This window comes from Euphorbia lathyris, chromosome 3 (genome assembly GCF_963576675.1).
Source record: "Euphorbia lathyris chromosome 3, ddEupLath1.1, whole genome shotgun sequence".
NCBI classification, from domain to species: Eukaryota; Viridiplantae; Streptophyta; class Magnoliopsida; order Malpighiales; family Euphorbiaceae; genus Euphorbia; species Euphorbia lathyris.
The window spans coordinates 2798762-2870850 of NC_088912.1; the positions used below are offsets into that span (position 1 = coordinate 2798762).

At 39.1% G+C, this 72089-nt stretch overlaps 1 protein-coding gene, 1 long non-coding RNA gene and 1 other non-coding gene across 29 annotated transcripts; all 3 read right to left on the bottom strand.

Moving 5' to 3' along the window:
* Positions 1-11008: 11008 nt before the first annotated feature.
* Positions 11009-14561, bottom strand: LOC136224073 (uncharacterized). Its single transcript, XR_010686268.1, has 3 exons — positions 14350-14561; positions 12131-13577; positions 11009-11565 (listed from the first exon to the last, which is right to left on the bottom strand). It is a non-coding gene; the product is annotated as an uncharacterized lncRNA (long non-coding RNA).
* Positions 14562-29908: 15347 nt separating this feature from the next.
* On the bottom strand, positions 29909-35640 carry LOC136222898 (adenylate kinase 5, chloroplastic-like). Of its 27 annotated transcripts, none has more exons than XR_010685728.1 (12): positions 35447-35615; positions 34898-34933; positions 34748-34812; positions 34596-34656; positions 34076-34126; positions 32577-32634; positions 32175-32268; positions 31911-32070; positions 31694-31836; positions 30555-30694; positions 30395-30454; positions 29909-30272 (listed from the first exon to the last, which is right to left on the bottom strand). XR_010685728.1 is itself a non-coding variant. In XM_066010590.1 (10 exons), exons 3-5 carry the CDS (start codon positions 34802-34804, stop codon positions 33205-33207), a joined length of 228 nt encoding a protein of 75 aa, XP_065866662.1. In that variant the 5' UTR covers positions 34805-34812; positions 34898-34933; positions 35447-35640; the 3' UTR covers positions 29909-30272; positions 30395-30454; positions 30555-30694; positions 31694-31836; positions 31911-32070; positions 32175-33204. The 27 variants fall into 27 exon arrangements, 1 of the variants encoding a protein (XP_065866662.1); XR_010685723.1 differs by having other exon boundaries at positions 34517-34656; XR_010685717.1 differs by adding exons at positions 30816-31039; positions 31148-31207 and having other exon boundaries at positions 32175-34656; positions 35447-35632.
* A 30764-nt stretch (positions 35641-66404) lies between these two features.
* Positions 66405-66511, bottom strand: LOC136225051 (small nucleolar RNA R71). Its single transcript, XR_010686789.1, has one exon. It is a non-coding gene; the product is annotated as a small nucleolar RNA R71 (small nucleolar RNA).
* Between the last annotated feature and the right edge of the window lie 5578 nt (positions 66512-72089).

Genomic DNA, 72089 nt, shown 5'->3' on the forward strand with positions numbered 1-72089 from the left:
TTCTGGAATGCTAGAAATTTTAATCTTTATATCTTTATATTTTATTATTATTTGAGATTTTTGGTTCGATAAACTAAAAAGTACAAAATAATATTTTAAACCACATAGTATCAATTTAATTTTTTTACTATTTATCATACACTATTTGAGATAAAAAAAATAGAAGAAAAATAGAAAAGAAAGAAAATAAGTTTGAACCCACTATAACCAACTCAACCCATATAACCCAACCCATCTAACCCGCCTAAAAAAGAATTATTACAACCCACACAACCCATTATAACCCATCCAACCCATAAAATAGTATCCTTACATGGGTTGGGTAAAAATCTAAATGTAACCCACCCAACCAAGGTTGAACACCCCTAACTTTAGTGGACCTTTTAACTCTTAATTCAATGTAAAAATAAGTTTGTCAAGACTAAGGATGTGAACAGGTACTAAACCTAGAATCAGAACATAATGTTGTTTATATAAATATAAAAGACTATAATACCCCTTTGAGCACTTAGAATAAAATGCCCTTCAGGATTTCTATTATTCTCCTACTGTTCATCCCCAATGGGATAACTAGACAAAGTAAGAGAGAAGAATTTTGAGAATTTATGGCTGGTTTTTCAGGTGAATGCTTGTGAAAGCTCTTTTGTTTAAAATGAAGATAGTGCAAAATATTGTAGTATAGCGTGTGTTTGTTTGGAAATGAGACTATTGATCATCAATTTTCCAATGTTCTTCTATAAGACCTGTGTGGTTGTGCATAACAGATATATGAATGCCTGCAGTTAGGGAGAAGCATTTGAGGTTGCTGTGTACAGGAAAGCAACTGGTAAAATTGTTCTTGCTAAAATTTGCAGAATTGCATTAAGGTCTCCATTACAAAGGTGATTCATAAAATCAATTGCTATTTTATGCAAATTTGGAGTGCTCAATAATACATTTGAGAAAGTCTGGATATTTAACATCACAACAAAAATATTGAAGCTTTTCAATACTAAAAATCGATGGCATAATTCCCACTTTGAAAACATTCAATTTTAGGAGAAGATAAAACATTAATACTCCTCAGTTTTGGGAACACCACTGGAAATGACCTTATGTAGTTAATAGATTAATTTAAATAAGTTTAAAAAACTAATAAGTCATCTTCAAAATTAAGTTGATCAATCATTTTTATAAATCAAGTTTAGAGGGCTTTAATATATTTATCCTTCAACTTCAACTTCTCCTATCATCTTCTACCATCCTATAAGCGCAATCCATCCAAATAGTAAATTAACAATATTCTTTAATTCTCTCGGTTATAAAGTGAATGAAAATTGATTTGGATTGAACCAACCACTTTGAAATAGAACAACCCTAGAGTTTCCATGCTAAATTCAATAAAGGAATCATGAAGACAATATATATATAAATTTTGTGGAAAATGAAATTATGAAGATGTAGCTCAAATGGCAGAGCGCTCGCTTTGCATGCTACTCTCTCTCCAAGGAGAACTCGTTTAGTTAAAGCTTACTTGCCCACCTCCCAAAGGTCCTGCTCAGTTTAAGAAACTACCACATACTTCACAAGGCTTTTGCTTAGTTTAGGCTCTCATACCAAATGTCACAGGGTAACTCTGTGTCGAGCCAAAGCCTCGTGTGGCGCCTCGACTTCCCCAAGTCTCGGCCAGCCAACTCCTACCGGATGGTCCCGTCAATGCCTCTGTCGGTATTCCATCCCGAAAGGGTCTCCCTGTGAGGTAGCCTCGCCCTATAATGGGCACGCACTATGGGCACTCGCCGGCCCCGGACCTGCAAAAAGAATATTTAAAATAAAAACTTGCATATTTAAAGAATATTTTTTATATTTCAAATCCACCACATCTGTTATATCAAATTGAGGTAGTCTCATTTGAATCGAGTTGGATTGTATACATGATACTATATGTCCGTCTTAAATACTCTATAAAACATAAATTTATTTGATATTATTTTATTAAAAATTATCAGAATTTTAGAAGTTGGTAAGAAGATTAGAAAATAACACTTTTTTAGTCTTAACTTTTTTGAAATTGTACTAATTTACCTAAATAACGGAGCTTGACATCTCAACGTTTGTAAAATGATAATAAATTAGCCCCAAGTTCCATTCCCTAGAACGATAATAACACGGTTTCACAAATGTTGGTCCTAAAATAATGATTTTCTGTAAGCTCGTGCTATATTAAAACTTTTCTAAAAACGTTGAGGAAATTTTGGTACATGATCCCTAGATTTTGCATTTGGCACATACAGTTAGAAGTAGTTGATGTAATTGATAAACAATCTGAAATTTTATGCATCTTTTAATCCTAATTATTCAAAATGAAATAGACATAGTTATTCTTTCTACATGTATTCCTCTTGGTTTGTGCTCTGCTAGAAGGAATTCGAGTAAAAGATGTAGCTGGATTTGGTTCATTTTCTGCTAACACGGATTGCAAGGAGTTGGTGTATTTAATGGAGGTTGGTGCTTCGAATACCAGAAACTTTCATGAATATTACCCAAACCGATCAACAAAAAAGTGATGGTTCAGTTAGCTTGACTCGTTAGACCATGTGAGCTTGAGTATCCACTAGCCGATATTCCTTCCACTGTTGGGAGCGTGAGGTTGTCGCTGCTCTGTGAAGCCAGCCTCACGCACTGTCCTCCACTCTAGGAACCAAGCTATCTCAACCTTCGTAGAAACAACATAGTTAAACTCTCGGCTTGGAATAAGCCAGCCAGATGTTAGCTGCATCAAACTCGGACTTTTGAGTCAGAATAATGTTCCATCACATTGTTGCCACCACTTGGGTCACAAGCTTGTGCTACCAAACTTAGCCATATAAGTTGTTATGGTTGAAACTAATAAGTTACCTAAAGCTATTGTTATGTAACAATGTGGGATTAGATTTACTAGAAAATTACAAACTATAATTAATTATGAAACTTTTATAAAAATTAAATTACATCATGTTAAAGGTGTCAAATATGACAAATATAGATTTAAGGGAAAAGAATAAAAATAAACCTTGTGTTCATGCCATTTTCAAACATTAGCTATGTGGTTTAAAAGTTGGCAAATAGGTACATTGAGGTTCATTCTGTTAGCAAACACAGACCAAAATAAAAAATAAAAATCGAATACATCATCTTCTCCATCTCTCTTTAATTTCTTATTTTTCTTTTTTCTCTCTCTTCTCTCTCTTATTTGTTAATTTTTCTCTCTTTAAAATCATTTTTTTAAATAAAGGCGGGAAACTGGCAAAGCAAGCGAAGCTGGGACATCCCAAAAAAAGATTACATCACAAAACGAAATTGTTCAACATGACTAAAGTCATCACAAATGAAGTTATTGTAAAAAATCGGGAGCAGAATTCCACCAGTTGATTTCTTCTGCGGTTAGAGCAAACCGAGCAAGAGCATCAACGACTTTATTACCCTCCCGGTAGATATGAAAAACTATAAAATTCATATTGGGGACCTATCCCAAACATTTCAACCAATCTTGACTAATCTCCCACGGAACTACTTGGAACGAACCCGAAAAAGATTGACAACATAAATGGAATTACATTCTAACCAAAGCATATGCCAACCTCTCCTCCAAGCAACTTTAGATAGACCTATCCGTATTTACTTTTAACCAACCTGACATAGGAGGATTCCAAGAAACCCCAATAATATGAGGTGCGCGAGCAGCAATTCTAAGTTACCGAAGGACATGAAACTCCACCAAATTATTTCTGACAGTTCTGATGTTGCAAGAATCCATTTCCTGAATCAATCTTCAAAACTGATGAAGTGTAAGAGATAAAATAGGGATACTGTTTTCGAAAAATGTGAGGTTTCACAGCCTCCAAATCAACCAAACAGCATTAACTATAGCAGCGGTCCAGAGAACACTAACCTGTTAACTGAAAGAATGACTCATAGGGCTCAAAATAAGATCCGAGAAGGAGCCTGTAGTGTGAATTCGTCCGAATAAATTTTCAATGGAAGCCTAGAGGTGTTTCACAAAAGCACATTGAAGAAAGACATGATCAATAGTTTCAAAATGATGGAGACAAAAACAACAACAAGAGACAATAACCAAATCCCGGTGTTGAACCTGATCATGAGTAGGGAGTGCACCTTTTAAAACTCGTTAACAAATAATGGAACATGAAGGAGGCAATATCTTGTCCCAAATAAACTTATGCCAAATAAATTGAATCACATTATGGCAAAGATACTCATAAAATCATTTAACCGAAAAACAACCAGTAGAAGAGATAGTCCAAACACATAAATCTGAGCCATCCATCCCACGCCTAACTGAAGAGATTTGATCTAGCACATCTAATGTAAGTCGTTGTTTTTCTATCACGAGCTGATGTGCTGATGTTGACTGTGAGACAACAAGTCAGCATGACTGCGAGACAACAAGTCAGCATGACTGCGAGACAACAAGTCAGCATGACTGTGAGACAATAAGTCAGCATGACTGTGAGACAACAAGTCAGCATGAATGTGAGACAACAAGTCAGCATGGCTGCGAGACAACAAGTCAGCATAGTCTTGGTGTGTTAATACATTTTAAGTAAGGGTATTTTGGGTATTTCACAATCTTGTAAAGCCTATAAAGGTTTAGGTTGGGAATTAGTTTTATACTGCTTAACGAAATCATTTGTATACACTGGGATATACTGATTTGGGAAAACAAAGCTTCTAGAGCGAGGGATTGGGAAACACGAGAGTTTCTTGAGAAGAAACGGTTTCTGAATCTTGTTGTAATCTCCATTGATTAGTGAAGTTGCTGGATGTAGGCATTTAAGCCGAACCAGGGTAAATTCTGTGTGTATTCTTTTGATTGTTGTTTCAAGATCCAATCTGCGATCTTTGGAGTTCGTTGTCTGTGTGGTTGATTGATCGTTCGAAGTAGAGTATTGTTCACAATTGGTATCAGAGCTAATCAAGAACAGATCAATGGGTTTCACAAAGATCGAGATCGAGCGTTTCAACGGCAAGGGTGATTTCGCTCTATGGAGACAGAGGATGAAAGCAATCTTGGTCCAGATGAAGGTTGCGAAGGCTCTGAAGGGCGAGAAGGAACTTTCGGCGACGATGATGAAGGAGGAGAAAGAAGATCTTCTCGAATTGGCTTACAGTACGATCGTCCTGTATCTCGGCGACAAGGTGCTTAGAGAAGTATCAAAGGAAACCACAGCTGTTGGGGTTTGGCTCAAGCTTGAACAGTTGTACATGACGAAGACACTCACCAATCGAGTTTATCTTAAGGGAAGACTTTTCGGCTTCAAGATGAATGAGGACAATCCAGTCGAAGATTATCTTGATGATTTCTCAAAGATCATAATTGACCTAGAGAACATAGAGGTAAAGATTGAAGACGAAGATCAGGCCATAATGATCTTGAATTCCTTACCCCATTCTTTTAGTCACTTTGTTGAAACAATGAAGTACGCATGAGAAACATTAAGCCTGGAAGAAGTTCTTATGGCTCTAAAGTCAAAACAGATTGAGGCTAGCACCAACACTGAATCTGCGGAAGGATTGCTTGTTCGTGGAAGGTCTGAGAAAAAGGACTCTCACAAGCCAAAGAACAAGAACGGAAAAAGGTCCAAGACTCCATCCTCAAGCAATAAAGAAGGCAAAGTCTACAAGTGTTTCCACTGCCATAAAGAAGGACATTTGAGAAAAAATTGTCCTGAGAGGAAGAAGAGCCAAGGCCAACCTAAAGATCAAAGCGAAGCCGCCGTGGTAGAAGAAGGTTATGAGAGCGCTGAAGTTCTCGCTGTCTCTGATAAAGATCCAAACACCGACTGGATCATAGACAGCGGGTGTACGTTCCATATGACTCCCAACAGGACGTGGTTTGAAGAATTTCAAGAAGAAGGTGGGAGGGTTCTTCTAGGAAACAATAAGTTGTGCAAGGTACTGGGTCAAGGCTCTATCAGGCTGAAGATGTTCGATGGCCAAGAAAGGATTATGTCCGGTGTTAGGTATGTGCCAGAACTGAAGAGAAATTTAATTTCTTTAGGCACGCTTGATAAACAAGGATACAATTATAGAGCCGAAGGGGGTATCATAAGAATAGCTAGAGGATCCTTAGTTGTTATGAAAGGTACCATGAGTAATGGCCTGTACACTCTCTTAGGTAGTACTGTGTTAGTCTCTGCAGCAAATCTCACTGAGTCTAAGATAGATAGAACCACTCTTTGGCACCTTAGACTAGGTCATATGAGTGAAGTAGGTTTACATGAACTTAGGAAACAGGGCTGTTTTGGTAAAGACCACATAGGAAAAATAGATTTCTGTGAAAACTGTGTCTTAGGGAAATCTAGTAAAGTCAAGTTTCCTAAATCAGCAACCCACAGAACACAGGACATTCTAGAATACATTCACTCTGACCTATGGGGACCAACAAGAACCAAGTCTCATGGTGGGAGAACCTATTTTATGACTCTCATCGATGATTACTCTAGAAGAGTATGGGTTTATATTCTGGCTCACAAGAATGAAGCTTTACAAACCTTTAAGGATTGGAAAGCTCTTGTGGAAAATCAAACAGGAAAGAAAGTCAAAAGGTTGAGAACCGACAATGGCTTGGAATTTCTTGACAAAGATTTCATCACTTTGTGCAAGAAGTCGGGTATATCCAAGCACCACACTGTTCCTGGAACCCCACAGCAGAATGGCTTAGCAGAGAGGTATAATAGGACTATCCTAGAGAGAGTTAGGTGTATGTTGATCCAATCTAGTCTCCCTAAGTCTTTCTGGGCTGAAGCAGTGCAAACTGCGTGTTACTTAATCAATAGGTGCCCATCATCTGCTATAGATTTTAAAACACCTATGCAGATATGGTCAGATCACCCAGAGGATTATGAAAAACTTAGAGTGTTTGGTTGTTCGGCTTTCGCACACGTTAGACAGGAAAAGCTAGAACCTCGAGCTCTAAGATGTGTTTTTATAGGCTATCCTATAGGAGTTAAGGGTTATAAGTTGTGGTGTCTAGAACCTGGTTATAAGAAATCCATAGTGAGCAGAAATGTAGTGTTCAATGAGATGGATTTCCCTTATCAGAAAAAACAAGAGAAGACTCAGTTAGAACCGAGAATTCCTGAACCCATTCAAGACTCTGAAAACATTAAGAGTGAGGTGGAGCTTGAGGGGAATAGTGAAAACACTCATCGAGCTGGACAAGAATTGAGTGATAGTAGCTCTACCGAATCCAGTCAAAGTTATAGACTTGTTAGAGACCGTGAAAGAAGAGTCCCTAGGGCCCCGGTTAGATATGGTTTTGAGGACCTTGTAGCCTATGCCTTTAGTGTTGCCAAGGAAGTACAAGAGTCTGAACCTGTAACCTATAGGGAAGCTGTGAACTCCTCTGACAAGGAACAATGGCTTGATGCAATAAGGGATGAGATAAAATCCCTTGATAAAAATGAAACTTGGCTTTTGGTGGATAAACCTCCTGATAAGAAGTTGGTTGGATCAAGGTGGGTGTTTAAAAGAAAAGAAGGGATACCCGGTGTAGAGAGACCTAGGTTTAAAGCTAGGTTAGTTGCCAAAGGGGTTACACAATAGGAAGGAATAGACTTTAATGAGATCTATTCACCGGTTGTTAAACATAGGTCTATTAGGATTATTCTCTCTCTTGTAGCTCGTTTTGACCTAGAGTTAGAACATCTAGATGTTAAAACAGCTTTTCTTCATGGAAACCTTGATGAGGTCATATATATGCAACAACCAGAGGGTTTTGAAATAGGAGATAAAGATCGGCGGGTATGTTTGCTTAAGAAGTCTCTATATGGTCTAAAACAGTCCCCTAGACAGTGGTACATGAAGTTCGATGAGTTTATGATAAGTCAGGATTTTCATAGGTTTAGTTATGACTGGTGTGTGTATAGTAGAAACCTTAGTGATGGCTCTAAGATTTATCTCTTGTTATATGTTGATGACATGCTTATAGCTTGTCACAACAAAGCAGCCATAAATCAGTTAAAGGCACAACTAAACACACGGTTTGAGATGAAGGATCTCGGGTCAGCACGGAAAATTTTAGGGATGCAGATTTCTCGAGACAGAGGAAGAAAGAAGCTGTTCCTAAGTCAGTCAGGTTACCTGAGCAAGGTGTTAGAACGTTTTGGAATGACAGATTCAAAGGCCATACTCACTCCACTTGCAAGTCACTTCAAGCTGAGCAGTAAGCAAAGTCCTCAAACAGATGAGGAAAAGGAAGACATGGAGAGGGTGCCATAATCCAGTGTTGTAGGCTGTCTAATGTACGTGATGGTCTGTACACGCCCAGATTTGGCTCATGTTGTGAGTCTCATAAGCAGGTTCATGGCAAATCCAGGGAGAGCACATTGGTCAGCGGTGAAGTGGGTTCTGAGGTATGTCAAAGGCTCATTGAGTAAAGGTTTGAGTTATGGTGGAGCTGAAGCCCTAGTGGATGATGTAGCAGGTTTTGTTGATTCTGATTATGCTGGTAGCATTGACACCAAAAAATCCCAAACCGGGTACGTGTTAACAGTGTTTGGAACGGCAATAAGTTGGAGGGCAAATCTGCAGTCAGTTGTGACTTTGTCAACAACCGAGGCAGAGTTTATTGCCGTCACAGAGGCAGTAAAGGAAGCAATGTGGCTGAGAGGAGTCTTAACGGAACTTGGAGTGACACAGATTGATGGTTTGAAGATTTACTATGATAGCCAAGGAGCTATACATCTGTCAAAACACCAAGTATTTCACGAGCAATCCAAACACATAGATGTGAGAATGCATTTCGTCAGGGATGTGATTAGCACTGGTACTGTTCAGGTGGTGAAAGTGGGAACTGAGGATAATCCAGCCGACATGCTGACCAAATCTGTTTCAAGTAATAAATTTGAACATTGCTTGAAACTAGTTAGGATGGTCAATGGTCCTTCGTATTTTCTTCACTAGTCGATGGGGTGATCAGAAAGACAAGGTGGAGATTGTAAGTCGTTGTTTTTCTATCACGAGCTGATGTGCTGATGTTGACTGTGAGACAACAAGTCAGCATGACTGCGAGACAACAAGTCAGCATGACTGTGAGACAACAAGTCAACATAACTGTGAGACAACAAGTCAGCATGACTGTGAGACAACAAGTCAGCATGGCTGCGAGACAACAAGTCAGCATGGTCTTGGTGTGTTAATATATTTTAAGTAAGGGTATTTTGGGTATTTCACATTCTTGTAAAGCCTATAAAGGTTTAGGTTGGGAATTAGTTTTATACTGCTTAACGAAATCATTTGTATACACTGGGATATACTGATTTGGGAAAACAAAGCTTCTAGAGCGAGGGATTGGGAAACACGAGAGTTTCTTGAGAAGAAACGGTTTCTGAATCTTGTTGTAATCTCCATTGATTAGTGAAGTTGCTGGATGTAGGCATTTAAGCCGAACCAGGGTAAATTCTGTGTGTATTCTTTTGATTGTTGTTTCAAGATCCAATCTGCGATCTTTGGAGTTCGTTGTCTGTGTGGTTAATTGATCGTTCGAAGTAGAGTATTGTTCACATCTAATGGAATACATTGTAAATTAGGCCAGCCTTTACCAAGAAGAAAATGACACACAATCAGTAAGTGTACACGGATCATTCAATCTGCAATTGTTGGTATACCAGAGGGCAGATCCAAGAGGCATTCCAGAAATTCAAATTAGTGAAATTATTTGCTTTACCGTTTGGCTCTCTAAAATCAATTGAACATAAGAGTCTAGCTTCCAAACAAGAGTGAAAGTACCGAATGTAGTTGGGAACTCTATTTGTGTTATGGAAAAAGAAACTATAATCTGCAATAACCTATTCAAGAAAACTAATCCAATTTCTAATATTCTGATGAAGTGGAGCGAGTCTTGAACTATTTGGAGAAAGCTGATCCGGTGGCAAAACTGATATTTTGAAGTTAAAACGGGGTTTGTCGGAATTTAGCGATTTCGGACCCTAATTTGATTGGATTCGGCCCATGGTGGATGTGTTTTTTAGCCATCTGAGGTCGTTTTGGTCCTCAAAACTGCAGTTTTGTGTTTTTGTCGCATTTTCAATTATTTCCGTGTTTTTGTTACTTTTCCTTTTAGGTTTCGAATTAGGTTTTATTTGTCAGCCTATATAAAGGCGCGACGTCCCCATTATGTAATCAGTTTTCGATTAATAAAATTTCAGAGTTTATTCTCTTTTTCCAATTTTCGTTAGTCGTGCGCGATTCAACGATAGTTGACGGTTTTAGGCATTGTTCGTGCGCGAACATTCGTTTAAGACGAAAGTCTGTTTTTTTTTTCACTTCATCATATTCCATATCCAACTTTAATAAAATCGAAAACCTACTTTTTAATTGTTAATTGTTGAATTTGGGAATCACAGAAATAAGAACACAGAAAAAAAAGTAAAGAAGAAAATTACTTTTGAAGGAGCTTTCATGGCCTGAAGAGCTGTACGTACTCTAGTTCATCTTTTTATTTTTCTCAATTGGGTTGCAGATAGAGAACGTTGAGTTTTACTATTTTATTAATTTATGTTACATTAAAAAATGAATATTTTTATAGGATTAAAATATTCTCGATTAATAAATTCAAAAAGATTTAGAATTTGTTTCTCATTTATATGAGAGTATGAGTTGAGTTCATGTTTGGTTGGAAAATGTATAGAGAGAAAACCTGGAAGTGGACGTGGTTGTGTTAGGTACTTTCACTCTTGTTTGGAACCTAAGTTCTTATGTTTAATTCATTTTAGAGAGACAAAAATTAATAAAGATGAGAGAGAAGGAAAAGGAAAAATAAAAAATTAAATAGAGACTGAGAAGATGGTATATTTGGTTTTTATTTTTCATTTTGGGTTTGTTTTTGCTCATTGGATAATAAGGGATATTAATTTATAAAATAAATAAATATAGGGACAAAAGTAACTCTTTTCCTTCTGACTTTTGACTTTATTTTTTTAACCCGGTTAGTCAATTTGGCCTATGTTTGCTAATGGAATGAACCTCAATGTACTGGTTTGCCAACTTTTAAACTAGAGTCTATGTTTAGAAATAACTCAAACCACAAAAAGATTTTACACCAAAAAACATCGATAAATAGTTACAGATTTCTTCTCTTCCTTATGATCCGTTCCCCGGACAGATGCCAAGGACGGTTAGCCTGCTAATCCTCATTAAGATCAATCCTATTAGTTAGAAGTTAAAGAATCATGGACCAGTGTCCATAGTTGGTGTATCCAGGATGACTTGATCCGTCAACATTGGACCTGAATCTAATTGATCAGCCGGTAACCGAGTATCGTTTGCCATCATAGGGGCAGAATCATCCTCCATTGCTTGCTGGTCTGAGTTCTTTCGGTTTATCACTCGTGTAGCGAGTTTCCTTCGTTCTGTTGCCGACTAGTTGGTTGGTTCTGTTGTGTTTATCTGGGCCACATTAGTTTCAGCACCTCCATATTCGGACAGGAGATCTGTGAACTCGTTGAGTAGTCGCTGAATTTTTCGATTTTATGCTATTGCAGGAAGAGTATCTTCTCCTAATAGTTTGTGCTTTTTCATTCCCTGAAAAGGATATTCATCCCGTTTATCAGAAGCGTAATGTGATATTCTCAGCTGCATACAGGCTTATGATTCTAGTGTATAATGTGATATTCTCATCTGCATATAGGCTTATGATTATAGTGTGTTGTGTACATGTAAGCAAAATCTGTTATTCCTTAATTACCAATTTCTCTGTTGTAATTACCAATTTCTACATTCAAATTAAATATATTTCTCTATTCACAACTCATATACATAATATAATCAAAATGGCAAAGAATTCAGCTTGGCAGCAACTCAACAATAGGGAATCCTTGTCCCTGAAATATATGAACAGACATTGCTTTCACTTCTCAGAAATATCTTTGAGTTTGGTTTGCGTGTTAACTTTTTCTCATTTGATATTATGTAGCTTGCAGAAAAATTAGGCTCAAGTGCCACTCGTTACTAGCACAACCAGTGGGATCATTACATCTCAGTTGATGTCACTAATGAACCTCAAGAAGGCTAGTAATTTTATTACATATTTAATTCTGATATATTGATGAAAATGAAACTAAATTAAGTATATCACGAAGACAAACACCTGGACTCAAGTGATGATGACGACGAGGACAATGATGATTCTGATTCCGCCCCAGATAGTCTACTTGATCGACGGATTGTTTTGGTGATTGGATTTGTACCTGGACTCAAGGTTGATGCTATCTCACTGCTTCGAACAAGGCAGTAATTATTTTGGTGATCTTATTTGTACCTGGACTTAAGGAATTCTTTGTGTCTTACGCATCCTCTAAATGGGAAATTTCATAATTATATACAATTAGGGGTGGGTACGGTTCGGTTACCCGGTCCATTAGGTAAATAAATTAACCGAACTGAAAGTATCGGTTTCTTAGCCAATGAAACCCAAATCAGTCCAAATATATCGGTTAACCATATATACGATACTATAATTTCAGTTAATGGTTTTTAACCTGTTCTCAACAGTTAACCAAATCTCAATGGTACATATGGGTTAACCATATATACGATTAAACTCTAACAAATGCACATCCATTTCATTGCTTTCTTATGACAACAATTGAACTCCTTCTTTGCTGAATTTAAACTATCCCATCCAATATATGGACTTAATATCCATGGAAGCAGGGGCAAACAAGATTCGCCCGTTATGTATTGGGGAATTGAATTTCCATCATTAAGATTATAAAGTTTGCCATTTAGTAATTCCTTTGATTTTTCAACTAGACTATAGAGCTTTGTTTTGGATCAAGGTAGATTTTAGGGGTTTAGCATTCTTTGACCTGTAAACATTTCAAAAACAAATTTCAACATTAAACAATTTACTGTATAAGACTAAATCATTGCCAATGCAAACAAAACTCGTCTATATTTTCTTGTATAACACTATATTTTGCTTAAACTAAATTGCGGTGAACATTTGTCCAAATTAAAGTAATAATGACCTGAAATTAGTAATTTAAATCTCAACTTACTTGCAGTCTCTTAGCAATTTTTTTCTTATTCACTAGAGCTCATTATTTACCGTTTCCTTTTTTAGTTGTAGGTTTATTAGTTTCTCAATAATGGTGTCCTAATCACCTATTGAGGTTATAAATTCTTGTACTTAAGAAATGAAGAAAAAAGGAAAAATAGTGTTATTTTTATATTCTTTTTCCATCTATCAAACTAGTGTCCTTGTGTTTCAATTTTTATTTTCCTTTTTAATCTATTTTAAACTCTATTATTTGATACAATTGTAATCAAACATTCCATTATTATGATCAGCCATAATTTCCATTATTAGGAATAGATAATAAAATGATAGAGCCAACATAAAAATGAAACTGTATACCAACTAAAATATATTTTTGTCATATATATATACAGCACACTCAACTAGATAAGTACAAAGTTTAGACTCAACTTACTTGGAGTCTCTTATCATCCTCGGGGATGGTTTTCGCCGACGACATTCTGCAATCACCTCTTGACATGAAATTTCTTGCTGTTTTTCAGTATTGTTTATCCTACAAAAAATTAACATAATTAAAATGGTCGTTTTTTCCTTTTCTTTTCCTTTGGCAAACAAAATTTGATATTATTTTATAGACAAAGATGAATTTAGCAACAGGAATCTCAAAGCTTTTTCATATTTTATTGACAGTGATTGGCACACAACTTATGCTCCTTTGCGGTTCTAAATGACATCAAAGATGAAGTCTCTCTATTAGATGGATATAACTACTCGCCTTCCATTTAACTAAACATGGAAAAGTTCAAATAAATGTATGTAAGGAGAAAATAATTGAGCTGGCAGATACATGTCGAAGGGTTTGGGAAATTGTGTTGCATCACAAAATCATGATTAAGAAAACCTTAAGCCAAAGAAAACTCAAACCATGGAATATTTACAAGATACACTCAGAATGGAAACTTAATGACTTTTAATTTCCCCCAAGCAATGAACTCAACTTGGCATAACAATACAAGAAAAGAGGTTTGGTGTTTGAACCAAAACTTCTATTAGAGAAAAAAGGCACAATATCAATAGTTGGCAAATTTATCAAATTTACATGTTTTCCTTTAGAATTTCGCTAATTAAATTTACATGGAGACTCACCCTCTGAGCTTATATTGAATGATTCACAGAAACTGTTGTATGTCATATGTGGAATTATCTATTCAGGTTTCACCAAAACATAGATAAAGTTTACCTATTCTTTAAGTCTAACACTAAATTTCAAGAAAAAGAAAGCAATTTCCAGTGAATTAAAGAAAAAGAAGAGAAAGCAAGCTTACATTGTCCAATTAAGCTTAACAGCTTCACCACGCTTGCATTTCTTCTCGTCCGCCTTATTCCCAATCTAATAGCTAGACAAGGTTACAGAATTTTAGGTATTGGTAGATGTTGGCTGCTATAAGAATGAGAATGATTTAGGGTTTGGGAGTGTTAATTTAGCCAGCACATAGGAGCTTTGAGAAGACAAAAGCAGACAGAAAGGAGTGGAAGATATTTGATGAGAATTGGTTTCATTTATACAAAGTTCTGAAAAGTGGTTTTATATAAAGGGGCACACAGTTCTTCTATACTGGATACCGAGTACACAGCAAATATTATAAGCCAATGGCAAGTTACAATACGGTATCTACTTTTTCTACACTTTTTAATACTGTAAGCAATGGCAAATTACAATAGGAAAAATTACAAAATTAGGTCAAATAGGAGACCATTTACATATTTAATCCATTTGACCCAAAATACCCTCAAGTACTAAATGAGCTAAATATGTAAATGGGTCTCCCATTTGGCCCAATTTTATAATTTTTCCATTACAATATGGTAGATGTTGGCTGCTATGAGAATAAGTTAATTTAGCACACGCATGATAACTTTGAGATGACAAAAACAGTTTTTTTCTTGTCTACCTACATAGCAAATATCATTAGCAAATGACAAATTATAATATCGTACCTATTTTTTCTACACTATTTAATATTTAAAACTACTCATTTTCAAGGCTCTTAACATGATTCCAATATCATAAAAGAAATATGAGATTTAAATGAATTATGATAAAACGAACCCACTTAGGCTAATTCTTTCTTAATTATTTTTCTTCGTTTTCATAAACCTCTAGGAAGCCCCCTCGAGCCTATTAACCAAATTCTTTGTTAACACCCTTTTAACAAGTAACTCTTTTTCCTCTTGTTCGAATACTAAAATCAAATGCATAAAAAAGACCCGAAACAAGCTAAGTCTCTAGCAGGAAAGCACAAGTAATCTTTGAAATCGTTTTTGTGCCACTCTCGGATAAAAAGAAAGGAAAAATAAATAAAGCAAAAATAGAGAGCAAAATAGGCATCCTCAAGCTCCACTCGAGCAATTTCAAAATACATCTTTCGTGCTTGCTAGGGCAAAATGATAAAAAGATGATGCAATCACCAAAATTGGTATTCGGACTCGAGTTCCTAAATATTAAACCACTCACCACTAAAAAGTCCACCTATATTACAACCCCACTAAAATTGGTATTCTGTTTCTTATGACAGGCATACAGAGCACTCAAAAGGAATAATGGTTCTCTTAAGGGAAATATCCATCCGACTCGCAGCCAACGAGGAGGTATGTAGAACCTTGAGCGAACAACTCGCTGCGATCAGACAGGAGGAAAGGGAATGCCAAGAGGCGTTCCTCTCACAAGAGGAAAAGGTTCAAGCCATCGCCTTGAGAGTGGCAAGGAAGTGGACACACTCGTGCCACCCTGATAGCGCGACGCCTAGTGGTAGAGTTTCTTACGACGATTAAATATGTATTGCGGTGAATGTGCTATGTCTATGGATATGGTCTTTACAAATTGCTCTTTGACTCTACTTAGACGCTACGACTACTTAGGGGCAAGTGTATCCCGTCGTATCAAGTAATAATCCGGTTAAGATCGGGTATCGAATCCACGGGATTTATAATTACAAGTATTAGACGACTCGGTTTCGTATGTTATTTAAGCGGTGATTACTTTGGGGTAAAGTAAGACACAACTACAAACTACTCCTAACCTATTGGTGACACAGATTTATGTAATGGAAAACTCCACGGAGTGATATGGGTGACGATAAGTTGTAAATATAATATGCAATAACTCCGAATATATTCGGTTGACGGTTTACTCTTGCAAAGACGACTACGTGTAGTTCGACCGACCCGTGAAGTGCTTAGACTACGTGGTTCCTAGTCAAGGCGTGTCTAATGCTGGGGACCAGAAACTAGGGCCCGTAAGTTCCGTGGTGTGTCAATTCCTACGGTTTCTGGTTTGTCACTTCCGGTAAGGCAACACCTATATGAATCCCTAAAGATAGCCCGAATGGCGTCGGAAATCATGTTCCCCTACACAATAGTCAATTATGAGTATCAAAACAAGCAATAAACATCAACACGTATATAGAAACGGAAATTGCAAATCATATATTATAAATATGGAAAGCATAAATGAGGAATACAACCAAGCCTAGTACATAGGAAGAGTGCAAGCTAGTTAGCAAGTGAAGAGGGAAGAATTGGCCCTCAGAACAAGCTAACCGGACTCAAGGCCGTCTCTTAAGACTCGGAGGTGGAACTCTCGAGCTTGGTGACGAATGATGGAGCGGAACGTTGATGGCCGGAATAACCGAACAAGCTCTCGAGGTGGGAGAGTTTTATTACATAAACCGAATCTAAAACCAAAACTATACAAAGAGGTAGAAGATAGAAGGTAGAATGTTGAAAGTGCCTAAATGAGTGCTAGTCACTCTTATTTATACATCAAGCTAGGGGTAGAATTGTAACTTCACAAGGTACAAGTATGGAGCAACATTATTTGGTGCAGAAATCCCATAATACGCCCCGCGTATGGTGATACACGCCCCGCGTATATGCCCATTCCGTCAGAAATCTCCTGAATGTGGACCAATTCTATGTCTAATTATCTCAAATACGCCCTGCGTAGTCTGACGTACGCCCCGCGTAAATGACGATACGCCCCGTATAAAGGATGATACGCCCCGCGTAAAGGATGATACGCCCCGCGTATGGAGAGTTGACTCCGGGAGACAATGCAGTCTGACTTTCAGGATTAGGCCAATCATTTCCGATAAGTGTCATACGCCCCGCGTAAGGTGTCATACGCCCCGCGTATGCTGAGTCATTTCCACCTGGTGCCTGCGGATAAGGCAATTATTTCTGCCACCATGTTTTACGCCCCGCGTAAATGACGATACGCCCCGCGTAAATGACGATACGCCCCGCGTAAATGATGATACGCCCCACGTATTTGAGTAGATTTTGACTCCTTCCTCGTACCTGAAATACAAATCTTGAGAGCCGAGTTAGCTTGACGTTTTATCCTCTAAATTCAACTAAAAATAAAGGAAATTAACCGAAAGTAAGGAATTTATTTTTATTTTGTTATTTTATTAAAACACTCTATTTTTGTAATTAAACTTATTTATTTCTTCTAAAATTAAACCGTAAATCACGCTAAAAGATAGGGACGAAACGCCCCTATCAAACCTCCTCGGACTTTAAAGTTTTACTTGTTCTCAAGTAAAAGAAATCGAAAGACAAGGGATTGAGATAATTGAGAAACAAACCGAAGGTTGGTTTTACCAAGTGCGTGATTTCAAAGTTACGGTTTTATGCAAAGATTTCGGTGAGTACCTACACAAGCAATTGAGTACAAAAACTTATTCGAGACCTCCATGATCAAATTTAATAGGCAATATTAACGGGGGTCGATTATCTTTTGAGAACCCGGTAGTACCTCACCAAGGGATTTCACTCTTACGCTCAATTTTTGGTGGGTCGGTGTTTTTGCACTCTTCTTTGCACTTACTCGAGATCATGTTGAATTTGCATTTTCATACGGGTTTTTCCTCCTACATAATGGTTAGGCAATATTAAAAATGAACCCGGAGGGGAGTTGTAATGTGGGTGGCTTCTTTAGTGGTTAGTTTAAAGAAACTCGAGCTCAAAAATACCGTTTTGTGATTGCACCGTATTTTTGTTTATTTCGGCCTTGGCGAATTTCACAAAATATACTTCAAAATTGCTCGGGTGGAGCTTGAGAATGCCTTTTTATTTTTATCGTATCTTTTGTTTTGATAGAGGCACAAAAACAATATTTTGAAAACTTATGGTGCTCATTTGCTAAGGCCATGACTTATTTCGGGTAATTCGGGTGCAACTTGATTATGTCGGTATTTGAACAAGAGGAAAAAGGGTTAAATGTTAAAAAGGGGTATTAACAAAAAAGTTGGTTAATAGGCTCGAAGGGGTTTCCTAGTGATAAATGAAAACGACAAAAATAAATTAAGAAAAATTAGTCTAAGTGGGTTCAGTTTATCATCTATTGCCTTTTTACCAAAAATAAGTGTACTTAACCCGGTATTAGATGCAAATTCTATGAGTCGAGTAACGTCAAAGCCCTCGAAAAGTTGTGAAAGAAAATAGAGTTCTCGTACGAACTCTTTTAGGATCAAAAATACCTCACAAAGATTCGGGTTTAAATTGTGTACTATCAAGTCTTCGCTAAATTCTCAACTATCCCGTTTCATACGGGTTTTTCCTCCTACATAATGGTTAGGCAATATTAAAAATGAACCCGGAGGGGAGTTGTAATGTGGGTGGCTTCTTTAGTGGTTAGTTTAAAGAAACTCGAGCTCAAAAATACCGTTTTGTGATTGCACCGTATTTTTGTTTATTTCGGCCTTGGCGAATTTCACAAAATATACTTCAAAATTGCTCGGGTGGAGCTTGAGAATGCCTTTTTATTTTTATCGTATCCTTTGTTTTGATAGAGGCACAAAAACAATATTTTGAAAACTTATGGTGCTCATTTGCTAAGGCCATGACTTATTTCGGGTAATTCGGGTGCAACTTGATTATGTCGGTATTTGAACAAGAGGAAAAAGGGTTAAATGTTAAAAAGGGGTATTAACAAAAAAGTTGGTTAATAGGCTCGAAGGGGTTTCCTAGTGATAAATGAAAACGACAAAAATAAATTAAGAAAAATTAGCCTAAGTGGGTTCAGTTTATCATCTATTGCCTTTTTACCAAAAATAAGTGTACTTAACCCGGTATTAGATGCAAATTCTATGAGTCGAGTAACGTCAAAGCCCTCGAAAAGTTGTGAAAGAAAATAGAGTTCTCGTACGAACTCTTTTAGGCTCAAAAATACCTCACAAAGATTCGGGTTTAAATTGTGTACTATCAAGTCTTCGCTAAATTCTCAACTATCCCGTTTTTATGCAGATAACATTTGGGTTAAGACTCAATGCCTTAGTTTAGTACTAACCTAAGCTTTGCATAAATTCCCTAATTTCAAAACCAAGACTAAAATTTCTTAATTAGATCATCCCCTTGTGTCGACGTCTTTTATTTTTGACGACAAATAACGGAACTTTAATTAACTTCCGAAGGAGGGGTAACGTGTCAGGAAAATTTTAAAAGAGTAAATAAATTAGTTTAATTATTTTGTTGTTTATTTTATTTTTATTTTTGTTTTTGTTAGTGCAAACCAAACTAAAAGTGCGGGGTTGCACGTCCCTCCGCGTTATTTAAAATGACGCCTATTCCAAGGGCGTCGCAAAAAGAAAACAAAACAAAAACAAAAATAAAGAAGGACAAAATAGGACTCTTAGAGTTAGGTCCTACACGAGGCGTGCCCAAAGGGGCGCCCCGCGTAGGAGGTGCACTTTTAGCCATTTTTGGCCAGAGACTCAAATACGCGGGACGCACGTAGAGGGATGCCCTGCGTGTTCTGAGCTCTGGGCCATTTTATCTGGGACAAGGTGGGACACGCGGGGCGTAAAAGGGATACGCCCTGCGTGAACGTTATTAACTCACGCAAAAACAAAAATGACAAGTACTGTGCGCGGGGTGTATAGGTGTGTACGCCCCGCATGGCTTATTCTCCTTTGGATAAAGTGGGATTTTTTTTTTTTTTAAAGAAATGTCATGCGGAAAATAAAAGTTGGGAAAGAAAACTCCCTTATTCGAGCTTGGGTTGCCTCCCAAGAAGCGCTACGTTATAGTCGGTGAGCTCGACTTAGCATTTCCTCCTAGGTGTATGCTTCCATTCGCGTTAGGAATGCAAATTCTTGAATAAACAATCCGTGCCTACAAAACGGATTGTTAGCTTCAAAAGAATTTAACAAAAACCAAAAACTATATTTACAAAAATTATTGAAGAGTTTAGTTTGCTCCCTCTTTGACTCCTTGGGTAGCTTAAAGAGAGTGAAATAACCCGAGGTAGAAGGAACCTCAAACTCTTCTAGTTGTGGAGTCATTCCCATGGGTCCGCACACAACCGGCTCATCGAGTAGAATTTCCTGCTCCTCGCAGTTGAGAAAACCTACATGATTTGGGGATTCCTCTTGAGAGGGCTCAATTAACTCGACCTCTACATGTTGATCACCCGGATTGGTGTCTCGAATTGCTTCGTCCGTGGTTGAATCGAGACGAGACGTCAATCTAGTGATTTGATTTCCCAAATCCCTGCAATATGCCTCATTGTTAGATAATCTCACTTGAATATCTTTAAGCATAGAGATTACCACATCGAGTTGCGAGGGTGATTGTTGGTGCGAACATCCGTCATCCTTGTGATCATCCCACAGATGACGACTATAAGGCATCATACCATGAAAAAGATCATTAATAACAACAAAATAAATTATTCACAAAAAGAGAAAAAGAAGTCGATATAAACAATTTGTACAAAAGGAATGCTTAAACTAACAATAAAACGTTTTTGTCTAATATTGCAAGAAATTATAAATCCCCAGCAACGGCGCCAAAAACTTGATAGCGCGACGCCTAGTGGTAGAGTTTCTTACGACGATTAAATGTGTATTGCGGTGAATGTGCTATGTCTATGGATATGGTCTTTACAAATTGCTCTTTGACTCTACTTAGACGCTACGACTACTTAGGGGCAAGTGTACCCCGTCGTATCAAGTAATAATCCGGCTAAGACCGGGTATCGAATCCACAGGATTTATAATTACAAGTATTAGACGACTCGGTTTCGTATGTTATTTAAGCGGTGATTACTTTGGGGTAAAGTAAGACACAACTACAAACTACTCCTAACCTATTGGTGACACAGATTTATGTAATGGAAAACTCCACGGAGTGATATGGGTGACGATAAGTTATAAATATCATATGCAATAACTCCAAATATATTCGGTTGACGGTTTACTCTTGCAAAGACGACTATGTGTAGTTCGACCGACCCGTGAAGTGCTTAGACTACGTGGTTCCTAGTCAAGGCGTGTCTAATGCTGGGGACCAGAAACTAGGGCCCGTAAGTTCCGTGGTGTGTCAATTCCTACGGTTTCCGGTTTGTCACTTCCGGTAAGGCAACACCTATATGAATCCCTAAAGATAGCCCGAATGGCGTCGGAAATCGCGTTCCCCTACACAATAGTCAATTATGAGTATCAAAACAAGCAATAAACATCAACACGTATATAGAAACGGAAATTGCAAATCATATATTATAAATATGGAAAGCATAAATGAGGAATACAACCAAGCCTAGTACATAGGAAGAGTGCAAGCTAGTTAGCAAGTGAAGAGGGAAGAATTGGCCCTCAGAACAAGCTAACCGGACTCAAGGCCGTCTCTTAGGACTCGGAGGTGGAACTCTCGAGCTTGGTGACGAATGATGGAGCGGAACGTTGATGGAACGCCGGAATAACCGAACAAGCTCTCGAGGTGGGAGAGTTTTATTACATAAACCGAATCTAAAACCAAAACTATACAAAGAGGTAGAAGATAGAAGGTTGAAGGTTGAAAGTGCCTAAATGAGTGCTAGTCACTCTTATTTATACATCAAGCTAGGGGTAGAATTGTAACTTCACAAGGTACAAGTATGGAGCAACATTATTTGGTGCAGAAATCCCATAATACGCCCCGCGTATGGTGATACACGCCCCGCGTATATGCCCATTCCGTCAGAAATCTCCTGCATGTGGACCAATTCTATGTCTAATTGTCTCAAATACGCCCTGCGTAGTCTGACGTACGCCCCGCGTAAATGAGTCTCTGAAGTTTTACTACTTGAATTGGTGCTTTTACGCCCCGCGTAAATGACGATACGCCCCGCGTAAAGGATGATACGCCCCGCATAAAGGATGAAATGCCCCGCGTATGGAGAGTTGACTCCGGGAGACAATGCAGTCTGACTTTCAGGATTAGGCCAATCATTTCCGACATGTGTCATACGCCCCGCGTAAGGTGTCATACGCCCCGCGTATGCTGAGTCATTTCCACATGGTGCCTGCGGATAAGGCAATTATTTCTGCCACCATGTTTTACGCCCCGCGTAAATGACGATATGCCCCGCGTATTTGAGTAGATGTTCACTCCTTCCTCGTACCTGAAATACAAATCTTGAGAGCCGAGTTAGCTTGACGTTTTATTCTCTAAATTCAACTAAAAATAAAGGAAATTAACCGAAAGTAAGGAATTTATTTTTATTTTGTTATTTTATTAAAACACTCTATTTTTGTAATTACACTTATTTATTTCTTCTAAAATTAAACCGTAAATCACGCTAAAAGATAGGGACGAAACGCCCCTATCACACCCCAATCACAAACACAACCGTCACCTCAGGTAAGTAAGGAACCAAAAGTGGTAAGCAACCCCGGTCCCGTGTCTGAAACTTCAGCTCCTAGAGTGGCTGTAGAGAAAGTAGTTATGCCTTATGCACCAAAATTACCATTTCTCCAGAAACAGAAAAAGGCCAACTTAGATAAGAAATTTGCTAGATTTTCGGAAATCCTTAGTATATTAGAAATTAATATTCCATTAATGGAAGCACTAGAGGAAATGCCAAACTATGCAAAGTTTCTTAAACACATGTTGTCGAAAAGGAAAAAGTTTGGGGAGAATGAGATAGTGGCCCTAACAGAACAATGGTCGGCCATAATCACTCATAAATTACCCCCTAAGCTTAAAGATCAAGGGAGCTTTACCATCCCGTGTAGGATAGGCAACATGCATATACATAAGGCACTATGCGATTTAGGAGCAAGTATTAATCTGATGCCTTTATCGATTTTCATGAAATTGGGACTCGGAGAACCCAAACCAACAAATATGACATTACAACTAGCGAACAGGTCAATTGCGCGGCCTAGAGGCATAGTTGAAGATGTGCTGGTAAAGGTGGATAAACTGATTTTCCCGGTCGACTTCGTGGTCCTCGACATGGAAGAAGATGACTCCGTCCCCATTCACCTCGGGAGACCGTTCCTTGCAACGGATAGGACACTGATAGACGTTCAGGGAGGTAAATTGGTCCTAAGGGTGCAAGACGAAGAGGTTACATTTAAAATTTATGAGTCAATGAAATTTCCTCAAGAGCATTTCAAAAGCTGTAATTTTGTAGATGCATTAGTAGACGAATGTGTTGAGGAAGTTAACCATAGCATGAGAGATACCTCTTTAGAACTGAATTTAGGTGGTGAGGAAGATGAGAACTTAAATGAACCATTCGAAGACCTTCCACCTGAAATATGTTGTTGGCTAAAGGGTAGAAAAGAGGACCTTAATCGTGAGATCAAGCCTAACCCTAAAACCTCGCTGGAGGAACCTCAAGAACTGGAACTTAAACCCTTACCTAGCAATTTAAAATATGTTTTTCAGCAGCCTCCCACAGATTTACCTGTTATTATTTCTTCTTTGTTGACAGTGGAACAGGAGGAAAGATTGGTGGAGGTGCTGAAAAAACATAAAGGAGCCTTTGGGTGGTCAATCCATGACATCAAAGGTATCGACCCCAAAATCTGCACACATAGGATTTTTCTTGAGGAAGAGATCAAGCCATCTGCTCAACCTCAACGCCGGCTCAACCCTAACATGAAAGAGGTGGTAAAAGCCGAGGTGATAAAACTCCTCGACGCAGGTATCATCTTTCCAATTTCTGACAGCCAATGGGTGAGTCTGGTGCAATGTGTGCCCAAAAAGGGGGGAACAACGGTAATGGAAAACGAAAAAGGGGAATTAATCTCAATTAGAAAGGTTACGGGTTGGCGTGTATATATTGACTATAGGAAATTGAACGAAGCCACTCGTAAAGACCATTTTCCTTTACCATTTATCGATCAAATGTTGGAACGTTTGGCAAGGCATGAATTTTTCTGCACTCTAGACGGTTTGTCCGGTTATATGCAAATTTCTATGGACCCTTTGGAACAAGAGAAACCCACATTCACTTGTCCCTATGGAACTTTTGCATATAGGCGGATGCCTTTCGGATTATGTAATGCTCCTGCCACATTCCAACGCTGCATGATGGCTATGTTTTCTAACATGGTTGAAGAGTTCCTAGAGATCTTTATGGATGATTTTAATGTTGTAGGACCTACTTTTGACCAATGTCTTGAAAATCTGGACCGAGTCTCAGAACGTTGGGAAGACAAAAACTTGGCACTCAATTGGGAAAAATGCCAGTTTATGGTCCAGAATTGTATAGTGTTAGGACACAAGGTGTCGAAAAAAAGGATTGAGGTTGATCCGGCAAAAATTGAGGTGATCGAAAAACTACCTCCCCCTACCAATGTCAAGTTGGTTAGGAGCTTTTTAGGACATGCGGGGTTTTATAGGCGATTTATAAAGGATTTTTCAAAAATCACTAAACCCCTCACTCAATTGTTACTTAAGGATGCTGATTTTAATTTTAACGAAGAATGTTTGTCTGCCTTTAAATTATAGAAAAAGAAATTAATTGAAGCACCCGTTATGGTAAGCCCGGATTGGTCCCTTCCCTTTGAATTAATGTGTGATGCTAGTGATTTAGCTGTAGGAGCATGTCTTGGGCAGAGGGTGGATAAAATTTTTCACCCAATCTTTTATGCTAGCAAAACCTTGAATGATGCACAACAAAATTATTCAATAACTGAAAAGGAATTACTAGCTATAGTGTTTGCCTTTGACAAGTTTAGATCATATTTGGTGCTATCTAAAGTAATTGTTTTTACTGACCATGCAGCTTTGAGATACCTAATGAGCAAGCAAGACGCGAAACCCAGACTAATCCGCTGGATTCTGCTACTCTAGGAATTCGACATTGAGATCAGAGACAAAAAAGGGGTGGAGAACGTGATAGCTGATCACCTGTCTCGGTTAGAGTCAGATCAACAAACTTTAGAACATGAAGAAATCAAGGAGGTATTCCCGGGACGAAATGTCATATTCGGTAAAAACTCTCCCCTGGTTTGCAGACATCGCGAACTACAAAGTCGGTAACATTCTTCCTCTTGATTTAGATACAAATAAAAGACGTAAGTTTCTGGTTGAAAGCAAACAATATTTTTGGCAGGAACCGTATTTATTTCGATTCTGCACAGATGGCATGATTAATTAGGAGATGTATACCTGAAGAAGAGGTAGAGTCAGTAATTAACATGTGCCACTCTAGAGAACCAGGTGGCCATTTTGGGCCAGATAGGACAGTGGCAAAAATCCTTCAAAGTGGATTTTGGTGGCCACAAATGCATAGTGATGTCAATAGCTATATCAAATATTGTGATGCATGTCAGAGAGTAGGAAATATCTCTAGGAGAAACGAAATGCTTCAGCAAGGCATACTCGTCTGTGAGTTGTTTGATGTTTAGGGCATAGACTTTATGGGACCATTCCCTATGTCACACAACAACCAATACATTCTTGTAGCGGTTGATTATGTCTCCAAATGGGTAGAGGCCAAAGCCCTACCCACAAATGATGCTCGAGTAGTGATGAAATTCCTGAGAAAGAATATCTTTACTAGATTTGGCACCCCCCGGACTATCATTAGTGATGGGGGATCCCATTTCTGCAATAAGCAATTTGACATGTTGCTCCAGAAGTATGGTGTAGATCATAGGGTTGCAACATCTTACCACCCTCATACAAGTGGTCAGGTAGAAGTGTCAAATAGAGAGTTCAAGCGTATTCTGGAGAAAACAATAGGGAATGCTAGAAAAGATTGGAGTCTTAAGCTAGACGATGCTCTTTGGGCATACCGGAAAGCTTTCAAAACCCCTATAGGGATGTCTCCCTACCGTTTAGTTTTCGAAAAACTTGTCATTTGCCTGTTGAATTAGAGCATAAAGCCTATTGGATACTGAAATTTCTAAACTTTGACCCTAAACTTTCAGGTGACCTGCGGCTAACACAACTGCATGAACTGGATGAGCTCAGATATAACTCTTATGAGAATGCTAAGCTATATAAAGAACGAACCAAAAGGGTGCATGATAAGAAAGTGCAACGAAAAACCTTCCATAAGGGCGACCAAGTACTACTCTATAACTCTCGATTGAGATTCTTTCCTAGCAAACTCAAAAGTAGTTGGTATGGGCCATTCTCAGTTATTGACGCACATCCCTCCGGTATGGTTGAGATCGAGGGAAAAGATGGAATCGCCCAGAAAGTGAACGGACATCGACTCAAGCTTTATATTGGCAAAGATAATTCAGATGTACAAATCCTGCGCCTACAGGACGATCAGTAAGTTGTCTTCTCCACCCTAACTTTTTGCACTTGTGCTTTATGGTTTTAGATGCAATGATGGAACTTATTGCATGATTTAAGTGTGAGGAGGAGGGGTAGACAAACTTACAAAAATTTGTATAATTTTTAAATTTTTGCTGCGTCGTATCTAGTTTAGTTTAGCATTTTCGGGTTTTATTTATGCCTTATTTATGTTTTTGCATGTTTAGGACCTAAAACCGTCAACCTCCTTCGAATCTAAACTTCGTTATTTGTGTTTGAGGGCTGAAAACCGAATCTAAGATTGCCTGACAACTAGTTTAGGTGTAGGACACAATCCCTGTATCTGTAAAAGCATGAGCTAAAGTTTGCATTTAGACCCTACTTTTGAAGAAATGCTAAAATCATTACTTAGGTAGATAACTTAAGAATTGAAGGCATGTGATATTAAACTTGAGTTTGAGGAGAACTAGTAAGCACAAATTTGAAAACCAAGAACTGTGATTTGAATTTGAGCCCAAGAGCGAACATCAAAAAGCTCTTTTTCTTGACATTTTTGTGTGAATGCTTTGACTTGTGGAAGATTATGGATTTTGCACCTAATACTGAGTTCAACCTGCATGCACTGATTTGAGATGATAAACGATGAATCATCCTCATTAGAATTAACCTTTTCTTTACCTTATTTTATCTTTTTCATCTACTTTAGGAAGCCCCTTTGAGCCTCTATTTTGTAGCTTGTAGTTTTTCTTTCGTTCTAACCCAATTTTTGTAAACCATCACTTGGTTTGTTACTTAACCTGAGTTTTTGCAAAGCTCACATTGAGCCTTTGTTTTCTTCTAGCGCTTTATCTTTGTTTATGGCATCATAGTAGCAAGCCAAAAGGCTAAGAAGTGAATGAGCATTACTATCCAAAAGACAAAGAAAAACAGAAAAGGAAAAGAAAAGAGACGAACAAAAGAAGGAGAACTCTATCTCCCAGTTCTTAAAATTAGAACGTCTCAGAAAAAAAAAATATATGAATAAAAAGCTCAATCACTTCACAATTTGTTAAAGCCATTTTAAGCTTTGTTTTTCTAGCGCTAGAACTCTTAACCCTTGTTGTACCTTTAACCCTCTAACCACATTACAACCCCAACTCGAGGCTGTTTTTGATATCATCGGAATCATATAGCATAGTAGAGGAACTCGGATCAACGTGCAAAATCAACGTAATCCTAAGCAAGAACATAAGCCGAGAGTAAACACTTTATCCACTAAAATTGTGTGAATTGAGTGAACTACCTATGGTATGTTTTACTTAGCTATCCCCTTAAGCTCGTTTAATTGAACATGTGTCCTTTTTCTTAAACATATGACCTGTGATAATCGAAATTCGGCTTTTGGATATCGTGTCTCTACTTTGTAATTCTGAATGCAGGTGACTACAGATGCTCGAAATTGTGTCAAGCACCTAGTAAAACCAGGAGGTCTCCTAGCTTGCTTGTGATTGCGGGTTTAGTTTTTTAGTTTACTTGGGGACAAGTAAAGTTTTAAGTGCGAGGAGGTTTGATATGGGTCAAAAACCCCTATCTTTGGGTACGGTTTTAGGACGGTTTTTAGCGTTATTTTATGAATAAGCGAGCAATTCTCGCATTTATATGCCTTTGTGTGAGTTAGTTAGAAAATGTATATGTTCTATTTACTTTTCGTTGTTTAGGCTCGTTTTTCTGGTTATTTTAGGAAAATATGGCCAAATTGGCATGTATGCTAAATTTCCATTATCTTTTATAGCTAATTGATCCGCCAAAAGTCGCACCAAACGGAGTGTTTACTTAAAATAAGCGATTGGCGGGTCAATTTAGCCTCGGAAGTAATGTTATTTGGAATTTTCGTGCATGTGCAGGCTAAAACAGGAACGAGTTCGGGTGAAAGTTGCGTTTCGGGACATCTAGCAGTCGCGCAAGGCGTTCTGGGCATTCCCGCTCGTCGAAATGGCCTTTTTAGGGCCAGCTCGGCGAGCTGGCACTGCCAGCCCGTCGAGCAGGCCCTGAAGGGGCCAGCTCGGCCAAGCTGGCCCCTGGAGGCCAGCTCACGTCGAGCTGGCCTGCAAAAGGATACGAATTAGGTCATCAAGAGGGCCCGAACCGCGTCTATAAATAGGATTTTCTAAATGTAAATTAAACATCTTTTATCTTTGTAAAAACCTAAGCTCCCACCTTGAGAAATCCTCTCCACCTCCTCCATCTCCTTCAACCTCCATTGACGACACCTTCGAAGCTCCGTTCATCGAGTATTGCTCAAGTTCCATCCTTAAGTCCTAGGAAGACGCCTGCATTGGTAGACAGGTTCCCTGAAAGAGATTTTGCTTCTTTTATATTCTGTCTAGCCTCTGATCCATGTTATGAATCTTAGGCTCATTGTATCTTCGTGACAATACTTTTCATATTTAATATATATTATAGTTCTGTTTGTTCAATTGTTTTATTGCTTAAATCTTTGTCTTACGCTTTGTCTGATTGGTTTAACTCATTCGATAATCCCAAAATTAAATTGGCACATATTGCGAGCTGAATCTGACCTAGTCAGTGCCTATAGGATTGACGACCCTATAGAAGATTAAGCCCAAATTGCTGAGTCTTAGAGCTAGTTTCGGCCTTACAAGGGAATCACGAACTAGGGACCTCAGGAGGATAGGTAGGGTTAATCGCCTCGGACACATGTGACTTAGATTAGGTTTTAATTCCGTTGTTTGAATAATCTATTTTCCTTATTATCATATCACCTCATGTTCCTTCGGGTAATTACATTCACTAGTACAGAAATGGCCTATGGCCACGGTCATTTACCATGATTAGCCACGATTATACAACCGTGACCAAAAGAGGCGTGGCAAATGCTTGATGTCTTTGGCCACGGTTGTTCGACCGTGGCCAAAGGGGCATTAAAGTCGGTTATTACGTATAACCGACTCTAATGCCCTATGTTTTGGCCACGATTGTTACGAAAAACCGTGGTTAAAAGGGTCTTTAGCCACGACCTTTCGTAACAACCGACTCTAATGCTCTAATAATTAAAGTCGATTGTTTTGCAACCATGTCTAATGTTAATTATATTAAAGTCGGTTGTTACGAACAACCGACCCTATTGTTATTGTTTTTAGCAATTTTACAACAGTAGATTCAAATTGGACCTGCTCTTTGTAATTAACAGTAAACGAGATTAATTACCCTCAGTTGTTTACCGCAATCGAGATTGATCCGGTTATATTACTGAAACATTAATTAAATCCGTGCAAACACTATTATCACCAATTTCCTAATTGTGAGAGTATGAAAAAAGGCTATGTTTCTCAATTCTCATATAATCTAATTATGCATACATAACTTGTAAATCTGAAACAGAGTTGTTTACAATTAGTAAATCTGAAACACCAATTATGCATAGATAACCAAGTGTGTTATGCATAGATAACCAAGTTTGTGTGATGCACGAATACACTGATACATTAACTCAATTCAACTAATATATCCTTTTATCCTTCCTGCCTCTTGCTTCAAAATCAAGTGTTGTAGTAGTTTAGCAAATGCGCTAAGGGTATTTCAGCAAGCATAGGCATTATTAACACATCAACTTAATAGCATTCCAGCTCCTGATGCGCCCAAAATGAAAGGATTAACACTCCAAAGGAGAAAACGTCTAGGGCAGCCATAATGAAATCTGCAAATACAAGAAAATAGTTCAGATAAAGGTTAAATGTGGCAAACAATAAGCATCTCAGAGACCAAAATAATGATAGAACCTCCAATTGTAAATTTCATAGTCAAGAGCAATCAACTTACAAGTCCTTTTTCCCTTACTGCAGCTAAGCAAGCAGCTGCAACAAAATCATCATACGCCACCTTAAAAGGCAAGAAGAAGAGAAAGAATAGTTAAGATAGAGTTACCAAATTGATGAACTAATCAAAATAGTGTTGGCATAAATTAATAGAACAGGCTAACCTGTTAGGATTGTACATGCTATAGTTCCTGTGGAGAATATCAAAATATTACTTTACATAATTGATAATATTGAAGTCAAATTACTTTCTGTCACATTCTGTTCTTTCTTCAAATGGCAGCTTTATAAGTTCTGAGTCAACCTGCAACATTGAGCATCTCAAGTTACACAACTCACATTGCAGTTAGGAATTAAGACACCAAGAAAATAGACAGTGAAATGCACTGAGATGAATAAAATCTCATTAAGGTATATATATAAACCTGTGCAAAAACTGCAACTAGTCCAGATTGCAACTAAGATGCAAGATTCATCATTTTGACTGACGTGTGTATTACTTTCAGGAATAGCAAGGTCCGATTCTACAGCATTTGCCACATATATGATTGGTTTCATGGTAAGCAAACAAAGATGCTTTGTTGCCTGGTGTTGGTTTTCCATCCATCAGTACCTCTTGAATTCTTTTCAAAGCAGACTTTTTGGCTTCCTTCTAAAATAAAGATAAATCTCATTCTCATAGTCAACCACTAAGCTTTATATGTCTATCTAGACCTGCGCATACTGAGAAAGGCTAACGGAAGTAAAGAAAATTTACTTTACTAGATTGTGAATCCTTGGCTTTCCCCTTTTTGAGCTTCTCTAATCTTTGCTTAATCTACATTTCTTATACAAGAATATAATTCAGTTCTCAATCTACATTTTGAATCGAGTCAAGGGAATTCAGGGTCAGTCAAAAACGACTTTGAATAATATGAAAAACATGTAGTGTATGTATTATGTTATATTATATGTAGAATGATGCTTAATTCAAAGGCAAAAACAGTATGCAGATGCTTCAAGTCAACTCTACTCTACATTGATGATAATTGGTCAGAGTGTCCCCATTAGACCACATTGTCATAGGAGGAAGTTAATCTAGTTTATTATGTCGGTTCAATTGCAAGAAATCTTCATGTTCTATTGGTTAGTAGTGTCATTTAATTATAGAGCTCGTACACTAGTTGCAAGAGACAACTAGTAGTAAACAAATACCATTATGTTTTAAATATAGCAACAGGCCAGGGTTGAGATGATACCTTATCCTATGTATAAATTAAGTCAAGTTGTTAATTTAAATTAAGAAAAAGGGTCAAAATGTTACCAAGCAGGAGTTCGTCATTTCTCTTTGGATTTTTATGTTTGGACAACGTAGTCATCAGAATTTCTAAGGTACTAGTATGTTGGAGCGAAATATATCCTTCCTTCTTCCCATCCTTTGAACACACGACCAGCTGTTTGCTCTATCTTTAGCAATGAGATGAGAAATCTTAGCATCAATTAACATTTAGTGTTTGAAAAGGTAGAGACTGAAGACTTACTCATGATCGAATATACTTTCAGGACCTCGACAGGAATGAGAAAACCTAGATTTCTTTAATATTTCAGTGACATCCAAATTTCTCTGACTTCATCTCCTTTCTCTCCCGAAGTTAAGTGAGTGCATACAAACCACAATGTCATGCTTATCGAAATTGAGCCCTGTTTACCAAAATTACACAAACAAAACAAGTTTAGTAATTACATTCAAAATCAGCTAACTTCTACCGACAAACAATGAACAATAATAAGTTTGTCTAACTAACCTTATTGCCAAGTTAAACCATAATGCCACAACCAACATAACTTCAAATTAGAGATCCCAACCATCTGTGTACTAGCTGCTAGGCAATACTTTTGCTGCATTGGATTCTCAGACATGTAAGCTGGACCTGAAACTTCTTATTCTTCTTCTTCATTCAAACTTACTTTCAAATTCAAGTTTGTTCCACAATAAATTTTAGAGGTCCAATTTTGACCCTTCAACTTATCATTTATGGTCATTAATCTTGTTCAAAATCGCAGGTGTTACCATTAGAAAGCCATACTACTTGATCTCAAAGATCAAGTTAGAGGGTCAAATTAATATGCAAATCTAATATTTTATGGAAATAAAATATATTGCAGTAAACAGAAACGGAAACACTATCAGTAACAGTTCTCTTTACCAGCATTTCTCCAATTCATATTGAAAATGACATGGTTGCAGTTCAGACTCCAAAGCATCTAAAAAACAATGAAAGAGATGTACACAAACAAAAATAAATAAGCTAAAATCTCAGTAAAGTGACAAAATAGGATAAAATACCCACAAACTGAAACAGATGACTTGTGGCTAAAACTTCTGCCGTACATACAAACGTGCATAGGTTCAGTTTTCATACAAAATCAACGAAACAAAAGATAAACCACAGAAATGAAGTGGGATTCAAAATAACAGGACGTAAATGGTTCTGAGGGTAACATAACATGACGTGTGCAGACTCAACCGAAAAATAAAACAGGCTTCTCTCACCATGTATCACAATGCAAATCACCTAGCAAAATACAAATGCTCCCATAAAAAACAGATGCCATTTATGTCCCACAAATTGATGCTCTGTAAAATTTCCAAGACGTCAGATAATAATAAAAAATATTCTTGTGCCTGACCTATCAACTGAAGCTTTTGGGTCAAATAGTTTCTTGATATGGTATTAGAGCCTTTTAGACCAAGCCGTCGAGGGTCCAAATCGTGGAAACTCCAGTTGTTAAGAGTTTCAACACATGATAAGATGAGTCTGTGTTGTATATGCTTCAAGCCATAGCCATTCTTGTGTGGGGTGCCAGATAATAATAGAAGCTAATTTTAGGATCACCTATCACCTTAAGATTTTGGGTTGGGTAAAATGGTTGTTTGATAGTTCCTAACATATTTAGCATTCAAATTAAATGATATAATAATGATTACATAACACTTTTTGCTTAAACCAGATGCAGATTAGTAAACTATTTGAAAATATAAATAAATAAGAAAAAAGAAAGTATATTATGTATGCAGATTGTTGACTTATAATGATTGCATGACACATAAAAAAGTGTGTTATGTATGAACATTGTTATCAAAAGTTGAATAATGCTATTTTCATTTAGTAACAGATGATGCAATAACAAGTGAGTACATGTTTTCTTTTCTTATTTCTATTGTGGAAATTAGTAAATCATTAATGTTTTGAATTTTTTAAATTAATAAATACCACAACAAATAAGAAAGTGTGCTAGAGAATGATTAACTATATGCCAAGCACATGTTTGTCTGAATCTTGATGTAAACCATGAATAATAATACTAAAACAAGAGAACAAAGAAAGGCCAAGAGATAAGGAAAAAATGGTAGTATTATCTTGTCACATGTGAAACTCAAACAACTATAAATGTTGAATAAAAGATCTTATTGCCTTGCTTAATGATAAATGTAACCTTTTCTGAAGACAGACACACACAAATCACAGTAAATTTCTTTGAACTAATTTGCTACAAACTTTATGCATATGAACATTGTTACAGACCATGGAACTAGAGTGGAATCTATGGAATACGATGTAGATTTAGAGCCTAGAATTGATATATTTTAACTTATATATATATATTGTAACATATATATACATAGAAGGAGAGGAGACCATACCGCAAGACCCATACCATGCTTACATTATTACAAACATATTAGCTCTGTTTCCTGCAAATGAGCAGCTTTTGAACATGAAAAATATGCAAATGAGTCATCAACTACCCCCTATTTTCCAATAGAAATTTCCATATATGCTTGAAAATGTGGATTGACCAAAATGATACATGATTTGATTAATTTAATTCAACAAGACATCTGCCAAAATAATTCTGCTTTGCACAAGTTTATGTAACTAAAGGTGCATTTACTTTTAAGAAGAGAAACTATTTTGAATGCATATGAGTGGGCATGCATCAACATGTTGGACATATGATGTAAAGGACAAGTCCTATATATATGAAACCACGAATCAACAGCAGAAAAATAAGATATAGATAGAGCAGATAGTTGCAAAACTAATTCCATATCACGCCACAAAAGGCTCAGTATATCCCGCACCTATAGAACCGATTTGGATAAAGGTTCCAACACCTCCATAATCTCCCCAATCCATATATTCCAAAAAGCTTTCTAGTACCTGAAAGCTGCAGAGGCATTCCAGCAAGGGCGCCTTGCCTTATAGAACCTTGAACACAGACCTAACATAGAAATCTCTGAGTAATCAGATAAAAAGAAAAGAAAAGAAAAGCAAGCAGCATATGCCGAATTGTGTCATTAACTTCTAAATACCTTGACACGTTTTCCATCATCAGAAAATGAAAGAGCAATACCTAGAACCAATTCCATAAAGGTACCTATGCCATAAACATCATGTGCATTATAACATATATGGTCAAGTCCAACTAAATTTATAGGGAACTCCGTAAAAAAAATAGTTACCATTTCTGGGTTCAGCTCCGGAATAGCAATCTCAACCTGTCAATTTGGAATAACAGAGCGAATTGGATATGCATTTATATTCGAACAATTATAGGAAACGAATTGTACAGAGAGTTGTGAAGCTTAAATAAAATAACGGAGGGGAAGGAAGAATCAGCTCTTCAATCCTTACTAACCCCTCCTATTAACCCCTTATCTTTAAGCATCATTGAGAAAGTATACAGTATGCCTAGGTAGGGTGTTCAAAATCTCAGCAATAGAAATCTAACCCGCCTCAGGAATCGAACACGAACTTCGAACTCCAGAGAACACCAAGAAGAACTCGAATCCACCAAAATCAGAACATATGAAACTCATATGATAAACAAAGCCAGAAGAACGAACAATAAGGATGAAACCAAGAAGACGGAACACGTATGATAAATGAAACCCATAAGAAAGAACACAGAATATGAAATTATAAAGGATGCCCAGAAGATAGAACCCATATAACAATGAAGCCTAGAAACCCAGAAACCCAGAAGATAGAACATGAACCCGTTCACTTACCTCTTTTCTGTTGCTTCTGCCACAACCGAAACATGAACGGAACCCAATCAGTGCGGATGAAACTTCAAACTCAAACTCAAAACATGGTGGTTTTTGCGCAAACGAGAGAAAGGAGGAGGCCGCTGTGTTTTTTGCGCAAAGGAGAGAGGAGGAGAAAGCTACGTAGTGTGTAAATGGGACTTTAATTGGCGTCGGTTTTCAATGAACCGACCCCATTGACCCTAGTAATTAACGTCAGTTCAAGCTTGAACCAACCCTAATAACTGGCTCATTGGTGTCGGTTTATTGAACAACCGACGCCAATGACTTCTCCAAATGCGGGCAATTTTAAAAATACACATTTCGAGTCAGTTTTTTAAAAAAATCGACCCTAATAACCTATTATTTGAATCGGTTGTTTATATAATCGATGCCAATTACCTGTAGCCACGACTTTTCAAAGAACCGTGGCTAATAAGGCGTGGCTATAGGCTATTTCTGTACTAGTGATTGGTAAAAGATTACCTAGGAGTAGAATAATTTAGTTAGGAGTAGAAGTAACTTAATTAGGAGTAGGTTAACTTAATCAAAACCAATTCAAACCCCCCATAGCCTAGATAACACCTGAGACCAAGTAGCTCGATACTTGCAGGAATAAATCCTGTGGATTCGATACCTGGACTTGTCTAGATTTTATTACTTGATAACGACGGGGTACACTTATCCCTTCGCGAGCCTTCTACGGAGGCGCATCAGCTGTCGCTATCTATTATTATATTGCATCGCCCGCCTCTCACAAGACAGCGAGTCCTGAATAGTTGGTGCCTCTGATCTCCTTCTATCCGGCTGGAGACTAACAAACATCGTACCACATGAATGGCGTGTCTCTCTTCACCCGCCTCGTCATCGTCTTCCCCTAAGGGTTCATAAAACACTTCATCCCCTTCATCATAGTCATCTTCATACCTTTCCACCATATTGGCGCTCTTCCACCTAGGACACTCATTGGACCTATGACCTGGCTCACTACACCTAAAACATTTAAAAGGCGCTAGCCTGGCATATGGGTTGTTGCTCTTAGGTGGTATAGGTACCTCTTTCTAAGGCCTGGTATCTCCTAGACCCTCTTCCCATGTTGTTGATCTTTGCCCCACTGGCACTTGCCACCTGCTTGCCTTTGTCATAGAGCTTCATACTATCTCTTCCTCCAGGCGTATGCTCGGTAGTGGCGGATCTCCTAGATCTCCCATTTAGTTAGGATTCGGCCTTAATAGCTTCATACTATATCTTGAAGTCTTTTGACTTTCGGTTTCCGACAAGTTAGCCCTTGCCGAAAGTCTCAAAAACTCTGAGGTATACTCATGGACACTTCGGGTCCCTCGAGAGCATCCCCTGTAAGAACTGTAGATGTACTGCTCATAATCTGGCGGTAAGAACCGCTCCCTCAACATCGCCTTCATCCGTAGCCAAGATCTAATCGGATCCCTGCCCCATCTTCTTCTTTCTTTCCTCAACTGATCCCACCAAACTGATGCGCCACCATTCAATCGATACGCCACCAGTCTCACTTTCCTCTCACCAGGAATCCCTGCATACTCAAAGAAACACTCCACTTTAGATAACCAGTCTAGGAATCCCTCTATATCCAGCTCACCTCCAAAAGATGGTAAGTCTATTGTTTAGCTTAAAAGCATCATCTCTATCAAAGTTTCCTAGACCTAGGTCTGCCCTAACAACACCCGCAAGTCGATTGTCAATCGGACCAACATGCCTCATAGTTCTAAAGGGACCATCATCCCCAATACCTTCAAATTCATCACTATCACTATCAGCATTATGTACAAGAACATAGTTGGGTCGTCTTACCTTAGGATCCCTAGGACCCATCTATGGAAGCGGTGCATTTGCTAATGGCAGCCTGGGTGGCGTGTGTTGCCTTTTGGGCCATTGTTCAAGGACTCCTTCCCTCCTTTGGTCTGACTCTACGGCGGCTGGTCTGATCAAGGCTAGGACCTCCAGTTTGAAGTTTTCCAGGGAAGTGGACAACTCCTAGAACCGTTGGTCAGTTTGCTTCTGCCGCTCAATGTTGGCTCGTATTTGTTCCGCGAGGTGCTCCCTCATCTCTTCATATCTCCGGTCGTTGGCCTCCATGGAATCTTGCGGTTGTCGGGGTTGAACCATTGCCAAAAGAAGTTTCGGGTCAGGAAACGATCGGCTCTGATACTAACTGATACTGATTGAAAGCGATAAATGAAGGTTTTAATCGTAAACCAACAAAGAAGTTCTTCTCTAGCTAAACTAGAAGGAGTGAATCCCAAGATAATAAGCTATAAACCTTTAATTCTCAAAGAGAAAGATTTGATTGATTAAAAGTTGCCATATCCTTACAAAAGTGGGGTTTAAATATATCCCCTAATGATAATAAAGACCAGGACTACCCCTACTAGGGTTACAATAAAGTTGTCAACAAAAGCGTAAAATAGGTAACACGCCCAGACAATTAGTACAAAGGTGTAGGTACGGAATGTCAGGGTTGTTGGTGATTTCCTTTGTGAGGAAGTAAGCCTGAGGATCCGCCTAGGAATAGATGTTGATACGCCCTCTCGTATAATCCTTGATGCGCCCCTCCCGTGTATGTCCTCTCGTGTACTCCTAGATTCGCCCCTCCCGTACACCCCTAGGATCTGCCCGGGTAGGTACAACCTCCGTGCTTGCGCCATTTATATGGTATGTGGCGTTTGAGGATCCGCCAGGGCGTGTTTGGGCGGCGGCTCTAGTTAGGATGTCCGCATCATGTATCTTTCAGTTACACGATCAATAAGAAAACCGCTCATCGCTCCCGGAGACGTAGGCAATTCAAAACTGCTGAACTTCGTTAACAAATCCTTGTGTTCGATCTTTGCTTGATTATTTTATGTTTTATTTAGCTTCATTTTCTACAACCTTAATATCTGATGTTTCTTTCACTTTGGTTAACTTGTGTCTAATTGCTAGTTTGGTAAAAGTCAGGGACTCATTTGCCGATTTAAACTCAATATGGACGGCTCTGCTTTTGGCACACCTGACGAGGCAGGAGTGTAAGGTATTTTTTGCAACTATCGACGCTTTTCCAAAGGTTGTTTTGCTTTTTCTACCCCTCTTTCTTTTGCTTATATGACTGAATTGAGAGCCGCTATTTTTGCAATTGAACTTGCTTGGGAGAAAAATTGGCATCAGCTTTGGGTTGAGTCAAACTCAATGTACATAGTTAATCTGCTTAGACATCGTTCTATGGATGTTCCTTAGAGTTTTGACAAGAGTGGTTGCATTGTCTCAACATTTGCTCTAGGATGAATATTCTCTTCTCACACATCTTTAGGGCAGGAAATAGAGTTGTTGATGCATTGGTAAAGTTTGGAGTCTCTTCTTGAGTGATCAATTGATGGCCTTTCGCTCCTACTTTTTGCCACAGGTTTATCAATAATGACATTTGTAGTATTTTACACTTGTGTTTTTCTTGACTTTTCCTATCTTTTCTCCTCCCCCATTCTTTTTGTTTGTTCTCCTTCCTCTTCTCTTGTTTAAACACTCACTTTTTTCTTTTATTAATATATTGCGGGTTTGACAGTTCTTGGGTCATGGGTGCTCACCCCGCCCAAGTTTTATCTCGTCCCAATTTCCAACAAAAAAAAGTGTTTATGCCTTATAAATATTATCATATTGTCCTATATTTTTAAATTTCGTCATTAGCATGTAAAATTAGTTGTAGTCCGAAAACTGACATGTTTAAACCAATATTAAATTATCATAACTTAAAATGTATAGAAGGATGAAACTTATTATATTAGGCCTTGTGTGCTGGGATTTTCACGGTGTAAGACCTTGTTCTTTATTACTTAATTTCAATAAGAATGAGTTCAGTTCAGTTTAGCAGTTAATTCAGTTCAGTTCAGCATTCAATTTCAGCATCCAATTTCAGCATTCAGTTCAGTAATTTATCATAATTTTTTTTAATTGGAACTAGGGGGGAAGGTCCTAGAATAGGGAATCCCAATGAGGTTCACACCCCCTGCAACTCCAAGACCTTCGAACCTGCTTTATTAAAAGAAAGGAAAGAAAAAATAGAGTTCGAACAAAAGAACGAGTGAAAAACAATTAAGCAAACCGATAAACAGTACGGTCATTTAGATTATCACTAATAACTCCAAACATGCTATAGGGGTAAGTCCCACCAGCGAACTTCATGACTTAAGTGACCCAACTTAGCCAGACAGTCATCCACCTTGTTCCCTTCCCGATAAATGTGCGAGATTACCACCTGCATCTTGTCAATTTTACTCAAACAGTCCTCCAATCCCATCTTAAAATCCAAGGAACCTTCAACCAACGGGAACGCATCATATGGACCATATAGACGGAGTCACTCTCCAACCACAGTCGGAACTTGTAATTTATCATTATTTATTATCATTATATTATATATAATTTATTATCATTATTGTTATAATTTATATATAATCTATCATTACCTATTAATTAGATAAAAGTCAATAAATGGTAGCTTATTAAAATATACATCGTTTAATAAAAAAAATTAAGAAATGGTAGTTTATTAAAATATACATCATTTAATAAAAAAAATTAAAGTATATATCCATATTTGAAAATTAGGAATTCCATCTTTTTTTCCCTTCAATTATTAATGGACATTGTAGAGTTAAGGTGCAAAAATACCTCTAACGTTTTGGGTCAGGAACAATTTTATCCATAACGTCTAAAATAGTACAATTTTATCTCTAATGTTGGTAGCCAAGAGCAATTTTACACAATTTATCAATGTTAGGGATAAAATTCCATCATTTTAGACGTTAGGTGGTAAAATTACTCCTAACCCAAAATATTCGGGGTTTCTTGCACCTTAACCTTTAATTGTAATAAAAAAGTTTTCAGTTTATATTTATATGAAAATTTATAGTTAATTCCATAGGCTTTAAATTGTATGTAACTTTGTGTTACTCACGTCTCTTCAGCATGAGTTGGAAGCTTTGTTGCTTCAGGAAGAGTTGTTTTGGTTTAAAAAATCAAGAAAAGCTTGGATTAAGGACGAAGATCGAAATACTAGGTATTTCCATCTCTCTACGATTATTAGAAGGCAAAAGAATCGGATTGATGCTATCAAAAATCCTAATGTAGAGTGGGTTTATGAGGACGAGGATATTCGTCATTTGGCCTTAAATTTCTATAAAGAGTTATTTCAGGAGAATCAAGTGGATTTAGAAAGAGCTCAGACCAGGGCTACTTTTCCTTCAATTAGTGCGGAGAAGATTCTTGAAGCCTTTCACCCAATTAATTACACAGAAATTCATTTTTAAAAAACTATTTACAACTATATCAAATCATAATTTTAGATTATATCAAACTAGTAAAATTAGTACTTTTAATATATTTTAAGGATTATAATTTATAAATTAGAAGTCAATAATAGATTTTCTAGGGTTTATGATTTATGAATTGGAGTCTAGATTTTTTAAATTAAGGTGTAAAATCATATTATATAAAGAATAATGACATATTAAGAATTAAGTTTTGTGATATGACTTAATTGTAATTTTGTACTTAATTATGATATTTATGTATTTGACCCTTAATTATAAAGAGATTGGCCAGGCTATCTTTAGTATCGGGGCTACCAAAGCTCCGGATATTGATGGGCTCCCGGCTGGTTTTTATCATAAACATTGGGAAACGGTTAAGGATGGGGTCTGCAGTTTTGTCGAGGGGGTTTTTAGAGGATCTGAGGATATTAGGCTGGTTAATAAAATTCTACTTGTTCTGATTCCTAAAGTGGATAATCCTTCTTCTTTCTTCCAAATGAGGCCGATTAGTTTGTGCAATGTTATGTATAAGGTTGTCACCAAAATTATGGCTAATAGACTCTGTTGTATTCTCCCAGATATTATCAGCCAGAACCAAGGTAGTTTTGTGCCTGGTAAATAGATGATGGATAATGTCGCTATTGCATATGAAATGGTTCATTCGATGAAAGTTAAGAAGAGAGAGCATGGTTTTGTGGCTTTAAAGCTTGATCTAGAGAAAGCCTATGATCGGCTTAACTAGAGTTTTCTTCTTGAGAGTCTGAGGAGAGCTGAGATCTCGGAGAATTGGAGGAGGTTAATTGAGGTTTGTATTACTTCTCTTGTTTTTCAAATTATGATAAATGGGGATATGTCCGATGATTTACTCCTTCCTGGGGAATTCGTTTGGGTGACCCTATGAGCCATTTCTTGTTCGTTATTGCTATGAAGAGGTTGACTCACCTTATACAGGAGGCTGTGGTCACTAGGAGATTTCATCCTATGACTATTAACAAGTTTTGCCCCCCCGGTGACACATTTTTTTTGGGGATGATGTGTTTATTTTTGTCGAAAGAAGTGAGGAGCAAATTGGTGTGCTTATGGATATCCTCAATTGCTTTTGCTCTGCTTCTGGACAAAAACTTAACATCCAAAAATCTCGGATGATGTGTTCTAATAATATGGAACAAGGTTTCTGTAAACAGCTAAGTGAGTTGCGAGGCATTCCTCTTACCAAATCTTTAGGCAACTATCTAGGGATTCCTCTCCATAGTGATAGAGTGTCTAAAGCGTCTTTCAAGGATGTGATAACAAGGGAGAAACTTCTGATCGGAGCTCGTCCCTGTGGGGGGCGTCGTTGGGTTCGACGGGGGAAACTCCGATGCCAAAGTCAGTAGAGAATATGAAGAATAAACTGTATTGACAAAGCTTAGAGAATATAGAAAAGTCTGAGTGTACCTTGATAACCTAGGGATGTAGGCTATATATAGCTAGGAAGTCGTAACCTCTAGGTAACTAGAAAGTCCCCATTAATGCTCATTCAATGGCGGTTACAAGTTACTCTTAACCTGGCGGGTAAGACAGTTAATGACCCATTTAATGATCCTTTATGGCCGAGCCGGCGGCCAGCCGTTACCAAGGTGAATGGAGAGATTCGCCTTATAGATCCGCCAGCGGATCTCTTAGAGCTAGTCCAGGGAGATACGCCAGCTGACTTCCTTTGCTACGTGGCATACTTAAAGGCAAATATCTCTTTTGGTCCTCATGATAATATCTCGATGTTATCAGAAGCCCCCCCTAAAATGCCTTTAAAGTCCTTTAGGGCTTTTAGACTTCCGCGCGCCGTCATATGCTCCATCATTAATGTGCGCTCTGTTCAACGCCATTTGATGGTTGACACGTGTGGTGGCACACTGTCCCAGGTAGGTTCAAAAGAAACCTTTTTCTCCTTCTAATTTCTCTTTCTTCTTCATTTCTTCATCTCTCTCCGTTTTCGAAGCTTTTCCTAGAAGTTTTCCAGAGCTCTTCTTCAAACTTCTACGTTTCCATGTAAGTGCCCTTTCTTTTTATTTTGAATGTTTAGAAGTTCATCCTCGTCTTCTGGGTCGACTTCTGAACTTTTTAACTCGTCATCTCCTCCTAAGATTGAAGTAGATTTTAGTTGGACCACTTCATCATCGGAGGACTCCCAATCTTCTGTAGGTGCGATTAATTCCGGTTTAGCTGAGTTCAATAACTCGGCGCGTAACCATTACCAGACTCGTTCAACCAGAAATCCCTCTTTCTTTTTTCCTGTTTCCGGTGCCGTTCCAGCCGGTGCTCGTAACCGGTTTTTGGGTTCCATGGCCACTTCTTCCCTCCCTGCTAAGAAAAAGAATCCTCGAGCGGAGTCCACTCCATCCCGTATGAATGCCGCGGATTTGGCGAATCTGGCGGATCGCTTTCCGTGGATCAAAAATTATGAAACCCAACTTGCTGCTTCTCATCAACGCCCCTCCAATCCGCCTAACGGCTTCTTTACTGTATTCTGTAGTCATGTAGATAGAGGGTTTCGCCTTCCTCTTCCCAAGATGATGGCGGGTATCCTCTCATATTTTGACATTGCCGTCAGTCAGCTACATCCTAATGGCTGGCTCGACATGGCCCTAGACTGCTATCTCGCTTCGAATCTAGGCGTTGTTTATACGGGCCGTATTTTTAGGGCCTTTCATAAACCTTCCAAGAGGAAGTCAGAATCCTATCTTACATTCGCCAAATTTGGTGTCTATTCGCCCTTTTACGACAAAATGTCCAACGTTCATAGTTGGGATGAGAGTTTTTTCTATGTGAAGATAAAGGAGGATGAACCATTAGGTTTCCCTTCAGTTTGGAATTCCCGTCCGCTACATATGGCGGGTGACATGCGGATCTTAACAAGTAGTGATGAAGAGGTGGCGGATCTCATGAAGCAGATCAAGGCGGATGCATGGACTTATGCAGATGCCTTAGCCTTCATGATGAGTGACATTCCATTGATTCGCCGAGAAGGGGATCAATTTATTTATTCGAAAATTACTCAGTTTGATCAAGGTACCTTTCCGTTACTTCAAAAGTCTTGATTATCTTGATGTCTTCTTTGGCAGGGGTGTATCTAAGGCCAATCACGCTCTTGCAGAGACGCGCAGGAAGCTTTTGGAAGATGAAGCGCGCAAGAAAAGTCAAGCGGCTAATCCTCAAGCCGATACGGGCAAACGTCATGCAGAGATAGCTGTTGATCCGCCACTAAAGAAGAGGCGGCCCAACACTATGGGTAGTACCAAGATTATGGCGAACGCGATACGATCCGCCAAACCTGCTGAGAAGATTGTTCAGGTAATCCATCTTTTGATTTCCTCTGTTGCTCTTCTCTGTTTGTGCAGATGGCGAAGCCCGATATTGGAGGATATTGGTCCGCCAAATTGGGGGCCCAAGGTTCTTTTGAGAACGAATCCCTTCTGAATGATCTGGATGAGGCCTTGGGTCAGGTGGGAGAGGTACAAAGGATCTATAACCAAATCCCTGGGCCAACTCATGTCCAGAAGGGGAAATCGGAGCTTCTTTCGGTGAGTTCAAAAAGAATGTAGATAATGATAATTCCTTCACCTCTTTTTCGCCCTTGGACTAAATCATTTTGTCTTTTATAGCCGTATGTCCGTCTGCGTACTTTGGAAAATGGACTCCTTCAGAACGTGGCGGACAGGGCAACGATTGAAAGGTTAGAAAAAGAGATAGCGAATGCCAATTCCACCATTGCCTCTGCAAACGCGGATCTTGCTTCCGCCACAGCGGCCTTAGTTCTTCGGGATGAAGAGATTAAAAGTTTAAAGGCAATGATGGCTTCTGATGCCAAAAGCCATGAGGATGCTCTCGGAGAAGCTGAATACACGGCGGGTGTACATGCGTTTTACTACGGCGAGATGCTTATGGCGTACTTCTCCCTGGCCCATCCCGAAGTTGACTTCACAGATCCTCTGCTCGCCGTCCCCAAACCGGAAGACGTGGCGAGGTTCAACAAAATGCCAGATGTCAGGGAGTATCTTCGCAATTATGTACGGAAATGGATGAAAGGACCCCCGCAGGAGACCAAACCTTCTACCACAGTTGTGGCGGACAATTCTGAAGAGATGCCGCCCAAGGTAGGCACAGAGCCCATTCCTGATTCTGTCCTTCCACCGGGTCCTACTTCTTCGAAGGATAAGGAGGTATCTTCTGGTGGCGGATCTGTGACCGCGGAGAAGAAGGATCCTCAAGCAAGCATCATAGGCGAAGGAAGCAAGAAAGAGGATCCCCCTATTATTATTTAGTTTTCTGTTTAAAGATCTTTTGTAAAAAATCTTCTAAGTACAATCTGGTTAATCTTGTTATCTATTTATTTTACTCTCACATTTACATAGAGAAGTACGTTAAACATAAGCATGTTTAGGATTTTATGTTTGGAGTAGGTGGCCAGCCATACTCCATGGTATGAACCTTTGTGAAGGTTTGAAGCTGTTTTATTCCTTCTTGGAGGAAGTAAAGCTGCCCAGGGGTTCAATTTGCTACCTATCTTTGAGGTGAAATGATCTGCCCGTAGGACTTGTGAATCCCTCTCTGGGAGCGATAAGAGAGTGTAAAGACCTTGCGTCCAAGGATCGTTTTAACTCAATCGGTGATCAGGATCCGCCAAGTGGCGGATCTACATTGAATGTGGAGAGCGTTGGATGCCTCCCTTCTTTTTAAGACTGGAATATTGATATTGCAGCAGTAAACTATAAAAAGAACATGAATAATAAAACCAACAATGTTTATTAATGAGAGAAACACCTTATTACAGCGAATAGGTCTTTATAAATGAGCCTCGTTAAAACCTTTAACAAGAAAAACCACATGGGAAAAAGCTTGTTTAAAGGAAAAAGAGTACTCAAGACCATGGACATACTTCATTTTCTAACAAAGTATTTGCGGAGGTTTTGGAGATTCCACGTGCGTGGCAGCGTATTTCCCTCCATATCTTGTATTTTGAATGTGGCTGGTCCAACCTTCTCCACTATCTGGTATGGACCTATCCAGTTGATCCCCAACTTGCCCTTGCCTTCTCGAGATTGGACTTTATCAGCCTTGCGAAGCACAAGATCTCCTATCTTTAGATCCACAAGCTTGGCATTTTTATCATGATAGGATGCGATCCGCTGTTTATATGCTGCCATGCGTACATAGGATTGGTTCCTGCGATCCTCAACCTGATCCAGACGCTCCCTTAATCGCTTATCGTTGTCCTTTTCACAATAAAAGGCCACTCGATCACTGGGGACTTGTATTTCAACGGGGATTACGGCCTCCACTCCATGAGAAAGGGCGAATGGCGTTTCTCCCGTAGCAGTTCTTGGGGTGGTACGATAGGCCCATAAAACACTTGTAAGCTGGTCCGCCCATTTTTTGTCGTGTTCTCCCAACCTCTTTTTTATCCCCTTTACAATCGTTCGATTGGTCACTTCGGTCATTCCATTGGACTGGGGATAATAAACGGAGGCGAATCTGTTCAGGATGCCCAATCCTTCACAAAAAGCCTTGAATTAGCCACAGTTAAACTGTGTCCCGTTGTCAGTGATGATGGTATATGGAATGCCATATCTTCCCACGATGTTGTCCTTGACAAACTCCACTATCTGTTCTGCTGTAATAGAGGAAACAGCCTCGGCTTCTACCCATTTGGTGAAATGGTCGACCGCTACTATTACATACCTCTTTTGCCGACGAGTTGGAGGAAACGGGCCAACAATGTCTATTCCCCAAAGGGCGAACGGACGGCCCTCAATGATTGGCCTTTGAATGTGTTTGATAGTGTGTGACTCATTTGCATGAATCTGACAACTGTGACAAGATTCTACCAAACTTTGGGCATCAAACTCAGCTGTAGGCCAGTAGAAACCTGCTATCCTGGATTTCCTCAAGATCGTGGCGGATGCTTCATGCGACCCACAAGATCCCTCATGTAGCTCCTTGAGGATCTGCTGCCCTTCTTCTGGTAGAATGCACTTCAGCCAAGGATGACTAAAGGATTTTCTATAAAGACCATCATTGATCAAGGAAAAGTAAGCTGATCTCCTGACAATCCTCCTCGCCTCTTCCTTGTCTTCAGGTAATGCTCCATTTAATAGATATTGGCGGATGACTGTCCTCCAATCATCCTCCACCGTTGTGAGTACGGACACTTCTTCGGCAGCAAATGCTGGAGCCATTTTTACTTCGAAGGGACAATCTGGATCCGCCCAGTTTACTTCACTAGAAGCCATTTTGGCCAATTGATCAGCCTCCGTATTGGATTCCCTTGGTATGTGAATCAATTCCCACTTCGTTTCTTTAACTTCAAGGTGATCCATCAACTTTTTGACTTCTGCTACATATTTGGCCAGAACCTCGTCTTTCACCTCATAATTCTTGATTACTTGGTTGACCATTAGTTTTGAATCGCTATATATCACGATCCGCTCTGGGGTGATTTCCTGAAGTAGACGCAATCCCAGTATCAGAGCTTTGTACTCAGCAGCATTATTAGTGGCATGGAAATTTAATTTTGCTGCGTATCGCAATCTTATGTAGTGGGGACCTTTGATCACAACTCCCACACCTGCTCCATCCGCCGAGGAAGCTCCATCAGTGTACATCGACCATTCTTCTAACGGAGGCTTGGGATGAGATATCCCTTCGTCAGTGAATTCATTCATGAAGTCCGCCAGGACCTGACTTTTCAAAGATGATCTGCTTTCATATCTTACATCAAATTCGCCCAGGCGAATCGCCCATTCCATCAACCTTCCTGAAGTGTCTGGCTTCTGTAATACTTTTCTCATTGGTATATTGGTTCGAACTATTACAGTATGCGCCTAAAAATATGGCCTAAGGCGAACTGCCGTGGTTACAACAGCCAGTGCCATTTTATCCAGCTTTGAATATCTGGTTTCAGCGTCTTTCAAAACTTTACTCACGTAATAAATTGGGAATTGTTGGCCATCTTCTTCTCGTATCATGACTGTGCATACGGATTTATCCGTGACCGATACGTACATGTAAAGATCCTCCCATTTCAAAGGTCGGCTCATCATGGGTGGTTCTGTGAGGAACCGCTTGATTCCTTCAAAGGCATTTTGACAATCTTCAGTCCACTCGAATGCTTTTTGTTTCTTGATGACTTCGAAAAAAGGCTGACATCTACGAGCTGAGCAAGAGATAAACCTGCCCAAGGCTATGATACGTCCGTTGAGGCGCTGTACTTCTCTGATATTCTGGGGCGCTTGCATTTTTAGGACTGCTTTGACCTTGTCAGGATTTGGGCTGACTCCTTTTTCACTGATCATGAACCCTAAAAACTTCCCATATGTTGCCCCGAAATTGCATTTCTCTAGATTCAACTTGATGTTGTGGTGCCGAAGTACGCCCAATACCTCCTTTATATCTTCTGCATGCCTTTCTACAGTTGTGCTTTTAATGATCATATCGTCTACATAGACAGAATAATTACCGCTTTTATTGTCCGTAAATATCTTGTTCATCATCCTCTGATAGGTAGCACCTGCGTTCTTAAGCCCAAAGGGCATGACTTTAAAACAATAAGTAGCTTGATGCGTTACGAACGAGGTCTTAATTCTATCTGAGGGCCCCATGGGGATTTGATGATAGCTTGACTTCACGTCAGTAAAGGAGTACATTGCGTGACCGGCAGTTCCATCTACAAGCATGTCTATGCATGGCAAAGGATAATTATCCTTGGGGCAAGCTTTATTGAGATTTGTAAAGTCAATGCACATGCGGTAAGATCCGCCAGCTTTCTTGACTAGCACGACGTTCGCCAACCACTGTGTGTAGAGTACCTCCTCAATGGCATCCGCCTTCTGGAGCTTGGCGATCTCTTCCTCTATCACCTTTTGCCTTTCCGGACCATGGTTTCTCTGCTTCTGAGCCACAGGAACTGCATCTTTATCGATGTTGAGCTTATGGGTGATCACATCTGGGCTAATTCCTGGGAGAACTTCGTCCTTCCATGCAAAGACATCTTCAGCTTCACAAAGTACTTTGGTGATTGCATCTCTGATCTTCCCTCGTAGCCCCTTAGCTATTCGTACCTGCTTCTCCTCTGCCATAAAGTACATTTCGTTTTCGCCTAAGGCCATTGTGACACGCTCCTCTTCATCTTCTTCCTTAGATTGAGGGCGAATCATTAAGGATGCTGAATATGTTTCTTGGGCCACCTTTTGACAACCTTTGACCATCACACCTCCCTTGACCGTGGGAATGTAAAGTGTCAAATGGCGAACAGAGATAAGAGCTGCAACTTCGGAGATAAAAGGTCGTCCGAGGATAATGTTATAAGCTAATTGTTCATCCAAGATCGAGAACTCCAAATCTCCTCTCCAAACTTGATCATTATCCACAAGCTCACAATCCAAAGTAACTTGGCCTTTCGTCTGAATGGTATGACCTGTCACTCCCAAAATGTCAACCACCGTCGGCTCTACCTGGACGGGATCTATCCAGAGTCTGGCGAATGCTCCTCGGGTAATGACATTACATGAACTTCCCGTATCAATCATTACCCTCTTCATTTCCCAACCTTCGACCATCATGGTGACGACCAGTGCATCCGCATGGGGTGGAATCTCAGGACCTGCGTCTGAGAAAGGGCGATTTAATGATGTCCTATCAAGGGCGGTCGTCTTCGCCTTTTTGGATGCTGGCTGATAACCATGTCCTCCTGCTATGACATTGATGGTACCCTTTCCTTTCTTCTTTGGGTCCTCCTTGGATCTATCCTCTTCTTTTCCTTCAGCTTGGATGAACCAATCTAATTTACCTCTTTCAATGAGTCGCTCAATTTCTCGAGCTAACTCCCAGCAAGCATCCGTATCATGGCCATTTTTCCTGTGATACTTACAATAATTTTTAGGATTTTTACCTTTATTGGTGTACTCCCCCCCTTTTGGCTCGGGGTATGAAATGCTCCGCTTGTGCTGACTGTTCTCAATCCACATAAGAACTTCACTCTTAGAGGCTTTGAGAGGTGTGAAGGAGGTGACAAACGTTGATTTATTCCGAGAATCCCTTCGTTTGTTCCGAGAAGAAGAATCCTGACGTTTATCCTTGTCCCAGTCCCGAGGACGAGATTCGCCTCTGTCCTTTTTTGGTGATGATGGCGAACCTCGGCGAATGTCATCCACTTCTATAAAGTCTTTACAAGGCTCCATTAACTCTGCCATGCTGGTGGGCTTTTTACGAATGAGATCCTCTTGCAAACTTTTACAACTAGTGTTTCTCACAAAACACTCCACAGCTACGGAGATATCTACATCAATGATTTGTATACACAATTGGTTGAAAGTGTCCACATAATCTCGGAGGGGTTCATTCGCCTTCTGCTTTAATTCAAAAAGCTTTCCAGATTTCACCACTGCAGGAATACAACCAGCAAATTTAGCACAAAATTCCCTGCTTAATTGATCAAAGCTGTTTATTGATCCTGGAGGTAGAGATTGAAACCACAAATAAGCTGGACCTCCCAGTGTGGTGACAAACATTTTGCAGAGCACGGGTTCGGTGGCTCGATTGAGCCTGGCCAAGATTCGATACTTTCGAACATGAGCTTCCGGATTATCTTTGCCTGTGTATATTGCAAGATTAGGAATCTTGAAAGCTCTGTCGGTTTCCTCTGCCTCAATCCAGGCTGCAAAAGGCGAATCCCTATTGGCGAATGGATTGTGCCTAGCATTTTCTTCGTTCATTTGGAGTACTAGGGCCCTCACTCTATCATCAAAATTCTCCGGATCCGCCCTGTGGGGACCCCTTCGTGGCGATCTACTTGGAGAAGAAGAAGAAGAAGAACTTGAATCAGACGATGGATCCGATGGCGAATGTCTTCCAGCATTACCACGGCCGCTCCCTCCTCTTCCTCCACCATCTCCTCCACCACCTCCTCTGCCTGGGGGAGTTGGACCATTTCCTCCTTGCTGGCCTCCAGACGAGGTGCGTCCACCAGTTCCTGAAGATGGATGTGGCGGTGGTCCACCTATATGAGATGTTTTTTCTGGCCTTTTACTTCTTCTACGACCAGTAGATGGAGGTGATCTGCCACGGCGTGGGGATCCTGCTTGCTTATTTTTATCCTTTTTATGCTTTTTACGAGTGGGCTCCTTAAATCCGCCAAGAGACGAATTTGTCCGCGGACGCCTAGGTACATTTGGTCCATCAAGATTAAACCTTGGAATCCCTGATCCGCCAGGAGGGACCGTATCATTCCTTCGACTTCCCTCGCCAGGAAATAACTCCTTGATAACCGGTCGTCCGCCACCCGATGCCGCAGTAGTTATCATGGAATCAATGTTGTGAGCTTGAAGGAATGAAGAGCTATGGGCACCTGGTCCCAGACCAAAGTTTAATAGAGGTAAAGATGAGACAGCTGACGTAGATACCGTACTCCAACGAGGAGGAAGAGTCATGAACGCCCGGAGGCGGTTCCCAATTTCAAGCCCATATCGTGCCTCGATATCCCGAGCACACATATCGATGAAAGAAGCAGTGGGCATGTTTCCATCGATATTTGTTACAGGAGCAGTTGTGTTAGTGCGATCAGCACTAGATGGTGTAATTATCGGTGATTCAATCCCAGAGGAGGGATTTTGTCCTCCATCGGTCATGATGTTTCAGTGTGAACGAAAAACCCTTTATTTGATCAAGGATTCCACGCTCATCGCACCAATTGATAACAAGGGAGAAACTTCTGATCGGAGCTCGTCCCTGTGGGGGGCGTCATTGGGTTCGACGGGGGAAACTCCGATGCCAAAGTCAGGAGAGAATATGAAGAATAAACTGTATTGACAAAGCTTAGAGAATATAGAAAAGTCTGAGTGTACCTTGATAACCTAGGGATGTAGGCTATATATAGCTAGGAAGTCGTAACCTCTAGGTAACTAGAAAGTCCCCATTAATGCTCATTTAATGGCGGTTACAAGTTACTCTTAACCTGGCGGGTAAGACAGTTAATGACCCATTTAATGATCCTTTATGGCCGAGCCGGCGGCCAGCCGTTACCAAGGTGAATGGAGATATTCGCCTTATAGATCCGCCAGCGGATCTCTTAAAGCTAGTCCAGGGAGATACGCCAGCTGACTTCCTTTGCTACGTGGCATACTTAAAGGCAAATATCTCTTTTGGTCCTCATGATAATATCTCGATGTTATCAGGATGTTTTTGACAAAATTAATAGCAAGTGTTCTAGTTGGAAAACAAAATCATTTTCTCTTACAGGTCATCTTACTTTGATTCAGTCAGTGAACTACCCAGCACCTAATCATATTATGCAAGCTTGTTTTCTTCCTGAACCAGTTCTTAACAATTTAGATAAAATCAATCGGTGTTTCCTGTGGGGGGATTAGGTAGAAGGTAGGAAAATTCATCTTGTTCCTTGGAAGGAGGTTTGCCAACCTAAAGGTTTGGGTGGCCTTGGGATTAGACATGCTAAGGATAATAAGAAAGTGTTGTTATTGAAACTCCTTTGGAGGATGTCGCAATCTCCATCTGCTCTATTTCCGGCTCCTTTACGGGAAGTATAGGAATGATAGGATTTTTTGGGGGCATAAAGAAAAAGTTCAGGTTTGTTCCTTTTTATGGAAAGGGGTTAATGCAGTTTTTTCTGAGTTTTGCACCGGTATTGGATGGTGGGTTGGCAATGGGAGATCGATTATTTTTTGGAATGATGCTTGGCTAGGGAAGCATCCTTTGTTGGAGATTTGTTCTATTCCTCCACCTCTGGAGTTTCAAAATTGGAGAATTGCGGATGTTGTGGATGAGGATGGAGAGTGGGATTGGTCTAAATTTGATCTTTTTTTCAGCCTTCAAACTCTCTTGAGAATCCGAGGAGTTAAAGTTAGATGGATGAAGGAGGATGGCGATACTCGCTATAGGTCGTTTACTAATAACGGTGCTTACTCTTGTAAATCTGCTTTTGAGTGTTGAAACACCTTTCCACATGATTTTGATTTGAGAAAATTATTTAAGTAAATTATAAAAAATATTCTAACACATTAAATTTAAATGCTTTGATTTATTCACATTAATGTGTTTGTTCAATGTTGAGTTTATTGACTTATAAGGCATTAAGATAAAAAGCCTAAAGGCCCATAAGTGGAAGTCAAGCCCAAGTCAACAAGATCAACACCTCACGGCCCAAGAAGATAAAACGCAGCCGCATCAAGCAAAACGACGACTCAGCATGAAGAAGGATCGAGAAGCCTTCTAACAAAAGCTTCAAGAGGAAGCTGCTGAGTTAAGCGAAAATGCAGTCAGGTCAGCGGCAGAACAGAATCAACTTATAGACAAAGTATTTCTACTTTGGGTAAAGTTCAGAAGGCGTAGGAAGCTGTCTGGAAGACTTTGCCGTAAATGTCGAAACATTCTGTTTATCTGACGAAAAGCTGCTGAGCACTGCCGTAAACAGAAGATGCAAGAATCTCATTGGCCAACGACACTGAGCACGTCTAGAGTGACAACGATAGGAAGCCGTTTGTCTCCAACGGTTATTTCGAAATTCGAAATTACCGGTGCTTGAAGTGTCACTATATAAAGGTCTCTCAATTGCTTCATTCAATGAAGATCTTCAATTAGTCGAAACGCTGACCAAATTCATAGTTGAAGTTCTGTGAGAAAAGCAAAGCAAAATCTTACACCAATTTCCAATCATTGTGTAAAAGTCTAGAGTGATTTCATTCATCTAAAGTGTCTTAGCAATTGTTGTTTAGGACAAACACTTTATCATTTCTAGAAGAATAGAAAGGAGAGGCTGAGTACTCGGTTATAGTACTCAGCGGTAGTTATAGGAGTGAGTAGAGTTATAGAGGACGGTACTCTTGTATACTCAGCTTCTATTGTAAAAGGTTTCGTGCTCTACCTTTAAAGAGCTCAGTAGAGAATTCAAAAAGCTCGGAACGCGTTCTGGGGACTGGACGTAGGCGGAGAGGCCGAACCAGGATATGTCTGCTGAGTAACATATTTCTAACCCTTAAACTCCTTTATATATTGCTTGCTATAAAACTGACTAAGTAACGAACTCACGCTGAGTTGACTGCACTAAGAAGCTGAGTTCAGGAATAGACTCTAAGTGCTATCTCCTAACTCAAAGAAAGAAACAGACTTAGTCACAAGTTGACTAAGCTTGTGTCTTAAAACTACTTAGCGCCGCTATGTAAACCTTTTCTTAAGAAAAGAAGTCAGCCTTAACGGACAAAATTTTAAATAGTTCCTATCCCTCCCATTGGAACTAATCTTGTCACGTTACACGGGACCAACAAGTGGTATCAGAGCTTAAAAGCTCACTGAGCAAGATATAACTATCTTGAGCTGATCCCCACAATGGCTGAGAACAGCACTCGTTTCCTTCTAGGAAATCAGACAACTCAGATTTTACCTGAGGGACTGTCCATTACTCGGCCTCCTCTGTTCTTCGAGTCTAACTATACCTTTTGGAAGAACGGAATGAAAAATTTCATTCAGGCAACAAATATGAGTGCATGGCTTTCTATAGTCCAAGACCCATTTGTTCCTGTTGAAACTATTGACGGCCAAACGGTTGTTAAAGCTGAGACTAGGTGGACAGAAGACGATCTCAAGAAGCTACAAAATCATGCTTCGGCTATAATCATGCTTCACTGTGCGTTAGATGCTGCAGAGTACAACAAAATTTCAGGTTGTGAGTCAGCGCAGGAGATCTGGAAGAAACTGGAGGTCACCTATGAAGGAACCAACAAAGTTAAAGAGTCCAAGGTGAACCAGCACATGAGGTTGTACGAGCTTTTTGAAATGAATGATGATGAAGGAATCTCTGACATGAACTCAAGATTCACTAACATAATCAACGAGCTCAAGAGACTTGGCAAGATCTTTACTGAGGAAGAGCAAGTCAAGAAGATACTGAGGAGTCTTCCTAAAAGCTGGCAAGCCAAGAAAACTGTTGTTGAGGAAGTTCAAGACTTAACCACCTACAAGTATGATGAACTCATTGGCTCGCTGCTGACCCATGAGATCTCAATGAAGAACTTTGAGGTGAAGGAGAAGTCTGAGGACAAGAAGCAAAAGTCTCTTGTCATGAAAGCTGACTCCACTGATGGGAGCTCAACAGACGATGAAGAAATGGCAATGTTCACTAGAAAGATGAAAAGGCTGTTCAGAAAGAATGATAAATATTCCAAGAAGCCTTACAAGAAGTTTGACAAGTACAAAGCTGAGTCCAGCGACAGCAAGTACAAGAAGGACAACTCAAAGCCCATCACATGCTTTGAATGTCATCAAACTGGCCATATCAAGTCAAGCTGTCCTAGCTTGAGGAAGGAAAAGAAGAACGGCAAGAAGGCAATGGTGGCAACCTGGAGTGATAGTGATGAGTCATCATCATCAGAAGTTGATGCCACCGAGTCAGCAAAGATCTGTTTCATGGCTGATGAGCTTGCTGAGCCTTGTATTTCTGAGCATGCTGACTCCTCCATTGCATCTGACGATGACGCACACTCAACTGAGGTAATATCACTACCCTTGCTCAGAAATGAAATGATTAATTCCATGTGTGACCTCTACACACTTGTCAAAAAGTGTAACAAGAAGGTTAGAGCACTCAGCAGGCGATGTGACGAGATTGAAGAGGTCAAACTGAGTGACCTTTGATATATTCTCCAAGACAACTCAACTTTGCATAGCAACGTAGAAATTATGCATAAGTTTGTCTCTGAGGTCCAATCAGATTCTAAGAAACTGAGAAAGGATGTCACATCTATTCAGAACCAACTCAATGTTCCGAATAAAAGAAATATTCCTCTGAACACTCAGTACCGAAGTACTAGTCAGCAGAGATGGAATCCTCAGCGGAATGTCCAGTGTGACTTCTGTGGGAAGAAAGGACACACCACAAAGGTGTGCTGGCATGCTCAGCACTGGGGTGCTGACCAGTCAGTGAAATATCCTAAACGGAAGGTCAGCTGTGACTTCTGTGGGAAAAATGGACACACTGTCCAAGTGTGTCGTCATAAGATTAAATATGATGCTTTACCTGCTGAGCCTAACAAACAAGGACCCAAAAAGACTTGGGTACCTAAAGATAACTAGTTATATTGCATGTAAGCCTGAGGTGTGCTGAGAAGTCAAAGATGTGGTACATTGACAGCGCATGCTCGAGGCATATGACTGGTGATGAAACTCAGTTCATCACATTTGTGCGTAAACGAGGTGGAAGCGTAAGTTTCGGAGACAACAAAAAGGGTAAGATAGTAGGGTCAGGAACCGTTGGTGGTAATCCCACTATTGAGTCAGTCTCCCTAGTCAGCGGACTCAAATATAACTTACTCAGCGTAGCTCAGCTATGTGATAATGGGAGAAAAGTTATATTTGATGACAATGGATGTAAAATATTCGAGGGTAAAACAAATGAGTTGATTTTAACTGCCCCTCGTATTGATAATGTCTTTATGCTGAACTTAGAAAAGAAATTTTCAAAAACTGTATGCTTAGTGTCAAAGGAAGAAAATTCCTGGCTATGGCATCGGAGACTTGGTCATGTAAGCATGGACCTCCTAGCCAAATTAGCAAGAAAGCAATTAGTTGAGGGACTGCCAAAACTTAAGTTCGAAAAAGATCAATTATGCAACGCTTGTCAAGCTGGAAAACAAACCAAACAATCTTTTCATAGTAAAAACATTGTCTCAACTAAGCGTCCATTAGAGTTGCTACACTTGGATCTCTTCGGACCAGTCCAGCCGCTGAGCTTGGGTGGTAGGAGATTTTCCTTGGTCATTGTAGATGACTTTTCTCGGTACACTTGGATCATCTTGCTGAGTAGCAAGGATCAAACCTTTGAGACATTTTCAACTTTAGTAAGAAAACTTGAAAATGATAAAGACCTAAAGTTAGCTCATATCCGAAGTGATAATGATGGATGTTAAGCCCAAAATATACCTAAAATATCATATATATACACATTAAATTTACATTGAAATCGTGCTAATTATATTCATTTAGAGAACTTTTACGTTTTTATTTACTTCTTTGATTCAAGGTACTTAATTATTTGGTTAAATCCAAATAGGAGCTAAAATGGAGCTAAAACAGAGCTAAAACGGAGGAAAACCTAAATTACGTGCCAAGAATACGTATCAATCAGGAGACCGACTCAATGAGACAAGAAGCAGCCGAAAGACGGGGAAGAAAGCCCCTATCGCGACTGAGATTTTTAGAATCTCAGTCGCGACATACGAACACCAGTCATCGGAAATTCGAAGTTTTCAGCTCGCCCCTTCACCCCCTGTCGCGACTGAGATTCTCGAAATCTCATATGAGACAGCAAAGAATTCTGCACAGATTTCACATGTTTAATTCCAAAAAACGCGTTTGTTCGTTTGGATAAAAGCGACCCTTCACCAGCAGACATGACCCTTCATTTATAACCCTTCACCAACTATAAATAAGTGATCCATTTCAAGAAATCAGAGTTGGCTAAGTTATAAAAGTTAGAGAAATCAGAGAGTTATTATATTGAGTTTCTGATTCAGAAAGAGTCAGAAAGTTAGATTTCATTTCTGTATAAACAAACTTGATGTACATAAGTTGTTATTAGATTAGTTATAAACACAGTAGTATTAGTTTAGTTTCAAAGGTTGATCAGAGACAAGTTTTCATTCTGGTAGTGGACTGACCGGTCTCTATTTCGAAGATTCAGCGAGAAGAACTAACGGCTGAAGCGCAAAGAGGTCTGACAAACCTACCGAGTTTGAGGGAAAGATTGACAACCCGGATCTCAAAGTTTTCGTCAAAATGCTATCCATGTTTCTTCGTCTCTGTTAACTTGTGAAGATTCACAATTCACTAATAATATATTTATTCTATACAATACATTCTTCCTGTTGTTATTTTGATATTGTTCTGACAAAATGATTTTCAAAATGATAAATTGGTGTTTTTATTAAAACGTTTTATACAATCATATTTATAAAGAAACTTTGTTGAACACTTGAAAGAATTAGTTTTTATGGATGATATGATCGTGATCGCGGCTTATCGGATGTAAAATACTAATTTGATTAAGGTAGAAATCTGCTCCGATCCAGAGAGATTTCTACGGTTCAAAGCCATTTAATTGCATAAATTCTTGTATTATTACATGTTCATAATCTTACCAAAGTTATAGTTGCTTTCTTTGCTTAATGAAAATAAGTTTTATACCTTCAATTTATTCCAAATACGAAAGCGTCTGTCTTATAATCAAAATCTCAAGACAGAATTGTTCTCTAAGTTCAATATAATATTCTTATCTAATCCTAATTTATCCAACCCAATACAATCAATTAAACGATTTTCTTTAGTTAAACCTAAAGACGTGAATAAAACTGAATTAAATAAGTTTTTAGTTAAAAAGCGTTCCCTGTGAGTTCGATATCTTTTATTACTACAAGCGTATACCGTGCACTTGCGGAAATCGCTCAACAGTGGAGAATTAAAAAACCAACAGTTTGTTGAATTCTGTGAAGCCAGCGACATTGACCATAACTTTTCTGCTCCTAGAACGCCTCAACAGAATGGGGTTGTTGAAAGGAAAAATAGAACCTTGGTTGAAATTGCCAGGACAATGCTGAGTGAGCATAGGCTTCCAAAGTACTTTTGGGGAGAAGTTGTCAACACAGCTTGCTACATACTTAATAGGGCTCTAGTTAGACCCATATTAAAGAAGACTCCCTACGAACTTTGGAAAGGACGAAAGCCCAACATTGGATACTTTCGTGCCTTTGGTTGTAAATGTTTTATTCTAAATATTAAAGACAGCCTTGCTAAGTTTGATTCAAAAGCTGATGAAGCTATCTTTTTAGGCTACTCAACAAACAGCAGAGCATATAGAGTTTTCAATAAACGAACTCAGGTCCTAGAAGAGTCAGTACACGTTGAGTTCGATGAAACTAACCCTGCAGGAAAAGACAAGCAGCTGACCGAGGATGATCCATACTCAGCACCCGCTGACCAAGAAACAGCCGCTAAGTCACTGCCTCAAGGGCTAACCAAAGGTAAAAGCGAAACTCAAATTGTTTTCACTGACCAATCTATACCTGCAGAGATTGTTGAAACACAACTAGCTCAAGACATCACTCTACCAAAAGAGATCAGAATTCCAAGAGGACACTCAGAGAGTGCCATTCTTGATGCTGCTGAAAACACCCTGATGACAAGGAATCAACTCAGGAGATACCTCAGCAACGTAGCATTCATCTCAGTTCAGGAACCAAAGAACTTCGTTAAAGCTGAGCACGATGAATTCTGGATGAGTGCAATGCAAGAAGAACTTGATCAATTCAGAAGAAATGAAGTATGAGACTTAGTGCCAAATCCAAGAAGCTAGAAGACCATAGGAACAAGATGGGTCTTCCGCAACAAGCTGGATGAACAAGGGAACGTTGTCAGAAACAAATCAAGACTTGTGGTTCAGGGCTATAGTCAGCAAGAAGGTATTGACTACGGTGAGACATTCGCCCCAGTGGCAAGGCTAGAGGCTATAAGAATTTTATGTGCATATGCAAGTTATATGAACTTTAAATTGTTTCAAATGGATGTTAAGAGTGCATTACTTAATGGAGTTATAAACGAGGAAGTTTATGTTAATCAACCTCCAGGGTTTGAGGATCCCAAGTTCCCAAACCACGTTTATAAACTCAAAAAGGCTCTGTATGGTCTCAAGCAAGCACCACGTGCTTGGTATGAGAGGCTGACCAGTTTCATGCTGACTAGAAACTATGTCAGAGGTAAAGCTGATACAACCTTATTCATTAAGAGGAAGGGTAAAGATACCCTACTGGCTCAGATATATGTTGATGACATTATTTTTGGTGCCACTAACGAGTCAATATGCAAGGAATTTAGTAAGCAGATGCAGACTGAGTTTGAAATGTCAATGATAGGAGAACTCAACTTCTTCCTTGGACTTCAAATCAAACAAGGGAAGAATGACATCTTCATCAGTCAAACTAAATATGCTAAGGAGATATTGAAAAAGTATGAACTTGATAATTGCAAGCCAATATTTACCCCTATGGGCACTGACACTGTCCTCTGCACTGACGAGAATGGTAAGTCAGTAGACAGCAAATTGTACCGAGCTGTAAAAAGAATCCTTAGATATTTGCAAGGCTCAGTGAATGCAGGTTTATGGTATCCCAATACTTATGATTTCACACTTATTGGATACACTGATGCTGACTACGGACGAGACAAACTTGAACGAAAAAACACCTCAGGAGGATGTCATTTTCTTGGGAGCTGTCTTGTGTCTTGGTTCAGTAAGAAGCAGTCGTCAATAGCCTTGTCAACCACTGAAGCTGAGTACATTGCTGCTTGAAGCTGTGTTGCTCAAGTCCTCTAGATTAAGCAACAGCTAGAAGATTATGGTGTTCAGACTAAAACAATTGAAGTCAAATGTGACAACAAAAGTGTCATTGACCTATCAAAGAACCCAATGCAGCACAGCAAGATGAAGCACGTCAGCATAAGACATCACTTCATCAGAGATCATGTACTCAAGGGTGAGATCAAGCTGACCTATGTCCCAACGGATGAGCAGCTTGCTGATATCTTCACAAAGCCACTGGCTCGTGAGCAATTCAACATACTTAGAGAAGCCATTGGTATGTTTAATCCTCTTCAGTAAATTCCAAGTATAATATGTGATATATGCATGCTGAGTTGATTACCATGCTGAGTGATTTATGCTAAGTCAATTACATGCTGAATAGATATACACACTGAGTGGTTATCTGAAACTGAGTGATTAAACACACGAATTATTCCTCGCGTAGAACTGACTACTCAGAACATTAAACGTTTGGAATCCTTAACACTGAGTAAAGATCCGTTGCAAAATCTAATTCAAAACACGCGAATTAAATAGCCACCTAGGATGACGCGTAAGCATAATAATTAGAAAATACATGCGTCGAATGTGTCATAAATGCCAGAATCTTTGTCGATTGAGTATCTCGAGGTCAAACGGCCACCTCAACGCTACAGATCAACTCGATACCTCTATAAATAGTGGACGAATTCCCACTTTTACCTCTTTACGCTTAGAAATCTCTGGTATTCAAATACTCTTCTCTAAAAATTCCCAAACTTCTCAAACTTCTCTAAGAATAATAACAAAAGATTCTCAGAATGTCTCCGGTGCCGGTTACGCCGATAATCGCTCCGATGAAAACCCTCCATCTCCTGCTCAGCAGGAACATAGAGAGACTCCCACCAAGTCTCAAGAACCTGGTCAGCGTGACCATTCTAAGGTCACTACCCCAAGGAAGAAAACCCAGGCTGACCAAGCTGCCTCTTCGAGAGGAAAACAACAGAAGGACAAGGGTAAGAAACCCATAGAGAGAACCTACTCACTGGTATACGAGAGTGTTAGGGGATATAAGGTTGACCACTCCCGATGGTTCTTACAGGGATTCGTGACAGCTGAAAAACCCTTCTGTGAGTGGATCTCAAAGAACGGCTGTACCGAGCTGTTCTCAACCCGAGAGGCCACCTATCCTGAGTTAGTGAAGGAGTTCTAAACTAACCTGAAAGTCGCTGACGATGACCGGGACTACATGGTCACCAAGGTTCAAGGGAAAGATATCTTCATCAACCCTTCTTATCTTGCCTCACTTTTGAAGCTAAAAAACGAAGGAGCTAAACTTAGAAAATCGAGTGACTAGGATAAAATTGATTATCCCATTGAGTTCTGCAAACCCGCTGATCATGTAGGAGAGATATCCAGCACTTCCATGGGTCAGAATCAGAAGATGGCCCACTACATACTGACCAACTTCCTCTTCCCCAAGATCAACTGCACCAGTTCAGCAACGAACTTCGAACAATGCTTCATCTGGCACATGCTCAACTACCAGCCGATCAACATGCCAGTCTTTATAATCGGTGGTTTTCAAAGAAGAACTGGAACCCTTAGGTTAGGCTCCATTATTACAAGAATCCTCAAAGATCACCATGTGAGTTTGGTAGAGGAAATCCACACCTAGGGAACAGAAATTACCGCAGCTGCACTGTTCGGCTTGGTCTACGACCAACCGATTATCCCTAAGAAAGGAAAAGGGGCCGCTGTTCAGGATACCAAGAGGATGGTGACCCGAAAAGGAAAGCAGGAAACGAGAGCTCAAGCTGACCCAAAGGACAGAAAGAGGAAAGTTGTTCAAAGCCCTTCTAGAGACGCTGTCTCTGCACCGAAGAAGGTTCGGTTTGTATCCAGGGGAACAAAGCCTCAAGTTCAACAAGGTCAGGATGGACCTAAGTCTACAGAGAACCTCAAAAGGCAAGCTGAGCCTGAGGAAGACGAAAGAGAGGACACTCCTGAATCACCCCTGAGGAAGAAGAAGAAAATCTCTTCTAGGTTAAGTCCTATTGACGTAGCCCCTCTTGGAGTTGTTATCTCTGAAGACTCTCATTTTGCGAGAAGTTAGGGCATTGTTCATGAGAACAACCCCACTGACCAAGATGAAGATGAACTGGGTGGTTAGTTTGATAATGAGGAAACAGTGGATGATGAGCAACATGAGCCATCAGATGTTGAACAACATGAAACAACCTACACTGAGCAGGTTGAAGAAGAAGAAGTTGAGCCAACAGCAAAGGATCACACTGATCAAGGGGCAACTTCACCCACTGACTCAATTGAGTCCATTCCTGCTGACCCCTCTCCTCAAAAGACTAGGAGATTAAGGAGACTTAAGAAGAAAGCACATAAATCCCCGGTCCTTGATCTTATGGATGACTCACCTCTGCGGGATCCGATCACTGACCTCTTAGCCATGTAGTTTATGTTCTTCTCTAATCCCACTGAGTCTCCACCAGAGCAAAAGGAAAAGAAAACCTTTGTTTCTAATACTCAGGAACATGCCGACTCAACTGCTCCTCAAAATCAAGTTAATTCCGAGGAAGTCCTCGAAGTTCTTGCTCCTCAACATGTTGAGCTAGCTAAGGAAATACCTGCTCAAGCCAGTGCTGAAACACCTCAACCTCCTAAATCCAGTCAGCTTCAGCCTGACTCTGAGCAAGTAACAAATTCTGCCGAATATTATCCAGTCAGCTTCTACTGGAAATCTAAACTCAAGACCAGCCGCTGATCATGCTGGCACTTCTAACATTGATCAGAACCAAACACCTCCTCCATCCGGTTCTACTCGTACTCCGGCAACTGGGCCAAATAATGCTGGATCCTTCTCGTATCTGAATGCCTCTGAGTCTGGTCGAAGAATTATTGATTCAGCTCAAGCTTTGCTCCAGGACCTCCATCAAACAAATGCCGATGCCGCTGGGTCAGTTCCTGTTGAGCCAACTCAGCTTTCGTCTGTCACTCAGCTTCTCCCAGAAATCAAAAGTCTTAAGGATCTTCTGAGTGTCATGACTTCACTTCAGTCTCAACAGCCCAGGCAGGAATCAATAACCAAGCTGGCCGAACTCCAGTTGACTATGGTCAATCACTTGAACTCTCTTCAGGGTCAATTTCATTCTCTGTCAGCTACGAACACTATGTATGCAACTTCTGCTGAAGTTCATCAACTCTTCCACTAGCTTCACACTGAGCAAGCCAAAACCAACCATCAACTCTCTTCCTCCTCCCAATGCTCCACTGAGCAAATCAGTGAGGCTGTTTGTTTACTCAACTTGAGTAAGGAAGAGATGGAAACTGACCAACTCAAAACAAATGAGTTGCTGCAATACTCCAACTCCATCTTCAAACACGTGCGCCATTCAAATGCTCAACGTCAGTATTATGACTCGGCACTGCTTAAGATGTTTCATCAAGCCTTTGCCATGCTGACTGACAGTATCACTTGGGTTGGGAAGTCTCAAGAATACATCTTGAGTATGCTCAGTGCCTCGGCTATCAGGGTTCCCCGTGAAGTCTTGGATGATGGTATTCCTGTCTTTGATGGTATCAATGAAAGCACGCGCAAGCTTAAGGCATTTTCTGTACGATTAACTCGTGCTGCCCTCGATAGTACCTTCATTCCTCCTCCTCTCGATGCTGGCAAAATGGGGGAGAAAGACCAAGCTGGACGAACTAAGCATACAGAGGAAGCATCAAGTCAGCACAAATCCAAGGGAAAGGGAAAAGCTAAAGAGCATGATGTCCAAATCAACTACAAGAAAAAATAGCTTGGCTAGAATTGCTAGATTTGTGACTTTAAAAACTTGTAGTCTTTTCCTTATGTATTTTTGCTGTGCTGACCATTTATACAAAACTATGCATGCATCTAACTTTTCATAATTGACCAATCTTATGTGATGCCTACTTATGTTTTGTGATAAACTTTAACGCATCTTCATTAAATCAACTGTGTTAATTGTCTACATTGCTTTATGATTGTCTGCTATGTTGATCAATATGTTGATGTTAAGCCCAAAATATACCTAAAATATCATCAATGATTACATCAATATTGCTACGAATTTATGCTATTTATAACTGTTTAGAAAGCTTTTACTCTCGAATATGTTTCTTTCTTGTAAGGTACATAAATATTTGGTAAAATCCAAATAGGAACGAAAAGAGCTCAAAAACAGAAGAAAACCCTACAAAAGGAGTCGAAGACGACGAAAATTAATAACGCCAAATCGAGGACGAGAACAAAAGCCGAAGAAGTGAAAAACGTTCCGTGCCGCGACCGCGGCCCCCAAATTCTCGGTAGCGACACGCGTTCTTCAGCTTCTCCTTTCCTTCGTTCGAAGACCAATTGATGCTCCCCCATTCTCAGTAGAGAATTAAATATTCTGGGTATGAGCAGGAGTCTGTAGAAGCCAAGTTGCACACTTTCGTTTTTGACGAAACACGATCGTTCGGGTGGATAAAGACGTCCTTTCACAACGGATACGATCCTTCACAATGGACACGACACTTCAATCAAGACTCTTCAACATCTATAAATAAAGAGTTGATGGAGAGTTGAAGAAATGTAGAAGAAAGAGATTAGTATAGAATTTATGCAGAAATTCCGAGTCAAATGATTCAGAAGTTAGATTACGATTCTGTAAAAAGCAATATGATGTACACACATTGTTTATTCAATAATAACAAGTTCAGTAGAGTTTAGACATTGTTCCAATTTAGTTTTCATTTTGGTAGTAGACCGACCAAGTCTCTATTACGAAGATTCAACGAGAAGATTGAGTAGAGGATCCGCCCCTGAGCCTGACAAACTCTAACGAAACCCAAGGAAATGATTGACAACCCGTTCACTTGCAAGTCGTCGAATGTTTCCATGCTCCATGTTCTCTGTAAACTTGTATCAATTTATATTTCATCTAATAAAGTCCGTTCTATTTGATAGATTTTTATGCAGCACTTTGGTAAAGGATCCGAAGTGGATTGATGCTGGTGTTTTCATTAAAACGTATTTAATTCAAAATCTTTACAAGGAAACTTTGTTGAACACTTAGGCAAATTATTATCTCGAAAGAGTTTTAATTTGATTAAGGGCAATTATCCCGGATAGGGTTTTGTCATGTTCAAAGCCTAATAATTAGAGGTTCCGTCATTTATTTCATCTTTATAATTCATACAAAGTTTAAAGTTGTTTTCTTTGCTTAATGCAAACAAATACATTTGTTTACTTTTCTAAAAAGTACTAAACGTTCCTGTCTTGCAAATTCATTCTTAAATCAGAATATTTTCTAACATCTTCATACTCTAATCTAATTCTTATTCTAGCAATTTCAAAACCAAAACCGATTAAACGATTTTCCATATTATAAACTTTAAAAGTAAATTTAACCGATCTAAATAAGTTTTGTTTAAAAAACGTTCCCTGTGGGATCGATATCTTTTATTACTACAAGCGTATACCGTGCACTTGCGAAAATCGCATCAACAAGTTTTTAGCGCCGTTGCCGGGAAACGCCAAAATTTTCGACAAAATTTTAAATTTTTCGTGTTTTATTTCGAATCTAGGTTTATTCATACTTATTTTAATTTTTTTTTTATTTTATAATTTTCAATTACTAATATATTTATTCTTCAAATTCTGTTTTGTAGGTAGTTTCGGTTCATGCAAGATTTCAAGTTCATGCATAGTTCTCGAAGTTCAGGCATACCACCAAAACCACTAGACCCAGAAATTGAAAGGACTCTTAAGAACAACAAAAACAACAACAAAAACAAAAATAAAAATAAGAACAAAAACAAAACCCCAGTAAAGACAAATACCGAATCTGGTAAAATGGCAGACCCACCAACACTTATGGATTACGCTAGGCCAGGTGTGGCCGGTGTGACCAATAGTATCGTTAGACCCAGAATCACCGCAAACCAATTTGAAATTAAGCCTGCGTTGCTTAATATGTTGCAAAATAATGTAACATTTTATGGGTTAACTAACGAAAATCCTAACACCCATTTAACAAATTTCCTTGAAATTTGTGACACTTTTAAAATCCCAGATATGACTGCAGAAGCAATCAAACTTCGCCTTTTTCCTTTCACTTTGAAGGATAGGGCTAAAGAATGGTTAACTTCTATGCCAGCCGCAACTTTTGCCACTTGGGAACAATTAGCCCAAGCGTTTTTATCAAAATTTTTTCCTTTAGCAAAAACCGCAAGAGTCATTAAAGAGTTAACATCTTTTTCTCAAAATGATAATGAAACTCTTTATGAGGCTTGGGAACGTTTTAAAGAACTTCAACGTTTATGCCCACACCACCAATTGCCCGCTGAACTTTTAATGCAAACATTTTATAATGGACTAAATCCTACAACTAGAGGTTCATTGGACGCCATGTCTGGAGGGTTATTCATGAAGAAAACATCTGCCCAAGCAAGAGAACTTTTGGAGGAAATGGCAATCAACAGCTGTATGTGGCCCGCGGAACGTGGACACGTACCAATAGTGAAACCATCATCCTCAGCAACGTCATCAGTTAAAGGTATAGTGAATCTTGATCCAGTAGCGATGTTGCAAGCCCAATTTTCTCCTTTATCGCACAAAATTGATAGGTTTATGGCACCGTGTGATCCTAATGGTAACCCAATCCAAACGGATGTGGACTACGAAGGTATGAGTGAAATTGAACCGGTAAATTTTGTCCAAGGGCAAAACCAAAACAATAACCCTTATTCCAATACATATAAACCTGGATGGAGAAATCATCCTAACTTTAACTAGAGAGATAATAATAATAATACTAATGCTAATCAAAATCGTACTGCTAATTATCAAAATCAATCAAGAGATACGATTAGCACTTTATCTTCTAAAATCGACAAATTTATTGATGCTATGAGCGGAAAAATAAGTAATCACGACGACGGTTTTAAACGGATCGAGAATAAATTCGATCAGCTTATTAAAAACCAATCATCTAGCATCCATAATTTGGAGGTTCAAATTGGACAACTCGCTAAATCAATTCCATCCCGCAAAGAGGGAAGTCTTCCAAGCCATACGGAAGAAAATCCGAAAGAGCATGTTAAGGCTATCACTCTTCGTTCAGGGAAAAATTACTTAGGCCCGGAAATGCCCGGAAATTCGACTTTACCTGGAACTGATTTACCGAAACCCAAAGAAGATACATTAAATAAAAAAGATGCACCAATTGACTCTAGTACAAAAACTTTTGTACCCAAACCACCTTTTCCACACAAAGTCCGCAATAAGGACTATGATAAACAACTTTTAACATTTTTAGACAAACTTAAAAATTTGCATATTAATTTGACGTTTATGGATGCGATTACGCAAATTCCCAATTATGGTAAATTCCTCAAAGATTTAATTTCAAAGAAAATCAGTTGGGAAGGAATTTCATCCATTTCACTAACTGAAGATTGCAGTTCGATTGTGTCAAGCAATTTGCCCACTAAACTCAAAGATCCCGGATGTTTTACCAGTCCGTGTAAATTGGGAGATATTGAATTTCCCAGTTGTCTCTGTGATTTAGGAGCAAACATTAACTTGATGTCATTATCTATTTTTAATAAGTTAGGCTTAGAAGAAGATATCAAACGTACCAATATGGTTTTGCAATTAGCGGATCAAACCACTAAAAGACCATACGGTATAATCGAGGATGTTTTAGTTAAAGTTGCCAAATTTATTTTTCCTACCGATTTCGTTATTTTAGATTTTGCTTATGACATTAATTGTCCGCTAATCTTTGGTAGACCGTTCATGAACACGGGACGTGCTCTAGTTGATGTGTCGGAAGGGAAAGTAGTTTTAAGAATAGGAGATGATAAGATTGAGTTTGATATGAATCAAGCGATGAAATATCCTATGGAGGATTTCGCTTATATGAAACTTGATTTAATTGAAGAATGTGTAAATGACATTGTTCAAAAAGAAGAAATAATAGAACCTATAATGAGTGAGGAACTAGAAGATAAGGACCCAGAACCTTTGATTCGAGAAGATGGACCAGTTCCACCTTCAATTATAGTTCCACCTAAATTAGAACTTAAAGAATTACCAAGTCATTTGAGGTACGCTTTCTTAGGCGAAGGCGATTCTCTACCTATAATTATCTCTAACAAATTAACACAAGTTCAAGAAGAGAAATTGAAAGAAGTTGTTAGAAATAGGATAGGAAGTATGGGTTGGCAAATTTCAGACTTAAAAGGTATTAATCCGAGCATCGTAATGCACAGAATTCACTTAGAAGAAGATAAGCCACCTAAAGCAGATAGGCAAAGACGCCTAAATCCTAATATGAAGGAAGTAGTCAAAAATGAGATTACTAAACTTCTAGACAATGGAATCATTTATCCTATTTCGGATAGTGAATGGGTTAGTCCAATCCATTGCGTACCTAAAAAGGGAGGCATAACAGTTGTAAGGAATGAAGAAGGTGAATTAATACCTACACGAACCACCACTGGTTGGAGAGTTTGTATAGATTATAGAAATCTAAATAAAGCAACTAGGAAAGATCATTTTCCTCTTCCTTTCATTGATCAAATGATCGAAAGGATAGCTGGTCACGCTTTCTACTGTTTTCTAGATGGTTACTCCGGATTCTTTCAAATATACATTTACCCGGATGACCAAGATAAAACAACCTTCACATGTCCTTACGGAACATTTGCATATAGGAGAATGCCCTTTGGTCTATGTAACGCACCTGCAACATTTCAACGTTGTATGACTGCAATTTTTAATGATTTCATTGAAGATATCATGGAAGTTTTTATGGACGATTTTTCAGTTTATGGAGATTCTTTTGATTCGAGCCTAAAAAACTTGGATAGAGTTTTGTCTAGGTGTGAAGAAACAAATTTGGTATTAAACTGGGAAAAATGTCATTTCATGGTTGACGAAGGAATTGTTTTAGGTCACAAAATATCTGAAAAAGGATTAGAAGTGGATAGAGCAAAAACTTCAGTAATAGAAAAATTACCCCCTCCATCTACTGTTAAGGGAGTAAGATCATTTTTAGGACATGCCGGTTTTTACAGAAGATTTATTAAGAATTTTTTTGTAATTTCCAAACCACTCACTAATCTACTCATGAAAGATTCCACCTTTGATTTTAATGAAGATTGTGTTAAAGCTTTCGATACATTAAAAACAACTTTAGTCAGTGCACCTATTATTGCTAAACCCGATTGGGATTTACCATTTGAAATTATGTGTGATGCAAGTGATTTAGCTGTCGGATGTGTTTTAGGTCAAAGGAAGGATAAGAAACTTCATGTCATTTATTATGCAAGTCATACACTGTCCGGTGCATAATTAAACTACACCACAACTGAGAAAGAAATGTTAGTTGTAGTTTTTGCATGTGATAAGTTTAGGTCATACTTGTTAGGTTCGAAAGTTATTATTTATACTGATCATGCAACATTAAGATATTTATTTGCTAAAAAGGATGCAAAACCGCGTCTAATTAGATGGGTTTTATTGTTACAAGAATTTGATATAGAAATAAAAGACAAAAAGGGAGTAGAAAACCTTATCGCCGATCATCTATCGAGACTTGAAGATGAGAACGGTCCTATAGGTGAAACTAACGGTATACGAGATGATTTCCCTGATGAACATCTCTATCAAATAAAAAGTGTCATGTCGCCATGGTATGCGGATATTGCAAATTATCTTGCAGCCAATATTGTTCCCGAAGGATTAAATTTCCAACAAAAGAAGAAATTTTTCTTCGACATTGAACAGTATTTTTGGGAAGATCCTTTTTTGTTCAAATTTTGTGGTGACGGGATAATTAGGAGATGCGTTGGTGAAAATGAATATGAATCCATAATGTCGGAATGCCATTCTAGCTCTTATGGAGGACATAATGGAGCTAAGAAGACAACAGCTAGAATATTTGAATGTGGTTTCTTTTGGCCTACGATGTTTAAAGACGCCTGTTCATTTATTACTCGATGTGATAAGTGCCAAAGAACAGGAAATCTAGGAAGGAAAGATGAGATGCCCCTCACAACCATATTAGAAGTTGAAGTCTTCGATATGTGGGGAATAGATTTCATGGGACATTTTCCCCCTTCTTTTGGTAAAACTTACATATTAGTTGCCGTTGATTATGTTTCAAAGTGGGTTGAAGAAATTGCAACCCCGACGAACGATTCTAAAGTTGTCGTTAATTTTCTTGACGATATATTTTGTAGATTTGGGTGTCCAAGAGTCATCGTTAGTGATGGCGGTACTCATTTTATAAACCGAAGTTTTGAAATGCTTATGAAAAAATACGGAGTACGCCACCGCGTGTCTACGCCATACCATCCTCAGTCAAATGGTCAGGCGGAGATATCAAATAGAGAACTCAAATGGATTCTAGAGAAAACAGTTTCATCCTCAAGAAAAGATTGGTCATGTAAACTTAATAATGCGTTATGGGCATACCGTACTGCATTTAAAACACCAATAGGAATGACTCCATACCGCTTAGTGTATGGGAAGACATGTCATTTGCCAGTCGAATTAGAACATAAAGCCTATTGGGCTATTAGGGAACTTAACTTTGATTTACGACAAGCAGGTAAGAAACGTTTGCTCGATTTAAATGAGTTAGATGAGTTACGCCATCTATCTTACGAAAATGCAAAGATTTATAAAGAAAAAGTGAAAAAATGGCACGATGCCAAAATTAAAGTCAAACACTTTAATGTTGGGGATAAAGTGCTGTTATTTAATTCACGACTTCGTTTATTTCCAGGAAAACTTAAGTCCAGATGGATAGGACCATATTTAGTCGTCAAAACATTCGATTATGGTTCTTTAAAACTGGAAGGTCCTAACGGAGTTCGTTTCAAAGTTAATGGTAATCGATGTAAAATCTATTACGAAAATATTTCACAAATAGGAATTTCGTTCGTAACAAGATTATCTCACATCACCTATATTTTTACCCAATCCCTTACTCCAAACTCTTCCCCATAAAACAACTTTCACTCTTCCCAATTTATTCATTACCATTTCTTACTCTTTTCCATTCAAACACCTACCATTCCATCCCCCACACTCATCTTCAAGCTTTGCTCTTTCTCTCAATTCCTTTTTCTTCTTCTTCTTCTTCTCAAACCCTAAACACCATTACCATGGTAAGAACTAAGCGTGTTGGTAACAAGCCCGCTGTTACGGAAGCTAATCGCCTTCGGGTTCAATGTGGAGCTTATTTCGACATCGCTTCGGAGGAGGAAGCCGCTCGTTTCAAACATTTTTCACAAACCGATCGCCAATTTGTGGACATGCACTTCCTAGACTTCCATTCGGTAAGAGCATTGAATTTCTCTACTAGAATTGATGCTTTTATTGAGGCGTTGGGTTGGCAAGAATTCGTTAATATGCGTTTTCCGCGTATTAATGAATATGTGGTGGAATTTTTGGTCACTTTGACCATGAACAAGAAGAAAACCTCAATCTCTTTTAGGAATAATGGTACCACTTACACCATTGATTATGAAGCAATGGGAAACATGTTTGGTTTCCCTACTTCTGATTTTTATGATAAGCCTAAGGATTTTGATAATGATACTGTTTGGCAAACTCTTTCGGACCAAGACTATTTTAATTCGAAAAACACCTCAAGCAAGTTGATTAAGGACAATTGTGTGTTCTTCTTTCACAAATTTTTGAGTTTCTCCTTGTTTGGGCGTGTTGAGAGTTCAAAGATTCAGGTTCGGGATTTGTATGTTTTGGATAGTTTGTTTAAAGGCTTGAGGATTGATAGCATTGGTATGTTGTTTGATAATTTGTTCCGTGCTTCGAGGGCTACTACCATTCAGATCCCTCTTTGTAATTTTATCACCGCTATTATGTTGGGAGCACGGGGTG

Bases quoted from the DNA above. Each gene is read 5' to 3' on its own strand.
- LOC136222898 (XM_066010590.1), bottom strand. From the start codon at position 34,804: ATGGAATTGGTTCTAGGTATTGCTCTTTCATTTTCTGATGATGGAAAA. The intron at 34,657-34,747 runs GTATTTAGAAGT...TTTCTATGTTAG, and splicing joins ATGATGGAAAACGTGTCAAG to GTCTGTGTTCAAGGTTCTAT. The intron at 33,315-34,595 runs GTACTAGAAAGC...TAAATATGTTAG, and splicing joins AATGCCTCTGCAGCTTTCAG to GAACTATCAAACAACCATTT.